The 72,089-nt window shown below is 29.5% G+C and overlaps 1 protein-coding gene across 1 annotated transcript; it reads left to right on the top strand.

Annotated features, from left to right (window-relative positions):
• The first annotated feature begins 39,984 nt into the window (after positions 1 to 39,984).
• On the top strand, positions 39,985 to 60,703 carry CCAP (Crustacean cardioactive peptide). Its single transcript, XM_075365344.1, has 4 exons — positions 39,985 to 40,079; positions 43,634 to 43,703; positions 49,525 to 49,685; positions 60,522 to 60,703. Exons 1-4 carry the CDS (start codon positions 39,987 to 39,989, stop codon positions 60,594 to 60,596), a joined length of 399 nt encoding a protein of 132 aa, XP_075221459.1. The 5' UTR covers positions 39,985 to 39,986; the 3' UTR covers positions 60,597 to 60,703.
• Positions 60,704 to 72,089: the final 11,386 nt, after the last annotated feature.

Genomic DNA, 72,089 nt, shown 5'->3' with positions numbered 1-72,089 from the left:
ATTTTTTAATTCTAAAAAATGTAACTTAATTTATTCAAATAAAATTAAAAAGATCAAACAGTGAAAATAGAAATTAATCATTAGAAAGAAAAACACTAGCAAAAATTTATTACATGCATTTCAAACTCAAAACTAAATTAAAAAGCAAAGATCAAATTTTTATTTAAATAAAATAAAAATATTTTAGTCTCTTCTACTCTTTTTTCTAAATTTCAAAATTTTATTTAGGAGTGACTATTTACTTCTACATGTTGGCCTAATTTTATTCAAGACTAAAAAAATAATAATATAAAAAAATGATACCATGACGCCCACTTGTTCGACGGGATCAAAATCAGATCAAAGAGGTGATGTACATATATAAAAACAAATATCTGTCCTAAATTTAAATATTTTTCATCAATGAGTTTTCGAGATATGAGGAAAAAACTGTTTGAAATAATGTTAACTATTTCCCCCGTACATTAATCTGATTGACTTAAAAGTTTGGAATCTTAAATAACTTAAAACGTACTAAAGGTCAATTTTCTACGACCACTATACGAAAAATAAAAAAATTAAAAATGATAAAAACTGCCCCTCACCTTTTTTTTAATTTGGTTCATAATTTAATGCCATCACTGTCTCGTACGTAAAATGATTTTGAGCCATTACGGAAGAATTTTACTGAGCCAGTCCGAAGATATTAATCAAAATATACAGGATAAAACAAGTATACATATGTTCTTCAAATTTTTATAACTTTTTTTTAACTAAGATCTTGAAAAATTGACATTTATAAAAATTCCGATACCTTAAATTTTGGTCGAAAGCTATATTTTCCCTTTATTACCTACGACGGAACGGACACGGTATATTGGTTTGGGATAAGAGGCTGGGTGTGTGTGTGTGTGTGTGCCCCTATTACCATTTTCCTCAAAAACTACTGGATCGATTTCGATGTGGTTTTTCGCATTACGTAGGTGTCACTTCAGAGCAGGTTCTTAGATTATGTTTACGGTTATAAGCCGCCAGGAGGCGCTGTAATAGATAAGTTTCTTCAAAATGGCTTTTGAATGTTTCTAAGTCTTTCTAACTCCACCATGGCTACATTATTATGTGGATTTTAAAATAATTTGCGCCGGTCAAGTATACTAAACTTTCATAATCATCAGTCTATAAACGTCCCACTTTTGGGTACAGGCCTACTAATCTTTAAAAACTAATTAATAAAAGGTTAAATTAAAAATTTTTAAAACCCACAACGAAAAAACCTTAAAAAACGTGAAATAATTAAATAATTGTATTTTTACCTTATAATCCTCTGCGACATTGTGATGCTGTCTTTAAGACAATGAAATTAAAGATTTTGATTGACCGTCGTGCGTGACTCGTAGACTGCATAGATAAGCTTTAATTATCATCATAGTCACGCACGATATGGTTAATCAAAATCTTAAATTTGATTGTCTTAAAAACAATATCACAATGTCACAGAGAAGGTAAAAATACAATTATTTAATTATATCACGTTTTTAAGGATTTTTTCGTCGTAGGTTTTTAAATTTAAAATTTTATTTTTTACAGCTATGCAGCTGCATCACCAATAGAATTACAGCCGGAAAAGGAAAAGAAGAGGAGCTGAAAGGTTCAAAATAAGTTATGCAAATACTCAACGAAGATTTAAAGGACAATAAAAGAAGAGAATAAGATAGTAAATAAAAAGGAGAATTTATGAAAAGATGAAGTAATTTATAAAGAGTAATATCGATATCTTATAGTAATATACTGAAGTATAATTTGAGTGAAAAATGCGCATAAAACTGCTTTAAATTAGATTCAAAAAGGAAAACATGCTAAAAAGAAGATAGAAAATCATTTAGAAAAAAAGATTAGTTAAAAAAATGCACATTTTTGTTTTTTTTTTCTTTTGATGGATTAATTCACCACAGAAGCAACAAAATAAAATTTTAACGATATATTACACAATCAGATTTAACTAACGATTTTGAAAATATACTGACGAAGTCGTAATATTAATAATCTTGTGCATAGTATTTCCGTTAACGATAATAATATTTCTTATGCTCATGAGAAATTTTTGTTTTTTTCTGATGGCATCTTATTAAATAATGAATTCTCGTAGAACGACTAAATTAATTCCATCTGATAAAAACCAAACTATACTATTTTAATTTGAAATATTATTAAAAGCCTATACATGCCATCATTTAAATATTTATTATAGATCCCTAAATCTCCATCTTCAATAATAAAATATTATAAAAAACGAACTTTCAGCATTTTCAGCAAAATGTTTCGGATTTATTTGGTTTTTTGTAATTGTGTTTTTCGCAGTATATTTTAAATACTAGCAACTACACCAAAACGTTTTCTTTTAATATGAACCGTGGGGTAATTTTCGTTTTAATTACTTGCTAAAAACATGTGTGATTAAATTATTAATTCTTTGTTAACGTATTTATAATTAAAAAATGTTCATCATTGAATTCCATTAGCACAAGTAGCATAGCATCTAAAAAATGTAGTAGCTTTTTTTTTTACCTAAAGTTTTTCCAGGTAGCACGAAGCTGTTTAGAACTATAGCCTAATCTTTCCCCTGTATTAGAAAGATCACCAAGTATTGTGGTTATAGCTTTTTCCCATACACTTCTCCAGCACACTGTACTGTAGTTTTTTCAAGATATTTTGACAAATTTTGAAGATTTTTTTCATAAAATCTTTCCGATAATCAATAACTGTGATAATTTTTTTTTCATACATTCTTAGAGAGATCCAAAAGTCGTGCACATAAAAGTAATAAAAAAAGACATTAAATAATAATATTTAAAGATTTATTTATTTTTACAACATATACTCAAAATGGTTGTCCCGTTCAGTAATACATGTACGAACTCTTTTTACCATGTTTGAGGCCACTTTGTAAAGCACGTGTATACTGATTTTCTTAATCTCCGTTGATATGTTCATCTTTAGTACCTCCAGTGTGTGTGTGGCCTGTTTTTATAGACCTTCCTTTAAGATAACCACACAGGAAAAACTCTGGGGACGTCAGATCGGGTGAACGTGAGGGCCATAATCCTTTAGAGATGATATGCTCGCCAAAAAACTCGCGCAAGAAGTGCATGGTTTTATTAAATAAGTGACATGTAGCACTGTCCTGCTGGAAGATCATCATCTTCAAGAAATGCAATAAACTGTGTAATGATGTCTTGGTACGCAACACTGTTCACTGTAGTTGCAAAGAAAATGGCGCCCACTACCCAATGACGTGGTATTGCACACCACAATCCCATTTTCTGAGAGTGTAAAGGGTTTTCATGTAACACATGTGGATTTTCAGTCGACCAAATTCTAGTGTTTTGACTGTTCACGTAGCCACTAAGGTGAAATCACGCCTCATCAGTGAAGAAAACACGATCAAGTTCTGCAATTCCATGGTTGTCAATAAATGGCCAAAACCATGTACAGTAGACTACGCCCTTTTCTTTATCCGGCTCCTTCAATTCCTGAACACTGCGAACGTGATATGCACGAAAGTGTAACCGCTTCATCGCTCTCTGAGCACTTCAATATGAAATCTGAGAATGCGTTGATAGTCTCTTCAAGCTTTTTGAAGGTAAACGCTGCATCACATTCTGAACCTCAGCCAGTTTAGCGTCAGTCAAAATGGCCGGTCTCCCGGTTCTCTTCTTGTCTACAACCTATCCACATTCTCTAAAACGGGTGATTAATCTCGTTATGGTCGAATTGTTAGGCACTAGCACATCCGAATATTTCCCACGAAATTCGTCTACAACATGTGCATAAAAACGACTGGAAAATAATGTTCAAGAATGAAAACTCGTTGCTCTTCGGAAAACGATGCATCACTGCAAGCATCGTATGATCAATATATATCACAATGGCGTCTAGGTTTGTTGTTGTTAATGCCCATGGTGCTACCTTGCTGCAGCCGATAGAACCTTTTCAACTATACTACTATTTATAGATACTTTAATTTTGATGTGCGTGATTTTTGGATCTTCTGTGTAACCAGTATTAAAACATTATAAAATACTACACTTCTGTTATCACCATTTTGTATTTTGTGTAGATGTATCCATTGAAATTACACGTATTATATTCCAATTCACTTAATAAATAATCAAATTATTTTATCTTTATAAGTATTTTTACTTAAAATATTCATTATTCTTCGTACTTTAAAATAACTCTTACGAACAGATCATTTAGAAAAAAAAGATTGAGAAAAAAGCACGATTTTGTTTTTTTTGTTTTTTTTTATAAATTAATTCACCACAGAAACTTACAAGTGAGCTTGTACATAGGAATATGGAAATGGAATTTTGTGGCGATTGAAAAATGCCATGCCGACCAGAATTTTGGGGACCCCCGAATTCAAATAAAATATTTCAAAAGTAACATTTATTTCTTATTTCTAGATAATTAAAATAACTCTAATTGGCAACTAACTATAAGATTATAACAATCTTCATCTTTTATAAATTAAAAACCAAAATACAATATTTAACTAAGTAGGATAATAATTTTAATACTGAAATAAAATTGTAAAAGATAATAAAAAAAAAGGGTAAGATTGGTATCATTTGATAGTTGAGATTCAATTACACAAACTCAGCAAGGGTTAGTCTTTGTAAAAGGCCTTTAACCAAACCGTGGTAGGAATAACTTGTATGGAGGGAGTAAAATAATAATAATGAGTTATACTTAGCTATGGGTCCGACTCAGGGGTGGGAATAATTAAAAAAAAGAAATAGTATAATAACAATAACAATCAATATTTCGTATTTCAAATAAATTTTGAATAAAACAAATTTTCTTTTTATGAATATTTAAAAAGCAGAGTGTATTTTTTTTAATTATAGTTTAGAATCATAGTAATATTTATACTTTAAGCTTAAAAGAAACTCTTTGTTGTAAATGAAAAACACTAGTTTATTAGTCAAACAAAACAGCTAATAACCTAAATAACAATAACATTAAATTATGTTTCGCGTGATAATTATCCAGTAACAATGACGCGATAATTTTTAAATCGTGCAGCCTATTAGTATTTTATAACTAAAAATTTCTACATTGTTCAACAAGATATATCTTTTTGTAACTTTCCTAACAATCTACTATCCATTCATTAATTCATAACTAGAAACTGAAGAACAAGTAATAATGGATTTTTTCCTAACTGAAGCATCTGTAAGTTAATGTAAGAAAAAGAGTTTCTATCGTATAAATACGATACTTTCTTATTTTCAATTCAATATATAAAAGTAGTGTTTCAAATACTTTCCTGGGGTGAAAACACATTGCTTTTTTTGAATTTTTTATCTCCTTTCATGTCTAAAAGATAAAATTTTTCAAAGAATAAAGATTTTATTTATAGTCACAAATTCGTATCATGTTTTTGAAATAAGGTTCCGCTTTTTTATCACATATATCATAAAACATTTACGCACACACGTGCACACACACACACACACACATATATATATATATATATATATATATATATATATCTTTACTTTCACCTTTTAACATTACACTTTTTTCATATGTTTTATTTTATATTATTTCTAGTATGGTTATGCATATGAGCAAACTATTAAAATATTAATAGTTTGCTCAATATTAATAATAATAACTAAATATTAATAGTTATATAAGAAAAGTTACACACACATGCTGAAAAATTAATTAATCTTTCCGCGATTAGCCTCATCTTCCACATCCTGTTCAGATAAAAATTAAAGGTTAAAATAATCATAAAGTAACAAAATATATTATACTCCTTCAGATTTTAAAATTTCCTTTAATATGCAAACTTTATAATTGGTTATTAAATTATGGTATTTAACTGATTTTTTCTTTTTCAATTTTTACTTCAACACCGCTCTAAGTGGGATCGCTCTAAGAAATTAAATATATTAGTTGGTACAGCCTCTTTAAGTAATAAAATTACTTAATATTTTAAAAGTTAAAAATAATATGTTTCAATAATGCAAAAAATAATTCTAAATAAAAATATAAATTCATATATAAATTTACATATACTAGTCGTTTCGCTATTATATATATATATATATATATATATATATATATATATATATAAATTATATATATAAAACACACATACACACAAACACACACACACACACACACACACACACACACACACACACACACACACACACACACAACGCGCACCCGCGAGAGAGAGATGAAAGAGAAAGAGAATTATTATGAGGATAATATAAAACTTAAATGCATTAAATTTATGCATGGTAATACTTTTTTCTGTTTCTCAAAGAATGCTTTCATGTAGTATGCAAATTATCTCAGTCTGGTATACAAAAGAAACTTCATTTGTCGGGTATGTGCTAATACATTTCCATGAAGCAAAGGAGGTTGGAACTAAATTTACCAGTCGCTCAATTTCTCAAATGGAGTCCTGTAGACCGCGCTGAAATGAACGATGGGCAATGAATTTCTAGTAGCTTACCTTACCATTTACTTCAGCACGGTCTGAAAAAATACTAACCATAAAACTTAATGCAATTTGATGAAGGATTTCGAAAAAGTACTCATAGAAAAGCAAAGAAATCATTGAAGGTAGCATTTGATTTTGCACCGAGCGGAAATTCACTCTTCACGCACAGTTTGGAAATCAAATAACGAAAATAATCTGAAACAAAATTTACCAGAAAATTACTAAAATTAGTTCCCACAACCGTATCTCTTAATATTTTTTAAGAGAATTGACGTTTTTTGAGATATCACTTTTCATCTGACCTCATAAGTAAAAATAGTAATAGTGGACTGAAGTCTGAAGAGCTTGGTTGCTGATTACAAAATTCCTCAATGTTCATTTTCCAGGAAAATGTTCATTTAAAATTTCCGTTAAATGATGAGTGGAATGTAGTGGAGCTCCGTCATATTGAAAATGTAAGTCTATTGGTTTCAGTATATAAAATGATGAAAGATTAATAATTGTTATTGCATGGAATTTTTATAAATTTTACTCATACGCAGACATTAAATCAGACAAAATAATTTGTGAACAAAGGATTAAAAAAAATTGGATAAAGAAAATATTTCTACATTCAACTGGTGGTTGTCAGCTGTTTTATACTCCAACCTTGATCAATAAATCTTTCGGGAGAAATGATATCTTTCCTAACTTAAGTTTTATGAACGAGTTAATAATTAGTTTGACTAAACAAAATAATAACTAGGTCCTATGCTTGTTTTTAAAGACAACTCAAAAAATAATAATGTTTGTAGCTTTTAAATATGTAAAGTTTTGAATAATACATCAAAAGCAACGACAGCAGAATTCATTTTAAATTCTGCGACGAAAAAATGACATGACATTTAAAAATATGACATACGATGTAAAATTCTATACGGTTTTGTTATTTTATTTTATTTTTTTAAATTTTTAAATCATACAATATTTTTAAATTTTCCATATACAATTTTTAACTCTGCTATAAATTTAATTCAATTACAAAGTGACAAACCAGCTTAATCAGTTACTAAATATCTGTGATTATAATCACTGTAATTATGATTAGAACTAGATTTTTTGAATATGCCACAGAAATACGCAATACTAAGTTTGTACCTATGTAAACAATGAAGTTTTAAAATACATTCGTTTTTAACAGCCACATTAAAAAAAAAAAATCAATCTACGGTCTTGTTAATTACTTATCATCTGATCTTCATTTGTAATAGTGCTAAAACATTTTATTTATGAGCTTCTGCGTCAAATTTTATCACAGAATTTATTTATCGAGTTAAAAAATACTTGCTAACTTGTAGGTATTCTGGTTATTAAATAGTCGTATTTTTGAGTTTTTGTAATAATTGAACAGTTAATTTTTTTTAACCATTCATTTTATACAATACCGAGTTAGTCGCCTTATATAGAAAACTTATATAGAAAAAAAAAAAATATATATATATAGATATATTATCTAATGAGTAATTATACTAATATATTTTAAGTACCATAACCATAACGGTTGTAGGAGATCTACCATGAGATACATATTACTCCTGTAAATGACATAAGCACCTCAAAAATAAAGGACATCCTATGTCCTATGGACTTATTAGGAAGATTGAGGAGTAAAATGATTTCCCGTTGTTTTCTTCAGTCAGTCAGATTATTCTCCTAAAACAAGAAAACACCCAAACGTACCACCATTGCCCAGCGAATGCAGGTGAAATTCAGCTCTAAAATGACACCTTTATCTTCACTTATTCACCGAAAGTACTTCCTATGTAGTGAATATCATTACCCTCAAAGAAATCAATTTTGACTGGTGTCTCTAGTTGCTTTACACTGACTGTGGTTGCTTTAAATTCTTCACAGTTATAAAAAAAAAACCTGAATCAGGTAGTATAAAACTCCAATTATTACAAACCTTCTCTATTAAGAACTGATGCACGTTGTATCTACTTAGTTGAGGATTATTAATACAAAATAAGGAAATTTGTTACGATTTGAACCCAAAAAGCATAAAGGAACGTTTTACTTTTGTCCTATTACACCATATAGAAGGAAAATACCAAACAGTTAATAAAAAAAGAATTTATATGAAATTTTCTAAAAACATTAATTTATAACTTTACTTATTTTATACAAATTATTAATTTTAGATTAAGAAAAAATAAATAACATCATAAGTTAATCATAGAACAAAATTACATATTTTCACAGTTACAAAAGTTTAATAGATTACATTTTCCTAATGAATCTTATAAAATAAAATTGGTAAGAAAAACTACGTAATTGTTAAAAAGCTTACACCAACGAGAAACCGTTGGAGATTGATCAGTTGGATTTATGGAAGTAAGGTATTCGATGTTTGGAGATCTGTTTTAAATCAAATTACATTAATTTAATTTAATAATAGATGAATTTATAGAGAACAAAAATCTGCAACGGAAAAGACAATCATTGGAATTATATAACAAATAACTGGAAAAGTACAACAAAATAACTATATAGAGGTTTATTCTGAGAATAGTATCATCAAACCGGTCAAATGACAAATAATTACAAAAACATGAAAATTTGATAGTGAAATTGACCTGTTATTCGTGAAATAAAAAAATCATATGACATTATTATATGAAATGAATTAAGAAAGCCCATAAAAAAATTATCAAATTTCTGGTAAATATTACGACTAAATATAATGTGTGACGTTAGATCAAAATACAATGTCAAAAAGGAAAATAAACTATCTGAAATAAATTTTGGAATCACATATAGAGATTGACTCCCTCCAGTTTTAATAATGTTTTATACGGAGAATAATAAAGGTTGATGCAGGAGTGAATTTTAGAAAGATTCTGTAAACTTCAGTATTTGTTATCGACATAAAGATGATAGAAGAACATTCTAAATTACTTAGTTGATTAATAAAACTAAACTTTATAAATAATAAAAACTTTATAAATAGTTACATTTATACAAATCGATCTTTATGTTATCGACATAAAGATGATAGAAGAACATTCTAAATTACTTAGTTGATTAATAAAACTAAACTTTATAAATAATAAAAACTTTATAAATAGTAAAAAAAAAACAAATAACATAAAAGTAACGAGATATAATATGAATTATTACTTTTCGCTGCAAAATATAAAGTCGCAAAAAGTCAACAAATGACTTTAAGTATCTTGGTGCAACCCTCATTGAAAACAATGATTTTGAAAAAGAATAAAGCAACTGATTGTTGCGGCTAATAGATATTACTCTGATTATCTCCAATTGCTTCTAGTAAACTTCTTTCAAAGAAAGCACAAATTAAAGTACACGATACTTTAATAGAACTGTGCTAATACATGGCTCTGATACACGGGGTCACTGATAAAAGACGAGAAAAACCACTTGCAATGTTAGAAAATAAATTTCAAAAAATATTTTCGGTTCTGTTCAAGAGTTAACATGAGCATGAGAGATAATAACGAATGGGAAATAAATTTACTCACCCAGATACAACAGCAGTAATTAAAAGTAAGCGATTACAGTGATTTGGATATTATTTAATAGATCGGAACATAGATCGATGAACACACCACCAAGAAGAGAATATAAGAAACTAGACCAGTAGAAAAATCAAAATTAGATTGGTCAGATCAGGTGTAAAAAGATCTCATGAAAATTAGAGAAGACAAAATAATGGTTTAAGATCGAATGAAACAAAAAAGTTATTAAAATTGAAGTGCCCAGACGTAAAGTAATGAATTAAATGAATTCATTACTTTTTATAAATGTAATTCTGAGTGTGCCTTAATTTGGATGACATAACTAGCGAAATTTATGAAAAATTGTTTAAAGTTTTGACGTATTATTCATCATAATGGATCATCTAAATCTTAAATAAGATCCTACCTTATATATTCTTTTTCTTATACGTTCAATGAAGACTTGAAATTTTCGCTGCTTAATGAAATATGGTTCATTTCAATGAGAATATAATGAAGGTGTACGTTATGTGTTGTGAGTATACATTAATGATTAAGTATCCATAGTTATTAAAGTAGGCGAAATTACACATACAAAATCATTAAAAGAAATAATATATTCATTTCCAAAAACAATAAGTATTACATGCCAAGCTGTTTGAGGGAAGTGAAGAATGAGATAGCTTCCCGTTGCCGTATTCACTGAATCAAATACATTGTTACATATCACCATGCCAAAGCCACTAAAATAATTCAATCCGGGTAATAAATTTTAGTTATCTGAAAGCCTACACAATACATTCTATATGACGCCTTTTTATAAATTATATCGCCGATATGACGTTATAGAAAGCTTAAAAATTTATGAAGTATAATAAAAGTTAATAATCTGAGATTCGACAGATCCGATGAGTATCCCTGCGAAATTTTAAATAATTTGATTACTAATTTCGTGAGTAAATAAAAAAGTGAGTACACTAAAAACAAGGTTTTTTTGGGGTTTAGCTACAGAAAATACTTCTCATATTTATTATGTACATCGAAAATTTTTTAAAGTAACTGAATGAAATAAAATTATATGTAAACTGAATAAAGTATGTTTAAAATATAGTATAAGTATATTTCTTGAAATTCTGGCGGTCTGTTTTCGAATTATTAACCCTCAACTTGATATCACATTAAATTGTAATTTGTTTTTTGTTTATAAATATCAAAAGTAGTGTTTTTAAGAAAAACATTTTAGGAACAGACCAAAAGGAATTTTTTGTTGATTATTTAAAATCATAAGTAGTATCTGGATCCATACCGTTTTTTTTTTTTTCAAAAATTCAAACGATAATAAAAGTTTTCATAGTAATTTTATTCGTTTATTTAAGTTCTGTATACAGCTACTGACAAAAAACTGAATTATATTAATCAATTTTCTACAATTTTGCAGATTCTGAAAGATTTTCCGTAATTTTTAAATTAAAATCTAATAAAAAATATAAAAGAAATATCCAACAAAACTCAATAAAAAATATTTTTTACCTAGAAACGTAAGGAAGAGTGTTCGATTTAACCCTTTATGAATATACAACATAATCATCTAACACCTTAATAAAAGAATAATTTTCTTTAAAATTGTTATGTAAAGTTTGTGGATTTTCTAAATCCACAAAAAAGTACTATTACTTCTAAAACATTTCACAACAGACAAATTTTTAGATGTAAAAGAACAGACTTAATCCAAAAATAAATAATATGTAACTGAATTGGTCCGGCAAGGTAGTTTTTTTACTATGTTACAAATTCTGGTAAAACGTTATCTTGTCTTCAAATCTGCTAAAAAATATCGTAATTTTGAACTTTCTCAAATCTAATTTTTAATAATCTTGTAATACATTGACTCAGAGCCCCTATATTTTTGTCATTTTAATCTTCCTATCTTTACATTTCTCTATACACTTTACAAAAAAATGTTCTATGATCTCTAAAGTTTTTTCATATTTGCGTAAAAGGTTCCTTGACACTTCATATTTTCTTGATTACTTTATCAATCTAGTGATTTATTTTAATCGTATAAAATTTCAAAAATGCATTAAAAATTTCGTATAACAAAACATTACATTTTTTGTAATATTTCATTGCTTTTATATAATTTAAAATTAATCTTTTACGTAATATGAGTTCAAATAAATAGAAATATGAAAGAAAATAAACATATGAAGTAAATGCGACAAAAGGTAGTTGAAAAGACTTTCTTTTTTTTGAAGATCAACCTCTTTGTACGCTGTTAACAAACCTTACGTCCATTAATTTTAATGAACATCGATAGATCTTTAGAAGCAGATGAAGATCAATAGATCTTTTTAAATAGTATAAATACTTAACAACAAGGGATAAACGAAAAAAAGCATTAACAATATATTATTTTAATGTTTATTTCCATTATTAAACTGCATTTTTAATCATTTTATATGTTATAATATATACGAATACTTATAAATTTATTATTTATGTCAGAGTAGCCCAAGATTCACTTTTTATGAAACAATATAAGCTTTCCCACATTTTAACACGGTTGATGCATTTCCATTTTCAATATGCATTTATTTTTAAATCTGGGATTACTAAGTGAACGAATTACGGAAGCTGGTTTGAACCCCATCATGTGGGGTTGTTTGAGGGAGAGAAGGGGGAAGTTACCCGTAGTATGGCAAGAGAGTAGAGGAGGGAAATTCTATCGCGCAGCTTTTTTCTCCTATATAAAACAGAAGTGGGCCTTGGAAGCGCATTTGTGTTTCTCAAACCGGTAAGTATATATCTATATAAATTCTTTTACTGTATATGTCAGCTTAAAAGTAACTGTTAAGAAAATATGATAACATATTTTTGTAAATTTTAAAACTGTAATAATTTTTTGAAACAAGCAATCTTTTTAACGAGGTACATTTATGTATTATTTATTTTTATTTTCAACGAAAGCTAATATTTTTACCACAGGTAATATTTTATAATAAATAAATAATATTATAGATAACTAAAAATAATAACATAAAAGTTTAATAACACTTTTGTAAAACTATAATAAAATATATTAAAAAAACAAAGTATAAAATAAAATATTTTATTAAAACACTAATCTGTTAATTAATAATTGTATATGCTGTTAAACTGTTAAATTTTCTTACGAGATTTCAATACTTATTTTTACAGCATAAAAACCTACTATGTAATGAAATTTACTTCGTAACGAATTTTTCTCATACATCATGAAATTTTTGGAGAAATTCACAGAAACTTTCTGCATAACGAAACTTCTGTACGAAATAATGTTAATTATATGAAATGGCTTCATAATAATATTTGTAAAATATCCATCCGCGCAATGAAATTTAAAAAAAACTTTTTCTTTTTCTGCTTTTTAGTAAATCTACTATGAGTTAAAAAATGTTTCGACAATAATATTCATTATTTATGGAATTAAGGATTTCTTAATTATGGAATCAAGATTTAAGTTATGCAATTAATGAAACTGAGGGTTTCTCTTAGATAAAAATTATAATCTATTATGAATGAATTCATAACTATTAACTAATTATTTCATGAAAAAGACGGGACTATGCAAATCAAAATTCTATTGGTGGATTTCCATACACTTGGAAGGCCGATCTTACCGAGTGTCAAATGCGCAGAGTCGCACAGTTTCATGGATACATATGATAAGGTTTTTTTTACAATTAAAGTTTAACTAATTTTATAAAAATATACTGTATTCCATATACTTATACCACACCAGTAATGTTATTCATAACAAACATTTTCATGAGAATTAAATATGTATTGAAGTTGGAAATTTATTTGAAGTTTTTTACTTCCTTGTACAAAATAAATAAAATATTGTGATCGCAAAAAATGTTGGCTTTCAGAACTCAAAAACCATTAGTCGTAGGATGTTGAGATTTTGGATTTAGGACTGTTGTAACATCTAGCTGTGCACCCCCCTTTTTGATTGCAATCGTCTGAACGAAAAATGTCCAAAAAAGCTCAAATCCCAAAAGATTTGGATTTTGGACGTTTTCTTAACTGCAGTAATATGCCCTCATCGAAAGGTTTTCTACGATTTATCAAAGTGGTACTTATTTTCACTGGTTCCAGAGTTATAGCCAAATAAAATTTTAATTAATGTAATATTTATATCTTACAAGGAGAAGGCACATCGGTTCGAATCAGACTTCATCTCATTTTTTTAAAATTTAAATATATTGATTTATTAATAATTATTAATCTCTCGTAAAAAAATGTTACGATGGATTCAATAGTAAAAAATATATATATATGAAAAAATATCAGAAGTTTTTAACGAAATAAAATTTTATGTACTTTTCATTTTAAACAAATTTTTAAATGTAATTTAATAGGCGTACAAGGAAGTCATGTGATGTGCGTACAACATTTTTTAATTTCTTTAAAGCAACCGCTTCATCTTATTACCTTTGCGTTTTTATATTTTTGCGAACTACGACGTTGTTTCACATAATAGATAATTGATAATAAAATCTCAATCTATATGCCAAAGACTTCACAAAAATAGTAGGAAATGGTTTTCCGTATGATAAATAAATGTTTAATTCCTTCAAACCTAATTTAAAAAACAAAAAATTAAATTTTCTTTCTCCTATTTAATCAGAAATTAATAAAAAGTGTCTTAAAATTGTAGTAACTCCTTATGTCACAAAAGCGTAAATTTTATATAGAATACATGCTAAAATCGCTCTTACATATTTTATTCGTAATAGTTCTTTCATGATGTTATATTTCGTCCATAGCATGAGTTATTTTCTCTAGATTCAATATTTTTGACAAGGACAGCACAAAATTGTTTAAAAATTAAAATAATTTTATGTTCTGCTTTTTTTACTTAACAAAGCAATAATTACAATTCAAAAATCAGAATACATATGTCACATATTTCGAGATTTTAATTAATATATCTCTTTCTACAAATCGTGAGACCTTGTCATTCATCGGTGAGAGAGCTTGCGTGTCTCGCATAATAGCGGATATTTATTATTTTAAGTAATTTTTTTAATTTTATTAGACAGTCTTTTGATTTTTAAATTTGATTAAATTTAAATAATCGTAAAATATATTTTTTATATGAAATGAAAAGAAAATCTACCAGTAAAAATATAATCTTTTCTTTTAATTTATGGTTTTAATATACTTTTATTTTTTTTATTTTTACTATTATTTAACTGTATGGAAAGTTTTTCTTTTACTTAAATAAATAAGTATAATTTAAAATGAATTTACAATTTAAAAAGTTACTGAGAACTTTCAATTAAATTAATACAATATAAAGTGTTAAAGTAAATATCATGTTAAAACTATATGCTTAATCTTTTAATTTAATTATAAAAAAAATTAATATTTTTATACAAAATAAATTTTTAATAAATATATTTCGTACAACCTGTTGAAAAATTCCATAAAATTCTTAGGGAGTAGCTAACTAAAAAGTAAAAGGACATGAAATTACAACCAAACTACACTAGTCAAAGATCACCAAATGTTTGGTGATTCAAGATCAACAAAGCTAAAAAAAATTATTTGCGTACTTTTTCTTTGAATAGATTATTGTAAGATGTTTTCATTTTATAGCTTATTATTACATAAGATGACGCACTAATGAAAATTAATTATTCATATATTGCAACGTAAATTTAGAACAATTGTTCTAAATTTAGAAATTGTTCTAAACAAAGAAAGAACAATGCTTAACGGTAACTGAAAAACAAGAGAGCGCTTAAAAACCGCTTACAAAAAAAAAATAAACTTAAATTTAAAATAGCATTTCGATTATTAAATAATAATCATCAGTATATACAGTTCAGAGGAAGTAATATATGAAAAAGTAAATTAAATAAATATAAAAAAAGAAGAAATTAATTAGATATTAGTTTATAAATACACAATATTTACCAAAGATTATTAAACGGGTATTCCTAATAGTGTTAACTGAATAAAAGTAAGAAATATAAACTGTTGTCGACAACAGGATTAGGAAAACTCATTCTATAACTAATAATTTCGTAAGGATTTTTTTATTTGATAACTAACAATATTAAAATTTCTTCTGCTTGTTTTATTTATTCGTTTATTTCTTTATATATTACTTCCTTAGTACATACTGATGATTATTAAATAATAATCGAAATGTCTCTCTATTTTTAAATTTATTTTTTTTTTTTGTAAACTTTTTCTGAGCGTTTTCTTGTTTTTCAACATGCTATATTTTCTATTCTATTATTACCTTAATACAAATTCATTTAGACTGTGTTAAAGTTAATGGTTTTGTTTGTTAATAACCTCTATACATTAAGAATTTCTACATAAAAGATTTTAAAAATTTATTTTAGGCATACACAGATATGTTTTATTATCCTTATTTGTTTACATTTATATAGGTTTAAATCATAAAAAAAATTAAATAGCCTCTGACAATCTTTAATCTTCTATTTAATTATACATTCAATTTTTTTTTGTATATTCAGATATTTAAAAAAAAGAAAATAAATTTTAGAATAGTAAAAAATAAATTAAAAATGTGTAATAAAAGAAATGTTTTTAAGTAGCCTGACGTAAACACAATTTTTTGTATTAATGTAAAAAAACGTATCCAAAAAAGTGGTGTACTACTCTGTACAATGTTAAAAAGTATGGCCAGGTAGTAATAAAATAAGAATTTATGATATTTGTTATCATGGATCGATTTTTTTTAATCCGATTAAAACAAATATATTAAAAGAATTTTTTTTTTAAATATTGCTTTAATACATTTTTTTTAATCGGATGGAATTTTTATGTGAAATATGTTTTTTTTTTGTAGAATATGGAATTTTTTTGTGTTGGACATGTATTACAGGTTAAAACTATATAATTTTTAATAAGATTGTACCATCATTTTCATTTTTTTCTATCTTATACGTACTTCCTTGTAACTATAATAGTATTATTATTCTCGTAAGAATATTCGGAAATCTCCAGAAATCCCACGCAGCTTTCTGAATTTGGGTCAGCCACGTCCCTTGTTCATAACCTGTGAGAGAGTAATAGTCTTGTGCAGAATCAGGCCGACATACCTGAGAAGTGTGGTTGAAACCCAACCACCAAAGAACACCGGTATCCACGATCTAGTATTCAAATCCTAATAAAGGTAATTATTTTTATTAGGATTCAAACTGGAGAACTTTCCACTAATAGTAATAGAAATAATAAAATTTATTAGAAAAACGAACACAGAATTTCGTGTCATGCTAACGAAATTCGGAAGATACTTCATCAGTTCTGTAGTTTTTGAAAATACAGAAATATAGAAATATCAGAGATATTAAGGGGCCTATAATTAAGCTGTGTTCAAAGTAATAACAGTGCAAAAGGTGCAACCAACATTTTTAAAGCTAAATAACAACTTTTAAACAAATAAATACGTACTAACAATTTATTTCACGATGTTTAAATTGAATGTAAATGGAAAAGTTTCGATTAAAATTTTAATTAAATAGTTCAACTCTATTATAACATTTTTAACATTTCACCGACAGATTCGCTAATGAAAAAACTTATATTTACATCTAAATTTATTGAAAGCGTCAATTAATAGGTTAAATCCAAAAACATTTTCGAAAATGACAAGGCATATTATTAAGCACTTTTTATTACATACCTAAAATCTCTTTACACATAGTTTTTATGATATTTTAGAAAATATAAGGTCAATTTGGGATTATCTTGTATCAATTATCTTTTTACCTAGGTAGTGTGAAACGTTTTGGGCTAACATAGAAAGAACGTTTTGGGCTAACATAGAAATACGTATTTTTCTCTGTCAAATGTAGTTTTATTTTCAACAAAGTTTCCTTTCAAGTCGATATAATTTTACAGCGATGCTCTAACCTCTTTAACCCTTAAAAGTAGTAGCTGGCATCTTTTTCCGCAAAATAGGCGTTTACGTACGATGAAAATAACCTCCTCGTACGATGAAAATTTCTTTGCTCCAAGCAAAACTTTAAGGTTAGGAAACAAGAAAAAGTTGTTTGGGGGCAGATCTGGTGAATACGGTGAGTGGTTAACCAATTCAAAGTGCAATTCGAGAATTTTAGCCATGGCGACAATCGAAATGTGAGTAGGCGCATTTTCCATGGGAAAGCACTTTCTTCTTCAAATGTGGTCGTTTTTTTGCAATTTCTGCCTTCAGTTTGTCAAGTAATGATGCGTAATACAGTCCCGTTATTTTTTTTACCTTTTTGAAGATAATCGATAAACAAAATTCTGTTACTATCCCAAAAAAACAGTCGCCATCACTTTCCCGGCCGATGGAACCGTCTTTGCCTTTTTCGGAGCAGCTACACCATTTGTAGTCCACTGTTTTGGCTGTTGTTTCGTCTCAGAAGTGTAGTGGTGGATCCACGTTTCATTTACAGCTGTGAATCGACGCAATCTGACTCTTTTTGCTTAAAATACTCCAGCAGGACCTTGGAAATGTTCATTCGATGCGTTTTTGGTCCAAAGTGAACAAACGCGGCAAGCAACGCGCAGTTAGCTTACGCACATCCAGTTCTTCAGTTAATAATGAAGTTAATAAACACGTTCTTTCGATGTGCCCGTAGCCTCTGCTATCTCTCTAATGTTAATTCGTCGGTGGTCCAGTACCATTTGGTGAACCTTTTCGATGATATCGGTGGTGGTTGCAATTTTGGCCGTCCCGAACGCTCATCATCAAACAAGCTGGTACGACCATGTTTAAGTTCAGCCGCCCACCTTTTCACGGTGGCAAATGATGGAACAGAGTTCCCATAAACAGCGTCCAACTCGGTTTTAATTTGCATAGGCGTACTGCCTTTCAAATGCAAGTATCACGGCACGATATTCGATTTTTTCCATTTTCACAAAAACACTCAAACGATTATCAAACAACTGAGCGTCCAAAATGGCTGAAATTTGAGTGAGTACCTTTCAACGCATGCGCGAATACATTCCCTAACTTTTGTTGACGAGTGCTGCCATCTTCATGTTGAGGCTGAAAACTTTTCAGGCAACTCACTATTATTTTTTGTTGATTTTTAAACAAATTATTTTTTAAGGAAACCTTTTACACGAATAAAAAATAAAACTCCTATTGATGTCAGTATAAATTTTTATGATTTAATTATAATAATTCATGTTACATAACATACAAGCTGTAAGTAAATTTTTTTCTGATTTTTAATTGTTTTAATTCTTTTCCTCCAGAATATTTTACTATGATCATCAATAATATGTAAATCACAAAAAATCTGTACCCACAAGAAAGAAAAATCTTTTCCCGGTTTGAAATTTAAAAACCTTTCTATGAATGTGTTTAAGAATTTATTTGCTTTAGATTTCATTGCTAGTTTTTCGTTAAAATATATCCTCGACCAGTAAACTGCAAAAAGTCATTATCCAATAAGAAAATTTACCTTACCCTTTGCCCCACTTTCTTTTATTGCGCTCATATTAAAGAAATAATTTTTTAAAAAACTGTTTTTCATTAAGTGGTGGTGGCAACCGCTAAATATTTCAAGAGAAAAAATGAAAAACCAGTCATTTTTTTAAAATTTCAAGTACATAAATTAATATGTCTAATGAAAAAAAGTTCACTAGCAAGTTTCGTTAAATGAAGTTGGGCCATTCATACGAAATTTCCTACAAACATAAAAAAATAAATTGAAGTAAGGGCACAGATTGAAAAAAAGAAAGCTATTATAGAAAAATTCTTTTTACTTCAGTTCTGCATGAAAAGGAAAAGATAATGTGAAAATTAAACGCACCTTAGCACTTAACAAACACAACTTTTATATATACAATAAACAGACAGCAAAAAAATAAAATCATGTATCTACCTACGAAAATTGTAACTATAAAATTTTCATTAAGCAGATGTTACTCGAGTACAGTTCATCCAATTTTAATTAATGAAGTATCAAAACAAAATTCAATCTTTTTTTCTAAATTTCGCTTGAGGAAATTATAACAGAAAATTATTCAATCAGCAACCAAAAATATTATCCTGCTACAAGAAAATCTTCGCTGTAAAATACAACACGCTCTCAATTTGTAAGCTTTATTCTGTAACTAACAATGAAATTATCCTCATAAATTTACCCATAAAATTTAATAAAAACTGTGGTAAAAATATTCTTCAAATCGGCCCAGCGGTTTCTAACTTTTAAGCGAACAGTTTTACATACAAACAAGAACACTGACATACAAATGGATATTCCGATTTATACAAAAAAGGTTATCACACACTCGTAAACGTTAAAGAAGAGAATATAAAAAAAATTTAATTATTTATTCTTAATAATTAACGAATATTATAATTTAACGAATATTGGAGAATAAGTTAATGCCGTAATACTACAGTAAGCGGTTTTTAATTCTATTATTAAAAACGTTGTCAAAGTATTATTAAAGTGCATACATGACTTTCTCGACTATTAATAATAAAAATTAAAAGAGTCAGATCCAAAAAACAAAATATCTATTTTTTAGAGATGAGAAATAAATTTTAAGAAAAATTGTTATAAATATATTCATAAGTTAAGCTTTACAAATTTGCTTAAGTAAAGTTTTCTCTAAATCTAACACCCCTTCAGCTAAACAAGAAATAAACTTTTTCAAAAACCTTTTCTGCGGCGTTTAAGGTTTATGATTTTGGAAAATTTTAGACTTTTTTAATAGCCCATATATAATACAGAAAATAACAAAACTTTTTTTAAAAATATGTTTGGTATAAAATGCTTCTGAAGATGGAAAGCAACTTTTGAAGAAAAATGGTTCGGTCAAACAAGAGATAATGTCTAAAGCAGTACGACACGTATACGTACACAAGTACGCACATACATACATATTTATGTTTCTTTTGGTCTAAATGAAATAGTTGAGCCCTAAAACGTAAAAATTTGAAAAACCGTATTGCCATTTTTGATACGATCACCATATTTTCGCCTTTAATATAGTTATTCTACCTATATTCGCCGAAAAAATAAAAAGAAGTTCTGAAATAATAAACTTAACAAGCGTAAAAGGAATTAAAGACAAATATTATTTTATTTACAGTTTTAATATTGTCTTTTCGTTCATAATTTAGATATAAGATTAACTTTTTCCAATAAAAAGTCTAATTGCGCGCGCGCACACATACACACACACAGTGTGTTTAGATTGAAGAGATCCGTTAAATTTACATGTTCTAATTAAACGTTAGTAACACATTATAGAATAAATAAACAAAATCTTTTCTTTATTAAATTTACTACTCTATATTTGGTATGAGTTATTTTAGTTAAATAACAACTAAAATAAATGTAATTCAGTTCTGTAAATTATTTAAAAATATTCTTTCTATAAAAGTGGATATACAGTTTTTTAACCGATTTTAAAAAGATTATTCATATCGTATGCTGTTAGCAATAACTGTCATAAACAGATTGTAGAAAAAATATAACTACTCGTAATTTATCACGAAATAAAGTTGTTTTTCAAAAATAGGACATACATTTTTTCTTCCAAAAAATTATTTAACATTTTAAATACCAGTTGGTCATAAATATGAAAAATTTCAGAAAATATTTTTTCCACAAATTTTTAACTAAGATAAAATAAAAAGGTTAAAATAAATGATCTTACTCTGGGTATAACTTTTGATCAGAAATTTCAATTTTGATGATTCTTTTTTTAAACGATATATGAGCAGTGGTCCCATTTCACTGCTTAATTGTATTACACCAAAATGAGAAAAAAACAATTATTTTTTGTTTTATGAGAACGTTCCTTTTTCTTACGAGCAATAAGTTTCGTAGGCTTGCCCAAATTTCAGGCCAAAAAAGGTAAAAAAAAATTTTTTTTTTTAAATTGAACCTACTCCAAAAAAAGTTAAATTAATTTTTTTTTAATTTGTACTAAAAAGGGAAAACTAATATTTTCACTACACCCTCAATACAACCTTTAAAGCCTTATCTTCTGAATTCTACGCCAAATTTCGTAATCCGTATCAAGGGTAATCGAACGCATTTAAAATTTAGCGTCGACTTAAAAAAAATAAGTTTCAAAGACAGCGTATGAAGTGTAAAAACTATTTTTTTCCTTTCCAGTGCAATTTTTTATAAGTATTTTACTCTCATTTGGAATAGTTTCAATTTTTTTTAAAAGATTTTTTTTATTTATTTTTTTAAAATTAAAATATCTTAACATATTAAAATTTAAAGCTAGTGCTAATGAAAACTGACTATTAACGATATTATTTATTAGACAAAAGTTTCATATCGATAGATGTACGTAATTTGACAGTTTTTAGTTTCATAAGAAAACACGAATTACATCTAAATCTAATTACATCTTATTCGAATTATGAATTAAAATATATCTAGAATTAATTATTTAAAAATAAAAAAAGAATATTAAGTCTATTTAAGAATATTTTAAAGTAAAAATTAATAGAGATAACTAAGAATCTAATACGTTCCACACAGGATTCATTTTTCTGTCTCGATAGAAGAAATAGTATCTGTTATACAATATTATTTTCTGGAGAAAAACAAGTAAACAATTGTCTGATTCATAAATAATCACCAGATCTTATTAGAATAGCAAAAAGTTAAAAAAAAAAACACAGCTGAACATGTTAATATGGGCATATAATTGTCACCTCTTTCAATTCCAGCCCAAAATAAAGGGAATTCCATTATCACTTTCCATAAATTGAACGCTTATGTAATGAACATACTGATCTGAAAACTTTTAACTTAGATAATTAATGATCTATATAAATTTTTTCATAATTGTTTAAAGTAAAATAATTTATAAAATTCTAATAACGAATACGTTAAATATAATACCAGGTGATCAATTATGGTCATAAATTACTATTTAACTTTTCTTTTAACAATATATTCCTATCCTACAAAAATCGACTTAATTTACAAACTATTTTATTTTTGGCCAACAACTGTTCAAAAAGATTTTTAATTTATTATTCATTAATCTTGGTTTTTCTCTAACAGAACAGAATTCACTAAGGTCCAGGACATTTACGATATATAAGTATCATTACTTCATTACCGATAAAGTTAGCAAGAATGTATATCATTAAAAAGATAGTATACCTTTTTGCTACAATGATAGTATTATTTAATATTACTGCAATATAGATTTTTTAAATTCATATCAGGTGAGTTTTTAAATTATTTTATTTAACCTACATAAATTCTGTTTATGTGAAATGTGTTAAAGTTTCTTTATATTAAATTCATAATTTAGGTATAAACTAAATTTTTACATTTTTTTCTCATGCATAAGTTTAATGTTTTTTTTTTTTTTTTTTTTTTTTTATTAATTTTAATCTTGCTTGGGGAAATATTTGCGTAGTTATACCAATAATAACTTAAACAGGAAAACCTTTAGCCGTTTTGTGTTTAATTAACACATTAGAAACTAAGAGAGATGGAAAACCTAACTTTTTATAGTTAAATCATTGACTTATGACGAAAACAATTTTTTATTTTACAAAATATATTTCAAAAATTCGATTTGTTACTGAAAATGTTCAAAAGAAAAAGCTGGTGTAAGTTAACCTTCTAAAATATGTTATATTGCATACGATATATCACTGGTTTAAATATAGAGTATGAGATATATTTATGAAATATTTAATTAATTTTTTAAACTGCCGCTATAATCCAACAATTTTAGTTAAAAAAAGAATCATGAAAATTTATCCAATACGAGTTGTTAAAGAAATTTTAAAAAGTCACCTTTAGTCGTAAACACATATACTAAGAATGGATATTTAATTAAATGGAATTTTTTCTCTCATAATAAACGATCAATTGTCACTGCATTTAGTTTTTCTTATTTTCCTTAACTTACTTCACGAAGAATTGTTATATAATAAAAATGCTTGTGTAAAGTAAGTAGAAAAGGAGTGGTTGATTATGGATACAATAGCGTTTCATACCATCCATTTCCTGCCAATTAGTATAACAAAACGGAAATTAAATGCTTTTATTGCTCATCTTATTAAATAAATATAACTTGAAAAATAAACAAAATGAAAAATTAAAATAAATATCTTTAAATAAAAATTATTAATTCAAAATAAGTAAGATGAATCCATAAAAATAATAAAACCTGATGTGACATCACATGACTTTCTTGTACGCCTTTTTTTTTCTTTTTTTTTGGTTTAATCCCCGGGACCACCGTTATTTATTGCTTCAGAGGATGAGATGAATGGTTTGAAGGGTGTGTGAAAATGCCATGCCTGACCGGGATTCGAACCCGGGACACCTTCGGATGAAAGGCCGAGACGCTACCACTCACGTCACGGTGGCCGGAATTCCTTGTACGCCTATTAAATTACATACATTTTTTTTTAAATGAAAAGTACATAAAATTTTATTTCATTTATAACTTAAATAATAATAACTAAATTTCATTTTTTTTATTATTATGATTGAATTACTATTTATTGTAATTTTTTTTACAGAGTTTAATTATTATTCATAAATCAATATATTTAAATTAAAAAAAAAAGTTAAAGAAAGGAGATAAAGTAGGATTCGAACCGATATGTCTTCCACTTATAAGACCCAAATTTAATATAACTCTGGAACCAATGAAAATAAGTACTACTTATGATACATCGTTGAAAAGCTCTGAATGAGGGCTTATTACTGCAGTTAAGAAAGAGTTCAAGATTTTCAGATTTTTTTGGATTCTGGCCTTTTTTAGACGCTATTGGTTCAGTCGATTGCAATCAAAGGGGGAAGTGTACAACTAGATGTTACAGCAGTCCTAAATCCAAAATTTCAACATCCTACGGCTAATAGTTTTTAGTACAAAACGTCTGGACGTTTTAAATAGTAGTTAATGGTAATTAAATCCATGCAATTAGCAATGTTACTTCTAACTTAGAGCCCAATGCAAACATATAAAATTGTATGCAAAAAGAACTATAAAATCATAAGTAAAAGCTTACGAACGTGAACTGATGTAAATTGGGAATCAAGTTGTGTTTGTGGTGGGTATTTTAGCTGCATATTAAAATCGTACGAATTAATAGAATCATAAAATCTTACCATTAGAAGGCGTGAAAATCTGTTATTACCTATTCACAAAGCGAGCATTGTGCGGATGTAGGCGTACATATTCATGTATCTCTAATAAACCATGATTTCGAATACAAATTTTTCAACTGGTAAAATAATTATCATAATTCAAGATTTTAAGATCTCTATTTTTATAATGAAAGATAATTCTTTCGAAAAATTCGTATTACGATTGAAAAAACTAACTGTTTTACTCTCTTTAATTCTTTAATTTTCTTCCATTAAAACTAATTAATATTATGAAAAATGAGTATCATAATTTTACCTTAAACCACTGTAATTTCTTAAAGGAACAAGTAAGTTTAAATTTTAAAATTACAATAATAATAATATAAAATTGTATTATTTATTACTTTAAAGAAAAAATGTTTATATCCAATGAGCAAAACTTTAAATACTGTACTCTTTTTTTTTTTTATAATAAATAATCATTATTAAAACTTAGTAGCTAACAGTAGGTTAACCGTGACTTTCAATTTTAAAGTTCCCCGAACATTAACTTAACCAAACTGCTTTTTACTTTTAACAACTTTTTATATAAGTCATATATTTTGTTCTTTTTTTAACGTTTTCAATAAAGACTTATATTTATTGCCTTCATATATATATTTTTATTAACTGCTAACAATATTGAAAAATGTTTGAAAAGGAATAAAACTTTTCTTGTAAATTAAATTTAGTAAACATTACAGCAAGAAAAATAGAGCTTAATACTTCACAAAATCAAGGTTATCAAGAAAATGGATCTAAATTTTTTCGCTTAGTATAATTCCTTTAAAAATTCGAAAAAATCTGATTTCTTAAATAAATAAAGATGTTAATTTATTACATCAATTTCTAAAAAAAATAATATTGATTTCGAAAATGAAAGAGAAATCATAGATAAAAATAAAAAAAGTTCAAAATTTGAAAAGTTAAAATTGTATAATTATTATTATTCCTTAGTTAATTCATTAATTTAATCACATAAACAACAGAGCTAAATAAAACAAAACATGATGGCTAAACGGTAAGTGGCCGTTCATTTATATCATGTGCCGTTGACATCTTCTGTAAATTAGGGTCAGAAAGGACATCCAGTCATAAAAATCACAGAATTCAAGAAAAGAGAATTAAGAAAAGTTGACAATAAAGTTAAAAAAAATCATATACAGAAAAAATTACCTATCTTTATAGTGGTGTCGCTTACTAAAATGAACAAAAGTTGTACAGAAAATAACTTTGCCACATCTTAGGTACGATAGAAAACGCAACGTTGCATTCTTAATTTGTCTTAATGTACGAGTATAATAACAAAAAATAACAATGCGAAGTTAAAAATTACTAAACTATAAAAAGTTCTCCCGAGAGGAAATGAGAACACTGTTTTTCCACTAAGTGATATTCACTACAAAGATTTTTCATTTTTTCAATTAAAATTTAAGCGAATAAGTATAGTCTTACAACCAATGCGTTTTAGTAGACCAGTAAAAACAAAATAAAGAATAAAAAACATAAAAATAGGAAAGTTATAGATATTGGAACAGATGTTCATTTTTACTTCCTTGTACGAAGTAAAGGAAGTATTATGATTGCGAAAAATTTCGGTTTACAGATTTCAACGGAAATATCCGTTTTGGCAAACCCTGGATCCATTTTGACTAGTTTCGGCGTGGCGTCTGTACGTACGTATGTGCGTATGTATCTCGCATAACTCAAAAACGATTAGCCGTATGATTTTGAAATTTTTGATATAGGACTGTTGTAATATCTAGTTGTTCCCTATTCTTTTGATTGCAATCGACTGAAGCTTGTTGAATCTTGGAAAAGTTTACCAAGAGGACCATTTTTACGCATAGATCGTACTGACTCTTGTCCTCGTGATATATTCAACAGCAATTTAAAAGTTGAATAAGTAATCCTACCACTAGCGGGGAGCGTCGCAGCGATGCCTGACGATGCTACACCGAGAGCCAAGCTACCTGTCCATCGAACATGTACGAGAAAGAGATTAATCAAAAAGGTTTTCCCAGTGCCTCCAGGAGCATCTAAAAAAAATACTTTTTTCTATCAGTGTGGATATTGCGGGTAATGGAATCATTTGCTTAGTGTTTATCTGGTTCGAATTTAGAAAAGTTAATATCTATGTACTCTTGAAGTTCATTGATATTAAAAAAAGTCGGAAAATTGTGCAATAGGAGTTTTCATTATTCTGTTCATCACAAACTGACGATGGTAAACCGAAATCACATAAACATATTTTGGGAGTGGCTCACCATAAGAAAGGAACGGCCCGAAAAAGAAGTGTAGCACCGTAACGGATTATTTATTACTTACACGTTTTAATAAATAGATTTTCATCTTAATATAACCTACAACACTCTGGCTTACATGATGAAGCTACTGTTAAAATTTGGTAGCGATTAGTTTAGCGGTTCCTAAAGTTTTTGCTAAAGTACAAACAAACGTTTCCTCTTCATATAAGATCTAGATGTTATTCAGTAATTCGAAAGAAATATCGCCAAATGAATAATCAAATATTTATCGCCTATCACAGAATCGACGTACCATATTATCTAGGAAATCGAACACAACTGCATTAACCTAACTATTGTATTAACCTAACCACTTGTATATCAAAGAAACGAATTAAAATTGTCCGATGTTCAGTATTTAAAAGATATCGGCAGCGTACTCTCCCGTGATTAAGTACACTGAACTGTGAAAAAAACTGTTGCATGAAGCGCACTACAACGTGTCCGCCGCTTAGCGGAGTGCCAACACATCGTTTGAATTTCGTTGTCAAAACCCTAGAAAATACCCCGTTTGAATTTTGAAAATAGGAAGATTGGTTGCGAAGATATAACAAAATTTCCGAATAACCATGGATCTGTCAGATCGTGAGTATTCTTAAAGCATGCAAAAGATAGCCTTCGACCTACTAACAAATACCCCGTTTGAATTTTGAAAATTAAACGATTGTTTGCAGAAATATTTAAGAGCACCCTATTGCACCTCCTAAAACATCGCCCCAGGGACACCCCGTCTGTTACCAGTTGGTGGTGATGATTGGTCTAGCCTCCCACGAGCTGCTCGTATACCTCACCACTCTAGCCTCACACGCAGTTCCCACGGGAAGCTCATTATTGTTAAACAGAATTTTTTTAAATTTATTTTATATTATTTTATTTAATAAAATAACAGATTTAATTTAATTCTATCGTTTTTGTAATATTATTAATTTGATTGATTCGAATCATTCAGTTCAAACCCAGCTCAGACAGTGATAGAAACTCACAGTTCATTAATTCAATTCATTAAAATTTGTGCTTCAACCGACAAATCTCTACTACTGCATATATATATTACACATGTTTTTTTAGAAATTTTTAGATATGAGATATATATAAAAACCATCTCAGTCATACCAAGAAACATAGGTAAAAATTTGGTTGCGATTGATTGAGTAGCTTTTTTAATTATCCCGAACATGCAAAAACCTTCTTCTTCCTCTTTATGTAATACTGCAGATATAGATAGAGAATGTAAGATGTAGGATGTAGGATGATAATACTCGTATTATGGTTAACAGAGAATAACAATTTTAAAAGATAAGATTAAATTAGTCAAAAAACCGGTGATGAAAAAACAAAATAATTTTTTTAAAATTAAATCCTAATACAAAAAGAATTATAATCATTTACGTTATCTTGTCATTACCCTATTGCTACAACTAAAATCTCATTTCGTATTTAGTAATTGTTAACGACTGATCTCTATCTTAAGGACGGATTGTTTCGACCACTTATTGATCTGACTTTAATCTGAGAAAAAAGTGAGTTTGGTTTGCTGGTTCATTGAACCAAGAATAATGAATAAAAAAATAATAATAAATAATGAAATTGAATAATGTAAAGATATGTAATATTAGTAGAATAATGTAAATAGTTAGTAGAATAAATTAATAGAATTAATGGTATTATTTTCGTTTAAATTTTAAGATTTAACTATATTATGGAATAGCGAACATTAATATTGCTAATAGACTTGTAAACAATCACGAAGTTATTTTATAATGAAAAAATTAAAGGATTACAGAAATACAAAACTGAAGGGAAATCTATGGTGCGAAATCTACAATATACTAAATAACACTGGGAATATATATTTTCCATAAAATCCCTTCTTATTTGAATTTTTTTACAATTATTATTTAAAAGAATTGAGGTTAAAATTATGTTCAATGATGGTCTTTAATAATTACTTCGCATTTGACAACGCCTAATCTATTGAAAAAGTTTTTAAATGTCTTTCGAATTTGTTATCGATGAATCTGAAGCACAGACGTTATTTTCAGTAAGATTATGTAAACTTTTCTTAAAGAGCTAATTTTAAGTAAATTGTTTTCGTGAAGCGAAAACAGACCCTAAATTTATTTTCATTACAGCTCAAGCGACAATACACTAAAACTTCATTTGCGTTTTACGTTTTTTGAGAATTTTCGATTCTTCAGAAGCTTATATTCTCTCTTCTTATGACTCTTAATCTTCCCAAAATATTAATAATTTTAAATCATGATTAATGAATGTATTCTGTATTAAAGGCTTCTATACACACACCGTCACAAATTCGGAATGATAATCTTACTTTACCATCGTACTATGGTTACAAGATTAGGAAACTAAAGCTTATCGGAGAGATATGCAGTTCTAACTTTGATGGTATTTCGGTAGCGTTATTATTCCTATTGAAGGAGCCTTATAATATTGCAAAAAAAAGATTTGGAAACACATATTCCACACATTTGTAAAGTTTGTTTTTTTATTAATTTTTTTTTTCAAAATTATCGAGACGTAAAAAATATGATACAATTTATTTTGTAACACAAAAATTAATCAATCAGAATTTAGCTTTTATACGTGGAAAAAGTTTTCAAGTGAAAAATAAAAATAAAGAAATAAATTTTTTAAAACCACTTTAAAAGAAGAACGCAAAAAAATAAAAGAAGCCGTTCTTGTCATATAAATAACATCCAATCTACAAATCGAGCAATATTTTCCTTTATAAGACAACAAACTTCTAATGTTGGTTACTTCAAAGACTCTCACGGTTCACGTAATTCAATATGAGTACAACACAGTAAATAACCGATTCCTCTTTTAAGTAAAAAAAGAATATAAAAAACAACTATTTACTCATCATTTCTTATTTTAAAAACGAGATAATTTATCGTCTCTTATAATTTCATTGGAATACATATTTTTACTTCTTTTATAGACATCCTATACTTTCTTTTTCATTTAGCACAGTAGTTTGGCCTTAAGTATTAATAAAACAAACTACTTTCCTTGTATAACGATTTCATAGCCATTATCTTTTAACGATAAGCGTTTACGTCACTAAATCTGAAAAGTTAATCCAATTACGAAATTCTTCCGGCTTGTTCTTTCAGTTCACTTGAGCCTCCATTATTCTTCCTTACGAATTCCTTACATTAATAAAAGGACTTTATTATATTTTATATAAATTATTAAACAACATCCTTCTGTGAAACTTTTACGCGTATCTGATAATTTACTAAACAAGAAAAAACGGCTAGGATAATTTTTGTACAAATTTCCCGAACTGAAATACATAAGTAAAACATTAATAAATTCTATAGTTTAAATATATACAGCCAAATATCGTATAAACTCTTTTGTAGAGGGTATACTTCTTTTTTGGAGTAAAATTATTATCTATTTATCAAAAATAATCTTATTTTTTATGTAATTTAAAGAAGCATCAACGTTGAATACTTGGTATTACGTTGATTTACGTTGAAAAACCTTTTTTTTGTTGATACTGCAATTAAAATTAAACATTCAAACGTTTTTTTTTTTTTTAAATTTGAGCTCTAATATTAAAAAGTAAAATTAGTTTTAAAAAATCGATAAAGCCCAGAACAAAAATTGGCCCAAAAAGAAGGATAATAATCTCCAATCCTTCTTTAATTTTTGAAGTAGCAAAATTAAAAAGAAAACATTGGTGCAGATATTAAAAAATTAAAGAAATTTTTTTAATATTTTACACATTTTTTGATGGGAAATTTCAATATTTGATTTTTTTTTTAATTTAGAATCTGGATAAGTCTACGAAAAATATTCTTATAAAAAATCTTCTTGCAAGAAACACAGAGGCTAAGAAACCAGGGTTTTGATAAAAATAATAAATAGAATCAAATTAGACTTTCTTTACCGACAGCTAGTTGCTCTAGATTGGAAGAATAAGTATCTTTTTTATTTAACCAACTACGTACATAGGAAGAGTGGTAGAGTGTTGAATATGTTTGTTCCCTTCTGTAGCTTCACAGAACCAACCAATTACAACCAACTTTTAGATGGTAACAGGTCTTCGGTCTGGAAGTACATAGGCAATGATAAATTGTTTAGAAAAAGGGGGGGACGCTGTCCGTCACCCCTTCGCTCTCCAGTTGATTTCTTCTCCACAGTCTTGGAGGTTTTATTCCAGGCATTTATCTACATGCCAACTTTTGTGAGCAACCATTCTATTATTCGGTTCTGATACCAGAAGAAAGTCTAGTCCAGACTCCACTGCCGCCACCCAATTCATATCATGAGCAGCCGAGCACCTGTTTGCATTCATATATAAACACCTCAGTTGTTGCGTTTACACTACCGGCTACCCATCCAGTGACCGGCTTTGCCACATCGGCCACATTTGCCACACACCTTGGTTTCTCCTTATAGTCTGCCTTATGGTGAGCAGGCCTACTCCTCTGACTCCTCTTATCACTCTGGGATTTCAGAATAAAAATCTTGGCCCTCTATTCTTCTTCCAACGGGTAGTCGGATTCCTCCAACACTTTTTCATACAACGAACTGGAATATCTCTCGTCCACCGCTACGTCCACCGCTCCTCTAGTGAGCCCGATTGTACTACTCGTTGCAGTAGTTCTAGACTAATCTTGGGTCCAGTGGCAGGGCCCTCCATCTGTGTAACCTGCGTAATCTTTACAGGCTGCACCCGAACGTTCCCAGATTCTTCCCAGAAGCCTTTAAAGTTTGTCAACCGCCGTGCAATTTCTGCCAACCAGGTTATTATAACATTCTTGATGTTACGACTCTCAGAGACTATTTGGTTCAAGCTCCCAACCGCAGTCAGTAGACACCTCAGTTGGTCAAGAAATTCTTCCCCCTGCATGGGAATCGGTATACGTGGCTATATATATAACTGAAATAAAAATAAATAATATTTATTAATAGACGAATCGTAAAATCTTAATAATGTTATAAAAAGTGATAAATTTTTAAGTAATGAAGGAAACTAGAATTAAGACGTCTTACATGTCTTCATTTAATTCAATCGATTAATCTACCTTATCTGGGTAATTTGAAATCTTAATTGAATAAGTGAAGAGAATCATTTTATTCACGATTAATTATTTCAGATTTTACAAGAAAAAAAAAGATAATTTGAATAAGTTAATAATTCCATGATTTAAAAATTTGTAATGGCCATTTTGAAAACATAAAAAAGATATAATTTATATAAAATGTTGTACATTAAAACTTTTTCATGTTTTAAACTACAAACATAAAAACATTTTAATTTTTGTTAAAATAAGTAAATTCAATTCTCTCAAAATATTTCAACCGTTTTTGAGAAACGAATTTCTGTTTAAAAAGCATGAACAGACTGACAGATGAACATATATAGGAACAACGTTTTTTATTACATTAATTCCTCGATTCCCGAAATTATAACATTTATTCGTGTTACAATTGTAGATTTTGTTGTAATTCTGATATTCAAAGAATTTCGCTCAAAGTAACAAGAAAATATTGATAGCCTTCAACCTCCTAATAAATACCCTGTTTGAATTTTGAAAATCGGACGATTTTTTGGAGAGATATTATAAGAGCACTCAATCGCACCTCCAAAACAGCGCCCCAGGAGCATTCTGCTTGTTATCAATTGATGGTGATGATTGATATAGCCTCGCAAAAGTGCTCGTATCACCTCACCACTCTAGCCTCACACGCAGTCCATTATTATTAAACAGATTTTTTTTTAATTTATTTAATATTATTTTACTTAACGTAAATTTAATTCTATTATTTTTATAATATTATTCATCTGATTGATTTGAAACATTGCACCCACAGCACCCACAGTGACAGAGGCTCACATTTCACAGTTCATTGTGCTTAACCGGCAAATTTCCACGACTACGCGCGCGCGCGCGTGTGTGTGTGTGTGTGTTAATATATAATATTATGTTCTATAATATTATGTTAATATATGTAGTTTTTTTTTAACTTTCAAGTGAAGTGGTCGATTCTTTTCCACCCTCACCATTTCAAACCCAATTTCGTGTATTTATATTTTATTTATCAGTTTTGTGGATTTATTATGTTACGCATGCCTTTTTATAAAATGCAGGACGCTAATTCGAAAATAAGATAACAATTATAGTTCTTCATAAATAATTAACGAATAACAATAATAATACTCGTAATAATAATAACCTTAGTTTCTTGAAATGTAAGAAACTAAGATTCAAAATATTATGTTTATCATTAATTTTTTTTTTACAACGGTAGCTACTTGAGATCTTATAATTATAGATTGTATCTCAGCAAATAGGACAGAACGTAAATTGTATGATCGGATTAAAAGAAAAGCAAACATTTTCTTGGAAGAACAGCGATATTGTATGCAAACCCGAAGTAATTATAAATAATTAAACACTAATTTAAACAAAAAAGAATGTTTATCTGGCGTTATAACAGATAATAAGAAATGAGTCTGTATTTGCAACTGCGTCAGCAATCATCTGTAGAGTTTATTTTTCAGTCATCGGTTTACATCTTTTTGTTTAACGAATTAAAATAAGTTAGAAAAGGGAGTGGAACGATATACATTACTACAATTGTTTGGAAGAATTAGAAATATCAATTTTTTTTACATTAAAATGCTATAAGAAAAAAGTAACCAGGTTTCAGCCCGTTTAAACGTATTCCAAATCAATCTCAACGTCTAGTGTTGTATAAGGCTTTTCAGCGTTAACTCTCTAACGGAATAAATCAATAAAAAGCTAAAATATTCTCTTTTAAAATGACTTTGAAATAAAGTCATTAAAACATCGTTGATACATCGATCGAATGATTAATAAAAGTAGAAAATTATGAAACTGAAAATCTGAACATCTGGAAATGTCCATCCTCCCTTTAAATCGAAAATATTTCAGCTTTAAAGTTGTGAAAAACAACGAAATAATTGTTAGATCAGCGAAGAGTAATTACGTATCAGTGGGGTTTTTGCTGCACTTCATTTAAACTTATTTCATTTGAAAGTGAGATACCATTCACCAATCCTTTAATAAAGTGGATAGTTACACAATTTTTCATTGTAGTGGACACCACATTGCAATACATTTTTTTGTGGTGTCCGTATCAGCATTTTATATTAGTTATGTATTAATTTTGTTTCACATCATTCAAGTAGTTATTTGGTGTGAGAACGTGTCGGATCTGTAACCATGGACACATCGGTCCGAATCCGACTTTATATGCATTTTTTTTTAACTTTTTTTTAATTTAAATATATTGATTTATTAATAATTATTAAAATCTGTAAACATTTTTTAATTAAAATTAAAGTCCATAAAATTTTATTTCACTAATAACATCTGATTTTTTTTATTGTTATTGAATTATTTAGTGTAATTTTTTTACAATCAAAGGGTAATAATTATTAATAAATCAATATATTTAAATTTATAATAAAAGTTAAAAAAAAAATATATGTATATGAAGTCGACTTCAAACCGATGTGCCTTCCCCTTGTAAGTCCAAATATTTCATTAATTAAAACTTTATTTGGTTGTAACTCTAGAAGCAATGAAAATAAGTACCACATGATACATCGTTGAAAGGCTCTCAATGAGGGCTTATTACGACAGTTAAGAAAAAGTCCAAAATCCAAACTTTTGGGATTTTTGGACACTTTTGGTCCAGTGGATTGCAATCAAAAGAGAAGGTGCACAACTAGATGTTACAACAGTCCTAAATCCAAAATTTTAACATTCTACGGCTAATCGTTTTTTCACGCCGAAACTAGTCAAAATGGATATTTCCGTTGAAATCTATAAACCGAAATTTTTCGCGATCATAATACTTCCTTTACTTCGTACAAGGAAGTAAGAAACCACATTCTAGTTTTAATCAGAAATTCATCCGAAATGAATAAATTACCACGTTTAAGACTTTTAAAAAATCATTCAGTTTTTAGATATAGCGAAAAAAAATATAATGTATTTCTGGACTACAAGATGCGCGGCCGATTGTAAATTTAAGTATTCCTACTGGTAAATATTTTTAACATTTTTAGGATCTCTAATTTACACTATCTTACAACTTTCATCAATTTAAGTGCCATAATTTTAAATATTTATTAAGTCAATATTGTATAAATCTAATAATTTAAGCATGTTTTTTCTTAATCTTAATTTTTAATATTTTCTTTTTCCTGAACTTTTTTTTGTTATTCTTGTCATTACAAAAGAAAAAAAATAGATGTATGTACTCCAGAGAGAAACATAAGCAATGAACTAAATAGTAAAAAAATTATATAAAATATAAAATAAATACCTAGTTAAATATCTATCAAATTTTGATGTTTTGTTTTTTATAAACTTCAAAATCCTTGTTTTTACGTTTTACTCATGCCATTTTATTCAAAATCAAATTCTCCTCAAGCTCTGTTTAAGAACGTTATTTTACATTAATTTTATAAATTAGTGTGTTTTTCAACCTCAATCTTTTGTCTTTTACCACAGATTTATCGAAAACTATTAAAAATATAGTTCTGGGGCCATTTTTTTCTCAATTTTTCAGCTTTTATTTCGCATAAAGTCGCTAAATTTACCCCTTAATTTGGGTCCAAGAATTACAGTCTGGCGTAATTTTACCATGCCACAGAAACCAGAGCGAAATCTTTTCCAACCAACACTCGCTATGAAAGAATTTCCTAACCTACGTTTGTGTAAGCTTTCTTTATTTTCACCAGTACAACGCGTCCTGAAAGTTTTCTACATTCTTCGTGAATCACTCTGTATATACTGTAAAAACTGAATCTGTTTATAACAGTAAAAGATTATGGGTTATCAGACAATAAATAAGTCGTATGTGAAAGTATTTTATATACTTTCACATGCTATCCCCGACGAAAGTTAAGAAAAAAGCAACTTTTTTTTTAATTTGTCATTTTTTTTATCTCTGTAAATTAAAGATTATCAAAAAATTTTATTTGATAAAATTTCATATTTTCCAGGCGTAACACTTTATAAAGATACAAAACTCCGACAAAAATAAAAATACCAAATTTTTTTTAGTTTTCTAGAGGATTCTACCACAGTTTTTCCTTTCCAAGCATTTCATAATAAATTGCGATTAAAAAACTTTGTGTACTTACGACCGCACGGTTGAAGTGAAAACTTCTATGGCGATTTTTTTTATGAATGAATATTGTAGTGGATAATTAAAAACGTTAAAGACGATTTGACATAATATTACGGATTACTTCTGAAAAACTGTCATTCTCTACGAAAGAAAGTAAAGTGAAGTGGTTTCTCATTGCCTTTTTCAGTTAGTCAAATGTATTTATCGCTTGTTAAGCGGCTCAACAAGGAAATTAGAGACTAACAAAAGTAAAAATCTATTATAAGTACAATTTATTACTTTAAAAACATACAAAATAAAATAATTAATAACAATAATAATAATGAAAATAAAAATACATAACATACAAAATAGTAATTCAAATAAAAAGATAATATTTTTTTAATGACAGTTAAATTATAAATATCAAAATACAGTCCAATTTACTAACAACGTTATAATGACATAGAAACTAATATTGCATTAACAAACAAGATAAACAGAAAAGTCTAATGTTCATACAATTTATTTTCTGCAAGTATTATTACTTTTACTGTTTATGAACTACCCTACACTTTACGAATGAGTACAATATGTCACTTCCAATACTATTTACCAATAAATCACCGAACAACTTCTTTTGTATTCAACCATTGTGTACAAAAGAATGCTCGTGATGTACTCTTCACTTGTTGTTACCACACGCTTACTGTTATCGCTGTTATTCCGACTGCCCCTAACACGGCCTCGAAAAACTACTCATTCTGTCTGCTGGTCTCCGGCAAAACCAGTACCGACTCGTCCTTTTAATTCTTAAAGCGTAATAATTGTTGCTGTCTGCGCCCTTATGTTTTTCTTTAAGTTCTTATTCCGGTCCAGCAATCCTTCTGATCGAAAAGTAGCTTTTGAAAGTGTCATTGTCTGTATTACAAAGGAAAAACTTGTTAAACGGATCCGTTATTCTAAGAAAAGAATCCATTTTAGTACATCGTAGTTTCTTCTTACTTCTTAATGGGAAGAAACCCGTTACCTGGCCCTTTACAATATTATCGCTTATCAGGTCAAAGAGTTTACTGACAAACTGAAGACCTTTAGTTCTACAAATTAAACTTTCGCTATCTTCATCACAAAGACTGGCTACATCATGAACATCATTACTCTCAGAGAGAGCAACTTGAATTAGTATCTCTTGTACTTCAGATTTTATATATCACAGATATAGAAAGGTAGTGTAATCACACAGGTAGTGTAAAGAACACATTATTGTACTCCTTCTAAAGAGGAATTATATATTACATAAATTACCTCAACTTAGTTGCAGGAATTTATTTTACATCGATTTATTCATTTGTTTATTTACTTTACAAATTTTGTTTAATTTATTTCATATGTTTTTATTACTTTTCTGCTTCTTTTTTGTGACACTGCTCCGATTCATGGGGTTTTCCACAGTTTCCCAATGTTTCCTCATACTGATTTTCCCACAGTCTGAAAGCTTTAAAAAGAACTGGTGGGTTCAGTTTCATTTTGTACACCTAAAGCCTTTGTTATTAATTTCTATTTATAATTATGTACTGATCTGAATAAGATCGATGTATTTATACATTTATTTATTTATACGAAAAATCCGAAGCATTTGAAACAAATAATAATGCATACAAAAATGAAATCTAACAGATAGAAGTCCATATCTTGTTAAAGTTTCATATTCTTTCTGATTTTGAAACATTAACGTTTTACTCTAGGAATGTTATAAAAAAGAAAAATATTATATGAAAGATAGATGAGGAGGATATAATAATGTTAAAATAAATGTGATACATAAAGTGGAAGTGGAAAATATTTTTGTAAGCTTGTAATTTTTTGTATTTTTGTAATTAATATTTTTCAAAAAAATATTAATCTTTAATAAATAAAAATAATTATTTATTTATTATAATAAAATATAATTTATATTTAAATAAAAATTATTTTAAATAATAAAATTTAAATAATTTATTATTTAAATCAATAAATTAATAAAATTTAAAATTTAATTAAATAAAAACTCGGTCAAAGTATGCTTGAAACACGTTCAAATTCAGTTTAAAGTAATTATTAATTTGATTGTAGTATTTTACCTGAGTCCTATAAGATAAAAAAGCTCATTTATAATCAAGCGGGAGTGAAGTTAACCCGCTAAGTTTTAATGAATATTTCCTAAAAATAATCTACGAATTTAGATAAATGACAAAATTAGTCTATATGTAAAAGTAATAATAAATTATTTTCCACAAGGCTATATGTTTTATCGCTTTATTGGGGCGGACACTAATGGTAAGATGAAAGAGACGTCTAACTACGTATGAATAGGCAAGCAATGCGGATATGGATGAAATTTCTGTAGGTTATTATAAATTTATACCAAAAAATAATTACAATCTTTAACAAAAATATAATAATTCTAACTCAATAAAATGATTAAACTACAAAGAAAAAAGCAATAAACATAATTAAATTCAGATCGGTAGGTAACATAGTTCAATTTTAGAAAAAATTAGAGAACCAGTCAGAAACAGATGTTTTTAAAACTTCATCTATGTAATTAAACTGTTAAAAAATAACTGAAAAAGTTTTAATGATAACTGTTAAAAGTTTTAACAACAACCAATATTTTGAAACAAATAAATAAATCATTTAATTTACATATATGGGTCATAACCTAACAATTAAATTAAAAGTCCTGACTTATACAACATTTTATTTACAAAACAAAAACAAATATGTCCAGATAAATATATATTATGTCAAAAAATCTAAACTTTGAAGCCTAATTTATTTTAGATATGTTATTTAAGCATTCATTCAAATACATTGCGATATAAACGATGTTTCCTTTCCTTTTTAATTAATATAAAAATAAATGTTGTCATCAAGATAATATGACAGCGATCCTATTCATTTCTCGGGACGTGCTGAAATGAAAGACGTCCTTCCAGCTTCATCCTTCGCATGCTAATTATTTTTAATTTGTGTTTATGTTCAGTTTGTTTCAACATAATAAGTAAGTTGAGAATTATTTAAGTAGTTAAAAGATTAATTTTAGGACTGAATCAATTCTACACAGATTTTACCCCGACGCAAAATATTTATTTAATTAAAAGGATAAATTAAATAATTTACGACACTATAAAACCAAGCTTAAATCCATTTTTTATATCATTCTATTATGCAAACTCGTTTTGGTAAAAAAATTTCTGTACTTTATTAATTTGTACTGATGATGTCATCTAGATGAAAGCGTTCATTTATAAATATTGATAATTTTTTCTTAAAAATTCTGTTACCATCTAACTAATTTTTTTCTCTCAATATTTTTTCCATATTATTTAGAAAGAAGATGGAGGTACATATATTACTTTCATGCTGTTTACTGGCAACTATCTGTTTCCTGACACAAGTACAATCTGATGATGTCATAATTCAAAAAAGGGTATGACAATAATATTTATTATTAATTTTTTTTTTTAATACTGTTAATATTATTTTATAAGGATTCTGATGAAATAGCATCGTAAAAAAGCAATCGATGTTCTGTATGATTTTTTAAAAATAAAATCGAAAGCAACAGAGGTAAATATGCAAATATTCACTCGCTTTACGGTGTGTTTGTGAATGTGGGAGAAGAAAGAAGGAGAGAAAGAGAGAAAAATACAGAGCAGGGGAAATGAAGAAGATACTGTATCCGCTTTTCTGTGTATGTGTTGAACGATTCCGTTTTTTGTTTAACACAATTTTACCATACTCTGAAATCTAATTTCTATAATTCCACCAAACCCTTACCACAAAACAGATTTTGTTATTCGTACGTACGTTTTCTTGTATAAATAGAATATCAGCTACTTTTAAGAAAAAAAAAAGTATTTATTATTTATTTATTAAACAAAAATATATAAATAAAATATATTTATTATTTTTATAAGATTTCAGAAAAATTATCGAACAAAGCACTCAAGAATAATTAAAATGGAATATTTTGACGCAATATTTTAGTAATATTGAATAAATAAAATAATCTTGCGCTTATAGCTTTCGTTAAAATTGAATTAAATTCAGTAAAGAACTAATGGCAGTAAAATAGAATGATACAAACAAAGAAATGCAATACGTCTTAAGGATCATACGCGGCTCACAGTGTACCTGTCCGTCAAACAAAACCATAAATCCGTTGTTGATCACGTACATGTGCAGATAATAATGTAATCAATACAGTTAACACCGAACTTTCCAAGTTAAGTTTAATACGAACAGTCAGCTATAAATAGATCATGATCGCTTTATATCAGTCGGAAGTGATGTTTCTGACTGCATGACCTTAGAAATAAAAACTAGTCGCAATGAAGATGATTTATTATTTTATTTGATAAAAAACTAAATAAAACGGTTTGATCGATACGTTTATAATTGAAAAAAGGTATTTACTCTGACGTGAGATGACTAACAGAACAATACAAATAAAACTGAACAAAAACAGAACAATACGACATAAAACCCAAAAAATGTTCATTATCCACGAAAGGCATTTTGGTGGTTCTAATTATTTACGAAAATAAACGCAGCAACATCCAACGTCAAGCCGCTATAGTATCTGGCGGATAGATACAGAGTTTAGCTATTCAGTCCATACCCTCGAGCATGGACAACCAACCTGAAGGGATGTCGTTCTTTGCAATAGACACCCAGCAGGACAGATACGGCGGTTTTGTACGCCAGACATATCCAAAGCATAGATATCCCGTACAAATTTGATTGTAAATAGTATCGGATAAATTTGGAAAGCGTAATTCCGTACAGAGTTCCGTATAGAGAATTCCGTGTAGAGTTGGAAAGCCACTTTTGTCTAGTTAAAATGTATTTAAACAAAGTACTATAGTATTTTTTTGCAGATACTCACTTTTACTACTTTGTTCTTTTATAAATGAAAATTGTACTGCTTATAATTTTCGTTTTTAAGAAGTGAAACCTGTAAGATTAAGAGAGCAGTTAGATGTCACTGTTTCTTCATTTAATTGAATTTAAAACGCACTTTACATGTCAAATTTGAAAAAGTAATGTCACAAATTTGTTCAAAGTTTTTTTTCCGAGTCCCTACCTACAAGATCAAAGGCAATTCTTACCAAAATGGATAAGTATATTATAACATAAAAATAATAATAATATATTAAAATATATATATATATTAAATATTTAACAAAAGATAATAATCGCGAATTATATAATTAATGTAAACATTATATACTGAAAAACAATGTATATTACAACAAAAAAGTCACACCTTTTAATTAACAATACGAGGGCTATTCAGAAAGTAAGGAACGTTTCCACCTGACGCCGCCAGGCGCACGCCAATCGTGCATATATTGGTGCGCTCGTGCTCGGCACCTCAGTCAGCGTCCAGCCGTGACAACGGGAACATCTCCGCACTGCCCGTTTTTTTTATATACAAATTTGAAATGTGTGCTGCAATCGAAAATCCCGCCAGTTGTGAGGTGCGGTCTGTGATTCGGTCTTTTGTTGGCAAAAAACTTAAAACCAATAGAAATTCATCGGGAACTGTGTGAAGTGTACGGTAACAACGTAATAAGTGAAAGTTCTGCCAGGAAGTGGTGCATTCAGTTTAAAAATGGCCGAACAAACGTTTACGGTAAAGAGAAGGGGGGACGTCCGAGCATTGTGACTGACGATCTGCTCTCCAAAGTTGACGAAAAGATTCGTGAAAACCGCCGTTTCACAATAACTGAGCTTTCTCTATGTTTCCCACAAGTTTCACGGACTTTATTGTTTGAAATTGTTTCACAGAAGCTAGGCTACCACAAATTTTGTGCAAGATGGGTGCTTCACTGAGTGGTTGAGATCACTGGCGGCAGAATTCTATGACACAGGAATTTCAAAGCTTGTCCACCGCTATGATAAGTGCCTGAATCTGTATGATGATTATGTTGAAAAGTAGTATTTTATCCCTCTTTCACATGTATATAATAAAAAGTTTTTCTTGTACTTGGTTTTTTTTAAATTCCAAAACGTTCCTTACTTTCTGAATAGCCCTCGTATTAAATCAAATTAATATAATGCAATAATGGGCTATCAAGTAATTAGAGAATGTATAATTTCTTTTATAGAGAGTTGGTAAACCTGAAGGACTCAATCATGAGAATTTTAATAAGTAAGACAATCGACGTTACTCCCTAGTATAAAACTCGAGCACTGATACTTTTTCGAAATTCTAAACTTAACATCGGCTGACTTCTGTTTTACAACCAGTTGTATTTCATTATGCGCAGTATTAATAAAACATATAAACAAAATCTGTGTATCCAGAAAAAAATGATGGCCATTATCTTTTGGGATCAGTTTGGTATTCAACTGATCGACTTCATCCGCGGAAGTGCACCGCACTACCCGAATTCGGCGATGGAAGTGGCTGACAAAAGAGATTTTTTGTTGTACGATTACAGGCGTTAACAATTTTTAACTGTTACACGTCATTTGCAGAGAAATTTCGTTTACCCACCATTCAATCTCTGGATAAAGTTCTGAGTAACTTCCAGAGTCAATAGAAAGAATCTTTGGGTGACAAGTAACTCGCAAAAGATGAGTCAATATTTTGAAACTTACATCCCGCTCTGACGAAGGCCGCTATGTTAACGGCGATTACTTAGAGAAGTCGGCTAAGACATGTAATTTAAAAAAAAATTAATTTAATATTTTCATAATAAAAATTGTATTGTCAAACTTTTTTACTTTATAAGATAGCCCTTGTAAACCGATACCTTTTAATCAACAGCGAATCATAAAGTACAAAAATGCATACTTCCTTCACGTACCGATTAACATTAATATTTTTATTCGATGAGAAGCCTAGCCGTGGAACAATAACCATACTGTTATAATATTTCAAACCTCATGTTTAAAACTCCATATTTTTATAAGTTTATTTCAAGGGTATAAAAATTAGTCATAATACTGTTTGTGTTTTACATTCTACAGGTTGACGATTCAGATTTAGCCGCAATGTTTGATCCAAAAAGGAAAAAGCCATTCTGTAATGCATTCACAGGTAAAATATTTTTTAATAAAATAAGTATATACATACAAACGCATATTTTTTTTTATAAAATCTTATAATACTTTTTTCTAATAAAAATGTTAATTTATTTTCTAATATAAGGATTGCATATTTATTAATTTTAACAGAAGTAATAGATTAAGATCTCTTTTGCTTGATACATACAATTTAATTACTATGTAAAGAACAAGCAATCCTACTCTACTAAACGGCATTTGTATGTGTTTGTGTGTGCGTCCCTTTAGCTTAGCACCGGAATGTAACGAACACTACCGGAAAATCCCGATTCGTTAGTACATGTCCGGTGGTGGTCAGTTGTTATATTTTTATACAGTGTCCCACATAAAACGCAACCCAACCTTATATTGGTAGGTATTGAAATAATAAAAAGGCATGTGTAAATGTAAATTTTATTATTACCATCCATTACCTTACATTTAGAGTAAATGTTGAAAGTAGCCGCCATCTTCTTGAATACAAGCTTCAATTTTTTTTACAGCGTTTCTTGCAATTTTTTTCAAAGTTTGTGGCTGGATATTTAATACAGCTTATTCAATATTGACTTTCAATCGTTTAAGTGTTCGTGGTTTGTTGCTGTAGGCTTTTTCTTTGAGGTAACCCCATAGAAAAAATCCGCCGCAGTCAAATCTGGAGATCTTGGTGGCCACAAGCCTCGACCGATAACACGATTACCAAAGAATTCCTCAACGAATCAGAAGTTGGACCTGCGTAGTGGGATGTCGCACCGTCATGTTGTAGCCAGCAGTGTCCGTCTTCCTCTTCCAAGAGGGCGATGAACTGAAATAAAATATCCTGATATCGTTCTGCATTAATGGTGTACTCGAAAAAAATAGGACCGATAATCTTCTTCCGCGATATCGCGCACCACACGCCCAACTTCTGCGGGTGCAATTGTTTTTCGTGATAAACGTGAGGATTTTCAGCACTCCAAATTCTACTGTTTTGGCTGTTTACGTAGCCATCCGAATGAAACCGTGCTTCATCTGTGAAATATAACGAATCCATAACATTAATTTCCTCGCGCAGAAATCGACGGAACCGTTGACAATATTGTAGCCGTTTTTCTTTGTCGGGATCAAGAAGTCGATGAACCGTTTGAATGCGATAAGTTCGTAATTGTAATTGTTTGGTCGCCCGATGAACAGTTGATCTGGACAAATTAATTTCAGCAGACATACGTCTGATCGATTTATCTTGCGAGGCGAGTAATCGGTCTTTGATTTCAGTGACTGTATCTGTATTTAACACTGACGCAGATCTTTTGTGTTCCTTAACAGAACCGGTCTCTCTAAATTTTGCGACTAACCTTAATACTGATGTTTTGTTAGGAGCTGGTTTATCTGGGTACTTATGGCGAAACAAATCTTGCACTGCAACCACTGATTTCGTACTGAAGTACGACTCGACAATGAAAACACGTTCATCTAGCGAAAACACCATCTTGTCTCTAGCAATACACTGAACGTTATGATTGCATTGTTGATACTATCAGTAGTGTTCTACTGCGTCGCCGCGATGTTCAGATGTTGGACGAGTCCATTTCAGTAACGATTAGGGGAGTAAGCTTGACTTTTGAAATTTTATGAATGAGTGATTGATGGGTTGCGTTTTATATGGGACACTCTGTATATCAATATACCGTATATATATATCTCGAACTTTTGGGAAAATTTAGTACTTTTTAACCGGATATTTTCGGACGAAAATTGCAAATATCTCGAAAACTTCGGTCCTAGTGCTCTAAAAGTTTTTTCGAAACCCCTCAACGATATCCTATCCGCTCCCACTGGTACCCTCAGCAGGGCGCCGTTCGGAAATTGAAGAGGAGTGCTGTTCGAAATTGAAGAGGGGAGAAATTGATGGGGTGCCACTGTAATATTTCGGCAACCGCTAGTCCCGATTTTCACGATTCCAACGGCATATGTATCACTAGGTCGAGCGTTAACTTCTTACCGCATCGGGTACACTCTTGATCGACCGGATCTCAGTTATCGGAAATTAAGTCGTTTAGCCCTATATTTTGATTGCACTCGCCCGCCGTAAAACGTACCGATCCGATCTTTCGCTAAATACGCTCAAACCTGTGCGCTAGTGCAGCTGTAAAGTATAAATTATGAAGACTAAAAAGTACAAAATAAAAAATATATAAAAAAAACTTTAACTTTTATAAAAAAAACTTAATACATTAAAAAGTAGAAAATAAAAAATACCTAAAAAGTTTTTTAAAAGACGACTCTTAAATTAAACGCACTAAAATGTAAAAAATAATTTTATGATGGTATCACAGAATGTATTTGACAACAAGTTTTGATGGTACGATTATGTGAAAGTCATAGTTTCAAATTAAAAATTTGATGTTTTTACCAGTTTTTTTCTTATGCGTGAAGAATGGCCTAAATAAAGAGATGCAAACACGCATAAGAAAAAATTGACAAAAATATAAAATTTTTAATTTGAAACTATGACTTTCACATAATCTTACATATCACCATCAAAGCTTGTCGTTAAATCCATTCTGCGATACCGTCCCTTTAGTGCATTTAATTTAAGAGTGGTATTTTGAAAATTTGTTTTACATATTTTTTATTTATTTATGTTATTGTTACTTCCTCGTACGAAGTATTGTGATAGCGAAAAATGTCGGTATCAGATTTCAACGGAAATATCCATTTTGATCATCCCTGAATCCGTTTTGACTAGTTTCGGCATGACGTCTGTACGTACGTACGTACGTACGTATTTCGCATAACTCAAAAACGATTAGCCGTAGAATGTTGAAATTTTGGATTAGGACTGTTGTAACATCTAATTGTGCACCACCCCTTTTTATTGCAATCGACTGGACTAAAAGTGTCCAAAAAACCCCAAAATCCCCAAAATTTTGATTTTGGACTTTTTCTTAACTGTAGTAATAAACCCTCACTGACAGCTTTTCAATAATATATCGTAAATGGTACTTATTTTCGTTGTTTCCAAAGTTATAACCAAATAAAATTTTAATTAATGAAATATTCTCTTACAAGGGGAAAGTACATCGGTTCGAATTCGACTTATCTCTTTTTTTTAACTTTTTTTTTTAATTTAAATATATTGATTTATTAATAATTATTAATCTCTGATTGTAAAAAAATGTTTACAATAAATAATTATTCAATAACAGCAATTAAAAAAAAAATATCAGAAATTATAATGAAATTAAATTTTATGTACTTTTCATTTTAAAAAAAATGTGTATATGTAATTTAATAGGCGTACAAGGAAGTTATGTGGTGTCCACATCAGAATTTTTTCTTCATAAAATAATGAACTATAACCAAAAAGTAGGCACCGGAATGTACCGATCACTTGCGGAAAATCCCGATTCGTTAGTATCAATTTCCAGAGTTAGATTACTAATTTAACTTACGTTATATCAATTTTCATCACTCAAAAAAAAATATTTTGCACAAGAAGTAATCAATTTTGGACACCTCATAATCCCAAAGGATATTATGTTATGTAAGGTAGACAGCTACCTTACATAACATTTTTAATAATAACCACAACTTGGAAAAACAGTTAAGTCTGATTTGAACCAATGTTAATCTCCTTTTTTTAACTTTTTTTAATTTAAATATATTAATTTATTAATAATTATTAACCTACGATTGTAACAAAATTTTTACAATAAACAATTATTCAATAACAATAAAAAAAAAACATGAAAAAATCAGAAGATATTAGTGAAATTAAATTTTATGTACTTTTAAAAATGTCTATATGGAATTTAATAGGCATTATTACATATGTGTCTTTGTAACAGATTTGGTGAAACATCTGATTATTTAATATTAATTGAAAATTATAACTTAGAATCTTATTTTTTTTGTTTTTCTAGTTTAATTTTATTTAATTATTCTGGAATTTCTGTTTAATTTTATCTACATTAAAGTTAACCACAGAGTAACTGAAAAATAGACCCTCACAAGAACAATATATACACTGAGGCATACATGTACGATCCTTAATAAATTGCAAAAAATTCATATCTTTTAGTTCATTACTCCTCTGATATTGTCGGACAATATTCTTCTTAAGTCGGAGTTGATTATCATTTTGTTTATTTGTTTTTTGTTGCGAATCATTTAATCGTTTTTTGATTTGATATAATTCTTCTGTTCTTAATTTGTGTGCACATTCTCTAGTTTTCAAATTTTCTCTCTCTTTATATTCATCATCCTCTCTTAATCTTTTTATTCTTTCCTTGGTCTTAACGTTTTCTTCCTCTTTATATTTATCATCTTCTCTTAATGTTTTTATTCCTTCTTGCATTGCAATATTTTCTTCCTTTTTCCCTTTTTTTAACTTTTTTTTAATTTAAATATATTAATTTATTAATAATTGTTAACCTTCGATTGTAAAAACAAAATTTATAATAAATAATAATTCAATAATAACAATTAAAAAAAAATTTTTAAATATATGAAAAAGAACCAGAAGTTATTAGTGAAATAACATTTTATGTAATTTTAAAAATATGTATATGTAATTTAATAGACGTACAAGGAAGTCATGTGATGTCCATACCAGATATCTTTATTATCCTTGCCAACCACCACACATTTATTTTTCTTACATTTGATTTTCAAACCAAAGTCCTTACACGTTCTATCTAAACTCATCAGCATTCCTGTAAATGCATTGATATTTTCTGCTAACAATACCATGTAATCAGAAAATCTAATGTATTCTACTCTCTTCCCACCAAAATACACACTTCTCTTTCCTTTCATGCATTTTTCTGTGATCTCCTCAAGATAAATGTTAAACAAGGTAGGCAAAAGACAGCATCCCTGTCTACAACTCTTCCAATCAATTTTATATATACATATATGTAGCCAAATACTAATACTAAATTTCAACCTTTTTGATCAACAGGTTTTCAATGTACAAGATAAAAAGTAAATTCAGAAATAATATTGAAAGCCCCACCCTTAAAATTTTGTAACTAAAGTATTTTCATCATACTTAAGCTCAATTTTCTCATGAGCACTTTATAATAAAATCAAAAATTTTAAATGCTAAAATTAACTCTCCTTTTTAAATTTTTTCCAAAGTTTATTGCTGTAGATACAGACATTTTTAAAGAACTATTCCATTGGTATTAAATAAAGTACATATATATAAAGTTCATACACCTTCCAGAAATTTCGACGATTTTGAAACATCAACATCTGCAAAATCTTCAATACCCAAATTTTGGCCAATCACTATCTTTCCCTTTATATATGCTCCTACAGTAGCAATAGAGCTGCTACATCAGGAAAGAAGAAATGACTTAACAGCAGCATGGAAACTGAGATAAACCCTTTTAATAATGAATAAGAAGATAAGAAATGTGTTCAACTTATATTACTGAATAACTCAAAAATTTTATTAACCGAGTTATTGTAATGATATTATTCTACAATTAATCTACAATAATTATTAACTGAATAATTATCTAACTAATTCAGTTATTAATCTGTAATTATTAACTGAATTTTTGTATTGAATAAATCTAAATTGTTTGTTTTGGGACAAATAATATAAGTTAATACAATGACGCAAATAACATATACAAATTTTTAATTTTGCTAAAAGGTTAAAATGCACCAAAACTTTTAAGTTTGTTAATAGAGATGAACCCATTTTATGTAATTTTCATTTTAAAAAAATGTGTAAATGTAATTTAATAGGTGTACAAGGAAGTCATGTGTTGTCCACATCATATTTTTAAATATCAATTAATTTTTAAGATTACTGTTTTAAGGTTGTGGGCGGAAACGTTCAGATGAATCGATGGCAACACTTGTAGATTTGAATTCTGAGCCAGCTGTAGAAGAATTAAGTCGGCAAATTTTGTCTGAAGCAAAATTATGGGAAGCTATTCAGGAAGCACGTCAAGAAATACTTAGAAGAAGGCAACATCAAGTAAGTTTTATTAAAAAAATTTTTTTTAATATATCTATAAAATTTCAATTTATATATCTATATCTAAACACACATGCGCACGTGCACACACACACACACACACACACACACACACACACATACATACATACATATATATATATATATAGTGTTCAAAAAGTCCCTTTAACTATTAACTTTTAACTGTTGAGAATAAGAAATTGTAATTTTCATAGCATTTACTAGGCAATAATAGCCATACCTTTCTGCCCAAACGCAAATCTCCCAGTTTTGAGGAGCTGCAGGAAATGGATGATCAAAAATGTTTTAACATAAAAATAGGACAAATAGACCATTTTTAAACCTTGTTAGAAGATCAAAAAATAGTGCAATACCAAACAAAGTAAATTTTGATCTGTTAAAAAATAGTGGTCAACAAAGTTAATAATTTTTTTTTTGTTTACCTATTATTTTCAACAGCATCTTAAATAACTCTTTTACAAATAATAAATCAATTAAAAGCTGAACAATAAATGCATGATATTTTCTGGCACAGAAAATATTTCATATTTCATCATAAAAAAAAGGACATTTTTTTAATACTCTATATATATTCCCTCCCCCCAAGTTATTACATTTAATATACTTTTATGCACAACAAAAAGCCAAACATAATGCTTCACAAAGAAGAAACTGGTTCTCTATCTATTACACACTAATAACTAACAAATATTAGCAAGTGTAGTTCATTACAAGATATGACCAACTGTTCAATTTACAACATAAAATAAAACTGGTAATAAAGAACTAATCATTATGGAACATTACTGATATGTATGACTATTTCTAATTTCAGTTTGACACTAACGTTTAATCCTATTAATTACTGCTTATGGCTGTGAAAAGAAAATGACAGCTTTGCTAAACTTTCTCAGTAAATGACCGGAACTATGACTCCTTGAGCTCCTCTATTTCTCCACCCATTTAAAATCATAACTCCAATCTTTTATAGTACCAAAACACCATAAATGGATGTCACTATGAAAAATTGATTAGTCCAACCAATCTACAGTTATTAACCTACATAGATGGCAAAATTATCCAAAAGAAATAGAATCTACAACCATTTTTTTAACTAGATTAGTCACAATATAAGTTTGAATCTTCACAATAAGGTTAATAATGTATGGGCTGTACCAGGCACTTGTTAACTTTTTCTTCAAAAAGGTGCAAAAAGGCTACAAAAAGTACAATTTTTTACTAATTATAATTTAACAGGGGATTTAGCCCTAAATTAAAAATACAAAAAGTTGTAAAAATAAGTTTAACCCTAAGCTTTACTCACTATTATTTAATTTGGGAGTTTTTTTACTTTTTCTAGATATCAGCCATTTACCAAATAATAGCTATTTGACTCAGGGATGATTATTTTAAAAATCTAACGTATCCTAAGATCAACTTTGAATAACCAAAGTTTTAAATTTTGTAAATCTCCTACTCTTAGTAGTGAGGTTATTAAACACTGCAAAAAAGGGAGAAAATATTCTCACCCTTATAACACAACACATTTAAGAAAAAAAACAGCAAAAAAAGTTTAAGTCAGAATGTTATAACAGTCAAAAGTTCAAAAATTTCCAAAATGAATTATTAAGCATAAGAGAGTTCAGTGAATTTCTGTTTCTTTCAAAAGTTCTTAATTTTAAAACTTCTGATGCTAGTATGTTTTTACAACCTAAAAAATAATAACAGTAAAATTTTCATGAACTCCAATAAACTTTGACTTATAGTACCTATCAATAAAATACCACTCGTCAACCAATCTTTTCAAATGTTTAATACAATCAACTACCTCCATAAAAAAGCTACCCTGCAAAGTCTGTAATTCTGAGTTAATTTTTTAAATATGAAGCAAATAGATGCCAACCCATTTTGAAGCATACAAACATAAAATTATTTAGACACAAGTTTAGTATTTTTTTATCTCAGAATGTTGAGCAATAAGAATGTTTAAACAAGTTATTCAAAATTTTCTGTCAGTTCATTAAACATTAGTAACATATACTACTAAATTTATTTATAAACTTCTACAGTGAAGTAATGTACTTCACTGTAGAAATACATAATTGTAAAAGTAATTGCAGTAGTACTTCATTATGATAAAGTAATAATTTGAGTATTCCAAAAATAAACATATAAATTTTTCATATTACACATAGTTCCAATTTTTATAAATTTTTAGCCGTAATTTAAATTTTTTTATAAATATGGTTAATAAATTATTGTGATATTATCTACCAGGAAACATACAGTTAAAAGAGGTCAGTGAAAACAGCAGATGGTGCGGAAACACAAGGTTAATAACTCCACTGTGTGCATTAACAAACTTCTACTAGCTAAACAATCTATCTAGTATTTAAATAGAACTGACAATAATTAAAAGTATTGTATTATTAGGTTTCTTTTTCTTTTGCTGTATAAATAATTAAATTTTTGAATTAAGATCCAGGGCCTTTATAAATCGCAAGACATTGATAACATCACTCCATAGTTTCCCAATACACTTTGCATGTCAGCCCCTAGTTTAAACTTGGAACACAATGCTGCATAACAGATACAATCCACAAGGATATGGTGCACTGGTAATTGGCAGTTGCAGCATACAATAACAGATATTCATGAGTGAGCTAGTGTGCAATATTCACAAATGGTAAATAATAACCTCCTCTCTACAGTTTTTTTTTATGAGGAGCTCCAAAAACAGTGTTCGTAAATGAATGAAGTTTATTGTTAATAATAGCATCCCATTCTATTTGCTACTCATCATGAACCACCCTTTTTAGAAAACAGACAAGATCGTTTGAAGTGACACAATTGATGAAAGGAGGCTGGAAACAAGCCTCCTTCGCCGCATCATTGGTGCTCATTTTGAAAAAGTGGAAAGCAGGAATTTCAGGCTCATTGCCTGAAATTCCAGTATATTTAGAATTCAGCAGCAGCTCACAGTTGTATATAGTGATCCATTTGCAAAATAACATACTGAACCTCACAGACAGAATGTCTGGAGAACACGTCACTAAATGCCTGTAAAGCACTAATAGACTCTGAGCAAACAAGAACATGACGAAATGTTGGGCTAATTATATATAAGGCCTTATTAAGAGCATACAGCTCAGCAACGAAGCTACTGGTGATGTTTGAGAGGCCAAACATGTACTGACTGTTCCCAACCACAAAAGAACAATCAACAGAATTAACGTTTCTGTTGCAAGATGGATGAATGAATGATGGACTGCATCAAGCATCTTTAGATTGGTGGTCCATGCTGACGAATAAGCTACATAACTCTAGTCTAAGCGGGAACAGACAAGAGCTCGGTAGAAGCACAACATGCATATACGATCAGCTCCCCAATGGGTATTATATAGAACTCTCAGCAAGGCTAACATTTTTAGATATTTTACCTTCAGCTCCTTCAAATGTAACCCACATTAGTCACTGATCTAACCACATTCCAAGAAATCTAACCCGCATGCATGCCTCAACTAGTTTAAGATGTAAATACAGTTGAGGGTCAACAAGTTCCCTCAACCAGTAAAAGCAAATGCACTTATTTTTTTCCAGTAAAACATGAATCCAGTAGATTTAACACCACGATTACAAGCAGGTTAATGTGTTCTGAAGCAGCCTCTCACCTGTAGCTAACATTCTACATGCTACATAAATAGAAAAATCATTTACAAATAAAGAACACATAACGGGTTTTCACACGTAGTTTGTTATACTATTTATAGCTACAACACACAAAGTAACACTTAGGACACTTCTCTGAGATATTCTGTTTTCTAGTATAAAACTATTAGATACTGTAGTTCCAAACTTGAAATCAGAAGGACCGACTACTGAGGAAACCCCTGATAAATGTGAGAAGATTACCTTGTATACTCCATTCATGAAGTGTATTTAGAATTCCTCTCCTTCATGCTGTGTCATATGCCTTTTACAAATCAAAAAATACAGTAATCAAGTATTGGCGAAGTAAAAAGGCATTTTGAATAGCAGCTTCGAGGGCAACTACATATCAATATACAATTTACCCTGCCAGAAACTGCCTTTCTTCTGGGGAAATCAGGGAGTTTCTCTCAAGGTATCACAATAGATGACAGTTTACCATTCATTTCATCACCTTGCACAAGGTACTGGTCAAAAAGATAGGATAATAACTTGTGGGGTATGATTTATCTTTACCAGGTTTCAATACACAGATCACCAGTGTGTGAGTGTGAGATCTGACCAAGAATCTGGAAACACCTGGTTAGAGATAATATATATATATATATATATATACACATGGCTATATATATATATATATATATATATATATATACACATGGCTATATATATATATATATATATATATATATATATATAATCTATAATATTCTATTATAGGTAAACAAAAGACGTCGTGGTTCAGTCTCTTGAAGATATGATAACATACTGAGCCTGATATTATTATTTCTAAGCGAAGTGTCACGGGAGAATTATTCAAGTAATACTTTAGCTCATTATAAGAAATGTTTAATTCATTTTGCGAGTCAAAAATCACCAACAGGATATTTTCAACCTGCAACTTATATCTACAAACTCAGGACAGTACAATGATATGAGTGAAACTGCCCTGAACAACCTTCTATATGAGTTCACCACAACTGGTGTGGTAACAAGGTCTCTGCCGCTTTGCTTTGCAGTCCATTCAGCTGCCATGAATGTAACGATCTACATATGTTCAAACCTTTCTACATACAACAGATGATGTTATCTGAGAAATGGAGTCAACATAATTCTGCCAAGATTTTCATTTAGCACACTGAAACACTTGACGGCAAACAGCTCTTGCATTGCAGAAGGGGCAGACCAATTCAGTCATCGGTCTTCGATTGAAGTTATGTAAAGCCCTACGGCAATCTCTTGGTGCATGCCTGCAGTTTTCATCCCACCAAGGAACAGCAGTACACCTTGGCTATCCAGATGTTAAAGGCATGAATGCTATTGAGAATTTGGTATGTAAACTTGGCAAGTAGGTGGATCGTGTCATTGCAGTGGCAAAAAGAATCTTTGTAACCATTCCAGTCTGCCTTCCCAACCACCCACCTGGATAGCTGACTCTTGAGGCAAATCACTATTACTGACAGAGATAACAATTGATTGATCTGTGATCGTTTCCAAAAATATTTTTGGAAACACCCCATTAAGACATATAAGTAGGGATGGTGAACACAATGACAGATCAATGCACGAAGATGATGATCAGATCTGATGAAGATGATACAAACATATGTGATCCATCATTCAATAAGCAAAGATCTAAGTTCTGCCTCAGTCAGTCAACTATATTTCCTCAGGAAGAACATGATGGTGAACTCAATGAATCGTGGCGAGTGTTGAAATCGCCAATTATTAAGCCACATAAAGGAATCTGGGAAAACAGACTACACAGATCATTCTCACTGACATCTGAATTTGATGGAAGGTATAAGTTGCAGATATTATTGAATGGCAATATCTTCACTGAAACTGCAGGAATGTTTTTATGCAGTGGTATATGCATGGCCAATACTATTTCCTTCAGGAAAACAGCAACACCTTTCATCCTCTGCCCTCAGTTTGATAGTTGCATCTTTCACAAATGTATCCGTAAAAGCACAAATCATCCTGTGGATGGAGGTTTCTCCTGCAGACACAATATTAAAGGATTTTCTTCCTGTAGAAGGATTTCAATATTCTCATGGAAAGAACAGAGACCGCAAACATTTCACTGAATAATATTTGTAGCCATTGGAAATACTTTTTTTCTTGTTATATATTAAATTTCTGTGTGCAAATTATTTGTCGAAAACTATACGGTTTTTCTTTTTGGTGTTTATACCTTTAAGGAAGTGCTTAGCTTTTTCTGGCACTTCATCCATCCGCCTCCACACCCTTTAAGAGACCTCAAGATGGTGGGAATTTGGAAGCCTCGCAGGCTGGAGATACCATACCAGGCAATGATATTTTTGTTGATCCCTTCAGTGGGATCTTAGTTATTTGCTGTGTTGGTGCAGCGGTATTTTTATTTCGTGTCTACTAACTGAAGTAGATTTATACATCATTTTCGGTCTTTCCAACAAAACTATCTTTCTTCTTGCCAATGCTCAATGCTAAAATAACAGAAATGAGAGATTTTACCTGGTCTGACAAAGCTTACACCAATTTGGTCAGTTCTTGCACAATGTGCACTCTGTTTTTAGTACATTGTTAGAAGCCTGAATACAACCAACATCAAGGTATACAGGATTCCTCATGTTGAGGGATTTTCTATACTTCCAATGGGCCACAGGAAAGGATAATTTATACTCAAAGCATATCTTCAAGATAGTCTTTTCTTCCTTATAAAGGGGGCATTCCTGAGTCCTTACCAAGTGTGGAACTTTAAATTAATACATTTTTCTACCTCAGCACATGAGCTATCATCATGATCTGTATGGCTGCAGTGTGCACTAACTTGTTCCTTTGCGCAACCAATTTTGTTGTGACCAAACCCTCAACATTGAAAGCAGCATCTTGGGTTTGATAAATGGCTGCACATGGAGTGAGAAGTAGTCAATTTTTATTCACTCAGGGACAGTGGGAATGGAAACAGAGAAACCTTAGAGAATGATTTACCTTCCTCGTTATATTTCACTATAAGAAAACATACACTAGACACCATCTACTACATTTTTTGTTTGCATACCTCTCAATACATCTATGGCTAACAATGTCTGTCAAAACTTTTCAAATTTCCAGGTTTTTTGTTGTTTTTTTTCAAGTGGACCAACAACCACTGAAGAAGAATTTAATGGAACAGACATACAAATCCCATAAGTACCGGCATTATAACCACTCCAGCAAAGCGCATGCATATTGGTGCTAGAGCTAAATACAACTGGATTCGCCCAGGTGCCTACAGGACATCATTCACGACACTACATAGAGCTATTCACCCATTGGCACAATAGTTTCCATTGCGTTACAGTTACATTTCTTAAGGTGTTGCAACACCACCAAGTGTAAGAAGAAATAGTTTAGGATGTTGTTCTGTAGTTGTATATGTTGTAATTTGTAGTGTTCTTGATGTAGTGTATGTGTATACTACAAAGTGTTTTGCAGTTTTGTGTGTAGTGAAAAAAAGCTACAGAGGCTAGGGTTGTCGGAACGCCAACCCCCAAAGTCTTAAAGAATAAGACTCCCCATCAGGGTTTTAGGTCTCAAAATACAAAATTACTTAATTCTTAGATTTAACCTACACCCAATAATTAATCTTCTGAGACTCAAATTCCAAAATTTATTACCAGAAATATTATATTCATCAAGTTTAAACAAAAAAACAACAAATCTGAAAGAAAATTAATGATTTTAATTATAATCGTTATTTTTTTAATTTAAAATCATTCTGGGTAAATTTTATAAGACAAATTTTTATATCTTTCTGAAGAACTCAAAACTTGTTTGTATATGTGTGGTAAACTACGATCATTCATGCTTGTCACATCAACATTAGACCTCTCAATGTCGTCAAAAAACAACTTGTTTCTAGTGTAGATATTTATTCTACACACATATTTGATTTATTTTGTCATCACATACATAGTGGAATGTATTTTATCAATGTACATTATTGCTATAAAATATAAGAAACTATTTAAGGTCATAAGGAATTTGTAAATAAATTACCCAAAAATAACAAAAGATAAATCTATTGACCTGTAAAGAATATTGCATGAAAACAATTACCTTTTTATATTTACACATCATTTCTACAGATAAACTGAAAATGGAAAAAATGCAAAGTAGTTAAAAAAAAAAGATTAATAATATCCAAGTACTCATTGCTTTATTAACCAGTTGCTATTCTGATCTTCTTCAGAGCCACAAAAATCATTACCAGCTTCTAACTGCTGTTTTCTGAAGTCAGAAGGGCTTTCTGAATCATTATTGACATTGATATCAAAGGAATTTGCCACATCTTTTATCCGGTTTTGGATATTTCATGCTTGAGCAGATACATGATGTCTTTCAGACTAAATGACATACTATGAGATGCTGCTAATTCTTCATCACTCCCAACACAATCATATCAAATTAAGAGTGATGCAATGGAAAACAGATAATTCTATCAATTCGTGAATTTGTTGAGAAGATTGAAATCTTTTGTATAGTAAACTGTGTAGCTTCCAAAGTATATGAACACACCCTTTAGTGATGTAAAAATTGAGACCCATCTATTTAATAGTGTACTTATCAAAATCACCAGCCTAGATTACTTTTCTAGGCATATAAATTTTTTCCACTCTAAGATCTTTTTGAAATCAATAAAAAATGTTCCATTTCATGCTTCCTCAATTGTGAAAATCAGTCAAATTTTAATTATTTCCCTAAAACATTCAATCAGTGATTTATTATCTTTTTCCAAGTTTACACATGCATTTTCAATTATACAAGCCAACAACAGTAACCTTTAAAACGGATGATCAGTAAAATGTTTAATTAAAAATTAAAACGTTAGATCAAATATCTTAAATTTATCAATTTAAATAATTTAAAAAATTCTAAGAACTAATCTATGTGGCACACTAACAAATAATAATAATAATAATTAAAATAATATTACAATTAAGAAATACACCCTGAGTAAATTAACAATATGTTTTCAAAAGATTTAATAAAGTAACAAGCAATTCATGTGCATTAATATATTCTGCAAAAAGAGCTATTATTTCAGCAGAAATAAAGTTCACAGAATTATTATTTCTGAATTATTATTATTTCTGAAACAAAGTACACAGGCTATACACATTTGGTTTGTATAAATTTATTTGTTATTGTATTAATTATATTTAAAAAGATAAATATAATTAATACAATAACAGATAAATAAATGAAACATAATTTTAATAGATAGAACCTTCACAAATTTAAAATTGTAATCAAAATTTTCTAATTCTCATTGTATCAAAGTATTACAGAATTTATTAATTGTAATTTTACTTTAACATAATTTTATTGTAAAAAATAGTTCACTAAAAATTATTGGAATAAAATCCAGTTATACAATAGTGCTTAAAGAAGTAGTCCATAAACAGTAATAAAATAAATTCCAAACAGCTACTATATTATGAAAAATGATCTTTTTCTCAAACTGACACCTACGGAAGTAGCTTTACTGAAACAAGCTACAGCAGGTAGCATTAGTACTTTGATATTTCATACCCTTCAATTTACTGGATGCTACTCTCAGAAACTTCGAACTGTTCCACTAGCGAGAGAATTTTTTAAGATAGAGTAAAAAAGCTACTGAAACAGTATAAAATATATAAAAAATCAGAGACTACAAGGAAAGTGATATGTATATGTTCAGCTTATTTTGTTATAATCAATTTTTATATCTTGTTAAGTACTGTATTTTTTTTTTTTGTTTCATTTCAAAACAAATCATGATTAGAAAATAAACTACTATACTCTCCACTGACATATTATGTTAAAGACTGGTAGCTTTTGGTTTCTTAACACTTAATTCTATTTCATAAATAACGCTGTCAGAAAACTAACACTTAAAGTAATCAATACTTTATAATTCTCATTCTATTGTCGTTTAGTAACAGTCAAGAACTTAAATTACCTTCTTCCTTTTATGCAACAATAATTTTTAATGTTATAATTTTACAGGTATCTTAAAAAATGTTGCTTTTGTATATTTCGAAAACTACTGTTAATTACACTGAAGAAAAAATAAAAAATATTAAAAATTGTTCATTTCTCCTTATAGTATTTTTTCAGGGCAATATGTTTTCAATATTAAGAGGGTTATTTTTTTTCAAGGTCCAATCGGTCACGAAATTAAAACCACAGTGAAAATAAAAAATTTGTTATTTGTAAAAGGTACTTACATAGTTACGCTATTTCTCTACATAGTCGCCACTCTGATTTAGACATCTGTCATAGCATGGTACCAACTTTCCAATACCCTCATCAAAGAACGGAGCCGCCTGTGTTTTCAGCCATGTTTCTACGCACACAGTTTGCAGTACTGAAGTCTCTCACTCACAATGGTGTAGAGAGCTGACCTTGAAATTTCAGGAAACGAATCACTCAATACTTTTTTCTCGAATCGCCTCATCCACTCGCTCAACGAGATCATCGGTTGACACTCGCTTCCTTCCCTGACCGCCTGCATCATGAACATCTGTATATCCTGCTTTAAAGTTCCTGTACCATTGTCACACTTAGCTATCACTCACTGAAGTTTCACTGTACACATTACTTATTCGTCGATGAATTTCAGCTGCATTATACTCCTCAGCCTGAAGAAATGGAATTACCGCACACACTTCACACTTGGCGGGAGATGCTATTGTTGTAGACATGTTTACGTGCTAGATGCGTGTTCAGAACTAAACAAAGTAACATGGCGTGATTGAAGGTCGTACTAGAGACGCTGCGCAACACATATGCGCAAAGGTTCATCCAATTTTTGCGCAGGTTTTTATTTCGCGACCGATTGGACCTTGAAAAAAATAACCCTCGTATAATAATATTCACCCACCTTTCCAAATAAAATAGATAATAAAATAATTATCCATTTTATTTGGGTAATTTTTACTTGTATAGTATGTAATATTATATATAGAAACATATATTTCTGTCAGAAACAAATAAATTATAGTAAAGTTATTATAAAATTTAAAAAATGAAGTTTTTTATGAACATCTAACCATGTAGTTCAGTAATTTAAAATAATGAAATGGCTCATTTTAATATTTATTTTTTTATTTTTTTCAGAGCGAAAAAATTCCATCAATACCATTTTCTCTAACAGGAATGAGAAAAAAACGATCAATCAAAAAAAATCCTTAAAACTAAATAAAACACTGAAGTAGTATTTATTAACGTAATTATGTTTATTTTCAAATAATTTAATCTTTTTTAAATTACTGGATGAAGAAAACTGTTATTAATAGAAATACGAGTACATCATCATTATTAATAATATTGTTATTATCATAGAAATAATAAAAACATAAAACTTGTATATATTTTTATTTTTTATGTAAATAAAATAAAATATTAACTATTTTAAACAAAATAAATCACCTATTTAAATGTAAATTACCAAATACTTTTTTTATGAATATAAACACCTTTTTTAATATATTTATTTAAGTTTAAAGAAACATATCATTTATTTTTATACATATCAGACCTGATAGCACATGCAAAATTTACTCTTTTTAAGATTTATAATCATTTATTTTGGATTTTCTTACATCAGAAGGTAATCTAGTTGAATAATGAGATAGGAAGATTTTTAATTAGAATCATTATATTAGAATGATCATAATAGAAAATGGAATCAAACTTATTAAGTTCTTATTGTATTCTTGCTAGGTATTAACAAGTTTAAATAAACAGAAATCTGCCAACAAAACGAAGATTAACATACCAGCTAACTGAAATCATGATCTGGATATCTTAAAAGTCAACACAAAGACCCTTTTTTTTAATTTGGATAATGGATGTGAATTAATGTAACGCATTTAAGGGGTGATACATGAGTAAAATCTTACTGATGAATTTAAACATTAACTGTAAACAGTAACAGGAATAATAATATTAAAAAAAAACTTATTGAAATTATATCTTCACCTTACAACGTAAAGATTAAACCATCTAAGTTAATACTAAATTATACTTGCTATTTTTGCCCATAGCAGTCAGTATTAAAAGTTATTTTAAAATATAAAATTTAAACAACAAAGCAAACCAAATCTTATAATAAAACATTTTTAACAGCTTTCAAAACATTTTCAATGGGTGGTGCTGGTGTTCTCATCCTGTCATCAACTGACTTTTTTCAATGAAATTTTTTTAATCAGTGATCTTTTTTTAATTAGACAAGCACTACTAAAATTTGGTCAAAACATTTATTGGTTTTGAATTATCTGTACATTTTATATTTTTTTTTTTTTGTATTTACCTACTTCAAAATGTTCAGGGAGATTCATTTTTACAATCTTTTTGTTTATATGTCAAATAGCAAGATTGCTATAAATTTTGGTGGAATTGCAATTTGTGTTTGTGAGATGATTAGTAAATACTGAGGATATATGAACAGCATTCAAGTGTTCGATGTACCTTTATTTAAAGCTACATTCACCCTATTTGTATACTCAGAACAAATCATTTTATATATTACAGGAATATTGTGCTCATTTTGTAATTCTGTTTTGTGAATAATCATATTTTGATTTATTAGCCTGAAAATTTAAATATGTTTTTGAACAATTTTTTTTTAATTTGTGTGCAATTTTCTCAATCAGTTTACGTATATTAATACAAATCTTTTTGTACATTAGTGTGATGTTATTTGTTTGCATTTGTAAGGTTTTTACACAGAATGATTTACGAGGAAAGAAAAATAATCTGAGAACTAATTCTTGAGCCTGAAATAAGTTAAAAAGTTCATAAACATATGTCTGAAAATGCTTTTTTATCAAGTTATGGCTAGCAAAAGATTTTCCTCAGATTTCAGAGTTCCCCTGGTGAAATGAGGTCATACTGAAATTTTTAAGGCATTATTCATGGGGAAAATTTTATGGTTTTTTAGTTTTTGACCTAAAAAATTGAATAAAACAGGTCCCAAAACTGTACCCCCTGCAGTTTTTAAGATATCTGATGTAGAACTGAAAAATTTTATGACAAAAAACATTTTTTAAGTTTTAAATATACTTTGTTAAATGACTAATAAATGCATAAATTTTATTATCGCAACTTGTACATAATTTAATTCTAAGAAAATTAATGTAATGAAGTCTATGAAAAACAAATAAAAACAAAACACAAAACTTAAAAGAAAAATGTTGTAAATTTGTAAAAATTCAAAACAGCTGTTTTTAGGACAACAAATTCAGATTTTTGAAAAATTAAAATACTTTTAATTTACTCTAAAAAAAGTACTTATTGGTTTATACTGTATTAATTTAAAATAAATGTTCAAAAATTCCACTATTGACATCGATGCACTTTCCAACTAACTTCCTTACATTTGCTGTCGCCAACCTAACGGCATTTTTATGCTCCTTGATGAAGGCAGCAGCACTGAAAATGCAAGCAATCAGTTCAATACATATAATTTAATTTTGCTTGTATACCTTGCATTTTATTCAGCCCCATAAATGGTTTTCTAAGAGAACAAGTTCCAATGATCTAGCTCGCCAATTTGCCAGCCCTCTATATCCAATCCATTTACCAGTAAATTTTTCATCTAATAATTGTCTTTTATTCATTTTTATTTCTTCATCCATGTAATCTATTAGTGCTTCATCAAGTTGATGAAGATTAACTAATTCTTTTCAACAATGAAAAATTTTCAAGCTCTGTAAGAAATTCATTGTTAAAAACACCACATAATTTCTTCCAGTGACACACTTTTCTAGTATGAAAGGACCTATTAATTAATTTCAAAGTATACAGTAAACATTGCCAATCTAATTATTCACAGGTCTAAATTTGTTATACTAAAATAGTTGTTTTTTATTTTTACAGATTCATAACATTTTTCTGCTGTTGTGCTTTGTTTTTTGTAATAAAAGTTGATTTTTTTTGTTTTTCATTGACTTTATTACATCATTTTCTCAAAATTACATTCTCTACAAGTTTTGATAATAAAATGTATGCATTTGTTAGTCATTTAACCAACCTATTGTACTTCAAATCTAAAAAAACATGTTTTTTTTACATCACCAAATTTTTATTTTATATTGGCTATCAGGAAAACTATGAGAGTTCTGGGATCTGTTTTATTCAATTTTTGAAGTCAAAAAACAAAAGAAACCATCATGTTTTCCCCCCTATATAATGCCTTAAAAATTTCAGTATGACCTAATTTAACAAGGGGAACTGAAATCCAGGCAATACTTTTCACTAGCCACAACTTGATAACAGAGCAAAAAATAAACAAATACATTATTTGACTTTCACAAAATTATTTAAAAAATCAAAAAGTTGTTTCAGTACACAATACCTTCCTCAGGTGTTACAAACATACAAGTGTTTTGTTTGTAACACCATATTCTGTTTCTAAAATTGTATTCTCTTTGTTTACCACAGTACCTTCCTCAGGTGCTAAACTCTATCCTGTTTGTACACCTGAGGAAGGTACTGTGTACTGAAACAGATGCTGTGATTTTTTAGACAATTTTATGAAAGTCAAATAACGTATTTATTTTCTTTCTTTTATTATGAGAGATTTTTTATATTTACTAATTCTTCCATAAAAACAAAAAGAATACAGATACAATTGAACTTATATTTATTGAAGCATTTTGTAGTCCAGAATTACCAACAAATAACTCCCGTTGCTCCCAATAATTTCCCATGTCCTCCCAAATAAATGGACGATTGAAATCGTCCTGTACACTCACTTCACCATCACTATCTTCCTCATCAGCAGCAGCATCAACAGCTGCAATATCATCTTCACAATTTTCACTAATTTTGCTGCCAGTGTCACTACCAGAAAATAAACTTTCATTGGAATCGTTTAAAATCATCTTGAGATCAGCTTCAATCAAAGATTTACTTGAGAAAGCCATGGTGTCAATTGGAAAACTGAATGTGTAGGTCTAACCCAAATTCAGAAGCAAGTTCTATATGACTACAGTAGAACAAATGAATATCTGTATGCGCTATAAAGTACCATGTAATTTATGAACATGATGCTTATGTTTGTTGATCATAAATTTTCTACAATTATTTGAAATTATAAGACTAATAAGGATAGAATAACATATAATGATAAATGGTATCTGGGATTTTACATCTTAGATATTGTGCTAACAACAATGATGTAATACTGTAAATAAAATTTATGTTAATGGGGTCATTGACTTACGAAACCGAAGTTCATTATTTCAGCTGCAATGTTAACTCTTTAATTCTGACCTTGAGGACACATGGGCAGTGCAAAGTCCGTCATGCAGCAGTCCGTATTTCTTACAGAGGTCGGCAGCATAACGCAGAAGTTGAGTCCGTACGAAATACCAAGATTGGCGTCAACAGGTTAAGAAAATTTATACATTTATTGTGTTACTAAGCTTCAAAGTTTAATTTGACATGTATTTTGGCTGTAAAATTAAAGTTGTGATGTATTTTAAGTATGTTTACAACTATTCATATTGTCTTGTGTTGCCTTAGTGCAATAAGATGCCATCAGTATACCCGTAGCAGTAAATATTTTTGTGAAAAAATTTGTTTATGAGCAAGTACATGTGTGCTTGTTCTGTGTATTTTAGAAAGATTTCAGTTCTACAGTGATTAAAAAAACTGCCAGCAGTAAAATCATCTGATACCAGGGTTAAAACAACAGCACCAGTAACTAAAAATGATCATTAAGACAAGTGAAAATATTTTGAAATCATTAAAAACATGTTTTATTATAAAATTTGGTTCAGTTTGTCATTTAAAAAGTTTATTTTCTGTACACTGGAAAGAACGTGCAAAAATAATAATATCAAAATAAATAAAAGAAACTTTAATAACAAAGCTAATGAAAACCCTATAACGAAGAGATCTTCAAAGTTTTTATCAAGAAGTTTGTCATTAAAACAATTCTCTGGTTTACATCAATAGCCTAATCTTTTACCAGACTGTGTTAAAACCAAAGCCAAGTTTGTGGTTTTAGCACTCTGTGTTTAGACAATCCCTTATAAAATCTAGACTGTAGATTGAATCTGATAAATTAAGTATGATTTGATACATCATGGGAGATGAAGGGTATAGATCTCAAAAATTTGTAATTCCAAAATGATACCTGATGAACTAAATAAGTATTTAACGCCAAACGACCTGACCAAAATTGGTGGTATTGCTGGAAGTATTTAATTGGCTTTGGTTTAGCAGCAGGATGATCAGACAGTGTGCTCTGTGCAAAAGTAAACTGCAACTTGCAGAACATTTCCACAAAGTTAAATAATGAAAGCATTAACCATTTGGCAGAAGGGTATTTTTCATACGGTTTAATAAAAACCAAACCTAGTTCAATACATTTAACAGCCTGAGAATGGAATGGAAAAAAAATTTATGAGAAAATTATTACATTTAATTCTTTCCTGGGGCTCCCTATCTACAAGCCTGTACATTAAACAAACTACTACTGATTTAAGGAAATCATAAGTGTAAACAGCCAAATCTATGTGGCTCACAGAATAGATATTTCACATAGAATGAAAAAAAATGTATATGTATGTTTTTAATACATGTATTTATATATACAATCTCCCTCAATGAATCATGAGACCTTGCTGTTGGTGAGGGGGCTTGAGTGCTCAGCAATACAGAATAGCTGGACTGAAGGTTCAACCATATCGAAGAGGTATCTATTGAGAGCCAAACTAAGGAATGATTCCTGAAACACGGCAGCAGCTCTTTCAGTAGTTGTTAAGGGCGTAGGTCAGGACGACTTGAACGGCCATACCAACTCAATCCTCTGATAACTGCACAGCTGAAAACTACAATGCAATGGTAAACAACAGCTGCTTTTTTTCCAAGAAAATGTAGCTCTCAGCATTTTCATATAACAATGATGCCTTCCTTGGTAAAATATTCCGGAAATAAACTAGTCCCCCATTCAAATCTCCGGGTGGGGACTACTAAGGAAGGAGTCACCAGAAAATTAAAAAATAACATTCTACGAGTCAAAGCATGGAATGTTAGAAGTCTAAAAAAGGTTGGTAAGTTAGAAAATTTAAAGAGGGAATGGATAGGATAAATGTAGATGTAGTAGGAATTAGCGAGGTTCGATGGGAAGTGGAAAATAATTTTTGGTCAGGTAATTATAGAATAATTAACTCAGCTTCAAATAATGGGCAGGCAGGAGTAGGTTTCATAATCAACAAGAAGATAGGAAAGAGAGTAGAGTATTTCAAAATGCATAGCGATAGAATCATTGTAATAAGAATAAAATCTAAACCTAAACCAACAACGATTGTTAACGTCCATATGCCTACAAGCGCCCATGATGATGGCGAGGTAGAGTGTGTATACGAAGAGATTAAACACATAAAAGGAGATGAAAATTTAATAATAGTTGGAGACTGGAATGCAAGCATTGGAAAAGGCAAGGAAGAAATATAGTGGGTGAATACAGACTGGACAAAAGGAATGAAAGAGGGGATCCACTTATAGAGTTTTGCACGAAGTATAATTTAGTAATTGCCAGTATCCAGTTTAAAAATCATAATAGAAGAATATACACAGGGAAAAAGCCAGGCAATACTGCAAGGTATCAGATAGATTACATCATGGTTTAGCAAAGATTTAGAAATCAACTTGTTGACTGCAAAACTTACCCAGGAGCAGACATAGATAGCGACTATAATTTACTGTTAATGAAATGTAGATTGGGGTTTAAAAACCTGAAGAAAAAAGGCGTCAGATGAATCGGTGGAATTTAGAGAAGCTTGAGGAAGAGGAGGTAAAGAAGATTTTTGAGGAGGACATTGCAAGAGGTCTGAGGAAAAAAGATAAGGTAGAAAATGTAGAAGAAGAATGGGAAAATGTTAAAAAGGAAATCTTAAATCAGCAGAAGCGAACTTAGGCAGAACAAAGAGAACTGGTTGAACACCATGGATTTCAGACGATATATTGCAGCTGATGGATGGACGTAGAAAATGTAAGAATGCTAGTGATGAAGAAAGTAAAAGAATTATCAACAATTAAGAAATACTAAAAACAGGAGGTGCAAACTAGTGAAAGAAGAGTGGATTAAAGAAAAGTGTTCAGAAGTGGAAAGAGAAATGAACATAGGTAAAATAAACGGAGCATACAGGAGAGTTAAGAAAAATGTTGGGGTACATAAATTAAAATCTAATGTGTTAAACAAAGATGGTACACTGATATTCAATATGAAAGGCAAAGTCGATAGGTGGGTGGAATATATTGAAGAGTTATACAGAAGAAATGAATTACAAAATGGTATTATAGAGGAAGAAGAGGAGGTCGAAGAGGATGAAAGGCGAGCAATACTGAGATCTGAATTTAAGAGAGCATTAAAAGATTTGAAGGGCAGTAAGGTTCCTGGAATAGAAAGAATACCTGTAGAATTACTGCGCAGTGCAAGTGAGGAAGCGATTGATAGATTATACAAACTGGTGTGTAATATTTATGAAAAAGGGAAATTTCCATCAGACTTCAAAAAAAGTGTTATAGTCATGATACCAACGAAAGCAGGGGCAGATAAATGTGAAGAATACAGAACAATTAGTTTAACTAGTCATGCATCAAAAATCTTAACTAGAATTTTATACAGAAGAATTGAGAGGAGAGTGGAAGAAATGTTAGGAGAAGACCAATTTGGTTTAGGAAAAGTATAGGGACAAGGGAAGCAATTTTAGGCCTCAGATTAATAGTAGAAGGAAGATTAAAGAAAAACAAACCAACATACTTTGTGTTTATAGACCTAGAAAAGGCATTCGATAATATAGACTGGAATAAAATGTTCAGCATTTTAAAAAAGTTAGGGTTCAAATACAGAGATAGAAGAACAATTGCTAACATGTACAGGAACCAAACAGCAACAGTAATAATTGAAGAACATAAGAAAGAAGCCGTAATAAGAAAGGGAGTCCGACAAGGATGTTCCCTATCTCCGTTACTTTTTAATCTTTACATGGAGCTAGCAGTTAATGATGTTAAAGAACAATTTAGATTCAGAGTAACAGTACAAGGTGAAAAGATAAAGATGCTATGATTTGCTGATGATATAGGAATTCTAGCCGAGAATAAAAAGGATTTAGAAGAAACAATGAACGGCATAGATGAAGTCCTACGCAAGAACTATCGCATGAAAACAAACAAGAACAAAACAAAAGTAATGAAATGTAGTTGAAATAACAAAGATGGACCACTGAATGTGAAAATAGGAGGAGAAAAGATTATGGAGGTAGAAGAATTTTGTTATTTGGGAAGTAGAATTACTAAAGATGGACGAAGCAGGAGCGATATAAAATGCCGAATAGCACAAGCGAAACAAGCCTTCAGTAAGAAATATAATTTGTTTACATCAAAAATTAATTTAAATATCAGGAAAAGATTTTTGAAAGTATATGTTTGAAGCATAACTTTGTATTGCAGTGAAACTTGGACGATCAGAGAACCTGAGAAGAAAAGATTAGAAGCTTTTGAAATGTGGTGCTATAGGAGAGTGTTAAAAATCAGATGGGTGGATAGTGACAAATGAAGAGGTGTTGCAGCAAATAGATGAAGAAAGAAGCATTTGGAAAAAAATAGTTAAAAGAAGAGACAGACTTATAGCCCCACATATTAAGGCATCCTGGAATAGTCGTTTTAATAATAGAGGAGGACAGGCAGAAGGAAAAAATTGTGCAGGCAGACAATGTTTGGAATATGTAAAACAAATTGTTAGGGATGTAGGATGTGGGAGGTATACCATAATGAAACGACTGGCACTGGATAGGGAATCTTGGAGAGCTGCATCAAACCAGTCAGATGACTGAAGACAAAAAATATATATTTATACTATATACAGACTTATTGCTGTCTTAAGTTTAGGCAGAAGGAAAAAATTGTGCAGGCAGACAATGTTTGGAATATGTAAAACAAATTGTTAGGGATGTAGGATGTGGGAGGTATACCATAATGAAACGACTGGCACTGGATAGGGAATCTTGGAGAGCTGCATCAAACCAGTCAGATGACTGAAGACAAAAAATATATATTTATACTATATACAGACTTATTGCTGTCTTAAGTTTGTTAACAGTGCATTGTCATAATGCCTCGAAATTGTGTAAATCATTTGGATGGCTTTTGTTATGTATGCGGTGAGTTTACCGTAAAATCAAACAGAAAAAACATTACACCTTTAATTAAAAATGCATATCATTTGTACTTTTAGTGTAAGATTGGTGATCAGGATAAGATATGGACTCCTCATATAGTATGCACTAATTGTTCTGTATATTTAAGAGGATGACTGAAAGGTACAGGGAAGGCTTTGCCATTTGGTGTACCTATGGTTTGGGGTGAACCAAAGGATCATGTAACAGATGGTTACTTGTTTAACAAGTGTGTCTGGAATTTCTAAAAAATCAAAACATATACTGTAAAATATCCTTCATTGCAATCTGCAATCATGCCTGTACCTCACAGTGAAATTATTCCAGTTCCTGAGCCACCTGTGAATGTATGTTTTGAAAGGAGTGATGAAGAATCAGGCAGCAGACTGAAGAAGACAACAATAATTTTGATTTATCTTCCAATAAACCACATCTTACTTATATCACAAGGTGAATTAAATGACTTGGTTAGGGATTTAAATTTATCAAACAATCAAGCTGAACTGTTAGGATCAAGACTGCAAGGTTGAAATTTACTTCAAAAAAATACGGACTCTTGAAACCGACAAAAATAACTTTCACAGTCCTTTATCGATGAAAATAATTTGGTTTATTGCACAAATATTGAGAGCTTGTTATACTTAAGGCAAGTTCATAAACCTAAGGACTGGCGCCTTTTCATACATAAGCACAGGTATAGTTTCAAAGTGGTTCTACTACTCAACGGTAACAAATATCCTTCGATACAAATTGCTTATGGCAATAATTTGAAAGAGACATACTATGCAATAATGCCGAATTTTTGGATATCAGGCAAAAATTAACAAGTGTATATGAAGAAAAAATTAAAGAAAGAATACTTGTTGGTGCTCAAATAAGAGAGTTGGTATATCAGAGTATACTTGGAGATGATGCATTTAAATCAATGTAATATAATGTAGAATGTGCAACTTGGGCTACGTTTAAAGACATTTGCAAAACTTTTTTCAGCAAACAAAAATCTGACATTTTCCACTATATTGTTAATCAACTTCTTACTTCATACAGAGCTATGGGATGTAATATGTCTTTGAAAATACATTTCCTCTACTCACATCTGGACTTTTTCCCGGACAACCTCGGAGACATAAGTACAAACACGGTGAATGTTTCCACCAAGACATTTCAGTGATGGAAAGCCGCTATAAAGGGAAATGGAACACTAACATGCTAGCCGATTAGTGTTGGACATTAATTCAAGATGTGTATGAGGCTATTTATAAAATAAAAGTATCAGCAAAATCATTCTAACACAGGTATGGCAGAGCAAAATTATAAATTTTACAATTTTTATTTAATTTTTACTATAATTTCCCTTAATTTTTTTTTAAGCCTACGGGTGACAGAAAAATTGTATTTACAGATCTGTAATGTACGCAAAAAGCAATTCAAGAAATGCTATCACACTTAGAGAAACATTAAAAAAATTTGTTTTGTCTATTGGTATTAGTTTATGAGCTGTATTTAAAAATGAATTTTCACAAAAAATTAAGTTTTAAAAGAAGAAAAAGATGAAAGATGATTTAAGTTATTTCTATACATTTTCTGGGACAAACACAAAAGATTTTTCTACAGTTAGTGATAATTGAAAACAGCAAAGGGAAACCACACAATATTGGTTCAAGCAACAAATCACTTTCATTACGATTAACGAACCAATTACGCAATGTATAAAGTGATCAAAAAACCTTAGCTCATAAAAACAAAAATACTTATTCTATTTAATTCAATGACTGTATCCTTTAAAGTGAGTTTTTTCTGATATAATACACTTATCCCAACAATGTTTCCATTGTTGGAAGCATTTTTCGGTCATTTTTAGTGACCGCCATAAATTCTCTTGTCACATTTCTTTTGATTTCTTCTCTGTCTTCAAATTTCTTTCCTTCATCAAAATGTTAAGTTTAGGGAAGAGCCAAAACTTTTAGGGAACATGTCCAGCAAATCTGGTAAGTAAAGTCTGCTAAAGTTGTTCATTATCGTGTATTACCAAGATGTCTGGTTAAGTTCTGATGCATACATTGGAGCATTGCTATGATGAACTTTCCACTTGATTAAAATTTTTGGCTCTTTCCTAAGCTTTAAATTCCATTTAAAGGAAAAGAGATTTGAAGACAGAGAAGAGAACACATGAAATGTGACAAAAGGACTTATGTTCACTAAAGACAACTTTGAAAAATGCTTAAAAAATTGGAAACGTTGCTGGGTTAAGTGTGTTACATCAAAGGACAAGTCACTGAACTAAATAGGTTAAGTGTTTTTGTTTTTATCAGCCACGGTCATACACAATTCTTTTGATCAAACCTTGTATATAATTACGTACAAGGAATTTTACCAACTAGAGTATTCCATTTTAGTTCAACTAATTTTTAAAAAATTGTATTTCATCACTATTTTTGATTTTTATGATATTTGGTATATGATAACTACCCACCTTGTAGTGGGCAAAGAATAT

This window comes from Lycorma delicatula, chromosome 5, assembly GCF_047948215.1.
Source record: "Lycorma delicatula isolate Av1 chromosome 5, ASM4794821v1, whole genome shotgun sequence".
Lineage (NCBI taxonomy): Eukaryota > Metazoa > Arthropoda > Insecta > Hemiptera > Fulgoridae > Lycorma > Lycorma delicatula.
Note: the sequence above shows the minus strand (reverse complement) of the source record. Positions and strands in the feature narration are given on the sequence as shown.

Excerpts from the sequence above, each read along its gene's own strand:
- CCAP (XM_075365344.1), top strand. The coding sequence starts at position 39,987 with ATGGAGGTACATATATTACTTTCATGCTGTTTACTGGCAACTATCTGT. Across the intron at positions 43,704-49,524 it reads ATTCTGTAATGCATTCACAG|GTTGTGGGCGGAAACGTTCA; the intron begins GTAAAATATTTT and ends TACTGTTTTAAG. Across the intron at positions 49,686-60,521 it reads TTAGAAGAAGGCAACATCAA|AGCGAAAAAATTCCATCAAT; the intron begins GTAAGTTTTATT and ends TATTTTTTTCAG.